We start from the raw sequence: 70,790 nt of genomic DNA on the forward strand, positions 1-70,790 counted from the left end.
GTTTCAAAATGGAAAAACAAAGTTCAGCATTACAAGCACTGACACTTAAACCGACAGAAATTCAAGCAACACAAAATCAGGAAAAGTGAAAAACAAACAAGCAAGATGATGATTTGCATAAAATAAATATGGAACAGAAATACGGCACATAAATGACATAAAGGCACTTAAGCTACAACAGTTTTCAATTCATTAGAGAGCAAAGACAAAGAGCTCTGGAATATATCAAGACGATCGGAATATTCATTATATGCACATTGTATTCTGCAGATGGACGAGCGTCGTCTACTTAAAGCATCTCTTCTGAAAGTTCGAAATCTTCGGAAAAGTTTGTTCGGCAAGTTGACATTGATAAGTGCAACCAAGTCATCACACAAAATATCACCATGAAGAAGTTTATAAAGAAATATAATGTCAGCTCTCATTCGTCGACACCAAAGGAAAGGAATACTTTTGAGACAAGACATGCTGCCGTTTGCGTCTTCTTGTACATGACGGAAACGGTGCCTAAAGATAGAAAGGAACTTATTTTGAACCCTTTCGATGCGGTCACTATTGGACTTGCAAGTTCCATTCCAGACAACAGACCCGTATTCAAGAAGAGGTAAGCAGAGAGCCGAATACAACTTTAAGAAAGGAAGCGGACCTTTAAACTCTCTAGAATACCTGCAAACAGCACCCAGACAACGAAGAGACCGACGGGTAATTTGTGCAATGTGGGAAGAGAAAGTCAGAGGAGAATCAAAAAGTACTCCCAAGTCCAGAATTTCGGTCACCCTCGGCAGTGTGGTGCCTGCAATTTCATAAGGGTATTGCAGCTGTTGAGTTTTTCTACTATAGGAGACAACTTTAGTTTTTGAAGGGTTCAAAATAAGGTCGTTTTTGGTGCACCAACGATGGAATGACACAATATCAACCTGAAGAGAATTACAGTCCTGAACACTACGCACTTCTCTAAAGATTTTTATATCATCAGCCTACAACAAAAAAGAAGAATTTTGAATGGCAGAAGCAACATCGTTAATGAAAATGGAAAAAAGAAGGGGACCCAGAACGGAGCCTTGGGGTACACCACTGGTTGCTTTGTACCTAAATGATGTTTGACCGTTAACACTTACATAGCAATATCGCTCCTTGAGATAGCAACGTATAAGACCCACCAAAGAAGCGTGTACATCTAACAGAGTGAGCTTTGGAAGCAATAACGAGTGGTTGACAACATCAAAGGCTTTGCTCATGCCACAGTAGACCACATCCAGTCGGCTTCAACCAACGATTGCTGGGACAGCCTGCTCCATGAAGCATACAAGGTTCGTGGAAGTTGAACGACCACGCATAAATCCATGTTGATTAGGAATGAGGACATGTTTAAATGAGAAAGACAAGACCGTATGAAGAGATAACTCGAAAATTTTAGAGGCAGAACAAAGCAGCGAGACAGGCCTATAGTTTATAGCATCAGTTTTTAGGCCTGACTTGAAAACAGGGAATACGCGAGAGATTTTCCATGAGCGAGGAAACGTTCCCGACCGGAGACAGTTATTAAATATTGAAGTGAACACAGGAACGAATATATTTGCATATGTTTTTAGGATTGCAGCAGGAATACCATCTGGCCCACAAGAAAGCGAGGGCTTGAGCCGCTTGATGCTGGTCCGAATGATGTTCTCGTCCAGTTGTAAACAACCGGAGTTCTCGCCCTGGTGACAAGGGGCGCTGCTGTTGTCACTACCACGGCTAATCCCAAAAAAAGAAGAGAATTGACGAGCAAAGCCGTCGGCCACCTTGACAACCTCATCGCCGTTGGAGTCTAGAAGACGAATAGAATCTTTAGTTGTACTAGATCTAGAATGAATGTATTTCCAGAAGGCTCCCGGTTGGTGAGTTGCTTTAGTTTCTACCGATGCCAGGTACGAAGTATGATCACGTTTGTGCAATATTTTACATAGGGCACGTAGGCGCCAGAATTCCTGAGCAAACTAGTTGGCACCAGAGCGCTTCATCTTTCTGTGCGCACGTTCCTTGAGTTTCAGGGCATCCCGCAATTCAGAAGAAAACCAGTGTGGAAACTTCAACCTCCTCGGTAAATATTGCGGGATGTATTCCTTCATACCCGAAAGCACAATCTCTGTGAAACGGTCGACTTGTTCATTGACATCAGTGTGGTCAAAGACGGTCGACCAAGGGGAAGCGGAAAAATAGCCATACAGCCCAGCATAATCTCCCCTGGCGAAAGCGTAATGAGGTTGCGTGTTGTTGGAATTTACGGAACGGTGGAGCAATGAAGGGAGGCAACAGGAAATAGAAAGAGGAGGATGAAATCTGTCCGGTATTACTAAAGAACAATCAGAGTGCAACACACTAATGCCATCAAAGTTCGAAAAGCACAGGTCCAGAATATTTCCACTGCAATTTTTTATGCGATTACACTGTGCCATAGAAGTGAAAGCCAAAAAATCTAGCAACCTATTACCCTTCTGTTCAATGTGGTGGTTGTAGTGGGAACAAGTTAGCTAGCTCCACTCCACGCCAGGAGCATTAAAATCGCCAAGCAGGAGGACTTTGCGGGTGCCATGAGTGATAAGCACCTGTTCAATGGAGGAGATTAACTTATTGAACGCCTCAGGAGCTACATCAGGAGGAATGTAAAAAACACCAACTAGAAGTTTTGCAGTTTTAGAGAAATGAATTTCGACCCATAAAGACTCATCTGCGTTATCAATATCGCTACGTAGCACACACGGGAGAGATTTGTCAACGGCGAGAAGGACCCCGCCACCTTTTTGTTTGCATCCCGTTAAAGCACGATCATTACGATATACATGGTAATTTTGAGGAAAATATACACTGGATAGGATATCAGGGCACAACCAAGTTTCAGATATAGCTATTAACGGAAAGCAAGATGCCAGAACGTTACCAAAAAATTCAGTCGCCTTAGTTCGAAGACCTCGCACATTCTGATAAAAAACATCTAAACTAGTCATGGTTGTTTTTCTTACGTGATGCGCTCAGAGCTGTGAAGCATGCCTTCGCGAAACATGCCTCGAAACTCCTTAAAGAGGCAGTCTTTCGGCCAAACAGCGGGGTCATTTAGGCGCTCGAAACACTCTTCATTCAAGGAAGTATAAAAGGAGGCATAGGTGTCAAATTTAGTCTTCAGTCGTCGGCAGCTCAAGGGCGAGACACCTAAAGTAGACAGATGAGCATTGAGACTGGCAGGGGTGGTGGTCGGAGAAAGCTTGGAAACAAACATAGCTTTGGGGCGCTTCGGCTGCGAAACGACGACCAGCCCAGATGTGTCTGACGCACCCACACATGCCCGGCTTCGGCGCTTCTTCTCAAAACTGGTAGGGTGACAGTCAGGCACAGACACGGAAAGCACTGGGAAAGGGGTGGACGGAGTTGGGTGCAGTGTAGGAGACGCCGGAGACACCGCCTGCAGCGGAGCCGACGTAGCCAACGAGGATGGCACTTCATTGTTAACAGCTTGGGTGAAAGAAGGCTTCCCCGAGCTGCCGCGCATTCCATTCTGCAAAGCAGCGGGACGGCGAAGCAATTCAGCTCGCAAGGAGCAAACCTCTGCACGCAGGGAAGTGACCAACTTCGCATAATGGGCGCGGTCTCCCTCCCTCTCCTGACGGAGGCAGGCAAAAGCCCGCGCGTTTTCCCGGCGCAGAAGGTCGTTGTCCTCGCGCAGCCCGGCCACTTGGTCGCTGAGAAAGGAAATTCCCTCCAGCACGTCAGCGAGGAGCGCGCGAAGACCGGCAGGTTCGGCACCAAGGTCACCGGGTTGGAGCGGGGGCGCCGGGGCCTTCTTGACAACTGTCGGTGAGCCTTGACGAAGGGAGCAGGGGGAAGAAGCCCTGCTTGCGGGCGCGCCGAAGTCGTCGCTGGCTCCACTAGGCCTAGCCGCCACCTGAACCGTTTGACAGATGTTACACTTGAACGGCGGAGCGCCAGATCTCAGGAGTTGAAGCTCAGCGTCCGGCCACACAACACACTTCGCGTGCACGCGTTTTTTACAGGCAATGCAGCGGAAAAACTTTTGTTTGCCATTAAAAACGCAAGAGCAAAGAACACAACAATCCTTGCTAGGCGCCATCTTGAAAAAAAAAAAAAAAAATAATAATAATAATAATTATAATACAATATTATATAATAACAATATAATAATAATAATAATAATATTATTAATAATAATAAGAAGAAGAATAATAATAATAAGAATCAGTCAATCAAACAACCTTTATTTTCGGTGCCCAGGAGCAACCCTAGGGTCTTGGTACTGGTACACCATATACAAAACGTACATAAAAACAAACTAAAATCAAGACAACACAACACACAAAACCGTATGCATGAAAGAAACAATAAAGTAAAGATAGTTACAGTAATCTCAGAAACAAAACAGCAAAAAAAAAAAAAGAACAGAAATGAAACAGGAGACCTAGCGTTGCAAGCCATGACACTCGGACAGCGAAATGTTCAAGGCACGTGAAAAACAGGAAATACTCACTGAACATGACAGAGATAAGTTATACGCATAGCACGAAGGTTTTATAACAAAATGTTCGGAAGTTTCAACTTTGAAAGAAGTTCAGCATTACAAGCACTGGCACTCAAACCTACAGAAATTCAAGCAATGCAAAACCGGGAAATGTGAAAAACAAACAAACAAGAACCTGATTTGCCTAAAATAAAGACAGCACAAAATTTGCAATAGCTAAAGGCACTTAGACTACAACAGTTTTCAAGTCGTTTGAGAAGAAAGAAAAAGAGCTCTGAAATATATCAAGACGATCAGAATACTCATTATATGCACATTGTATTCTGCAGATGGACGAGCGTCTTCTACCTAAAGCATCTGTTCTAAAAGTTTGTTCGGCAAGTTGACATTGATAAGTGTAACCAAGTCGTCACACAAAATATCCCCATGAAGAAGTTTATAAAGAAAGATAATATCAGCTCGCATTCGTAGACACCGAAGGGAAGGAAGACTTTTCAGAAAAGGCACACTGCCGTTAGCGTCTTCTAGCACATGACGGAAGCGGTGCCTAAAGATAAAGATGAACTTATTTTGAACTCTTTCGATACGGTCACTATTGGACTTGCAGGTTTCATTCCAAACGACCGAGCCGTATTCGAGAAGAGGTAGGCAGAGAGTCGAATACAACTTTAAAAAAAGAAGAGGGCCTTAAACTCTCTAGAATACCTGCAAACAGCACCCAGACATCAAAGAGAGCGACGGGTAATTTGTGTAACGTGGGAAGAGAAAGTCAGAGAAGTATCAAATAGTACTCCCAAGTCTCGAATTTCAGTCACCCTCGGCAATGCAGTGCTTGCAATATTATAAGGGTATTGCAGCTGCTGAGTTTTTCTACTATAGGAGACAACTTTCGTTTTTTAGGGGTTCAAAATTAGGTCGTTTTCGGTGCACCAACGATGGAATGACACGATATCAGCCTGAAGATAATTACAGTCATGAATATTGCGCACTTCTCTAAAGATTTTCATATCATCAGCATACAACAAAAAAGAAGAATTTTGAATTACAGAAGCAACATTGTTAATAAAAATGGAGAAAAGAAGGGGACCCAGAACAGATCCCTGGGGTACACCACTGGTTGCTTTGTACCTAAGTGAAGTTTGACAGTTAACACTTACATAGCAATATCGCTGCTGGAGATAGCAACGTATAAGACCCACCAAAGAAGCGTGGACATCTAACAGAATGAGCTTGGCAAGCAATAACGAGTGGTTGACTACATCAAAGGCCTTGCTCATGTCACAGTAGACCACATCAAGCTGGCTTCTACCAACGATTGCTGGGACAGCCTGCTCCATGAAGCACGCGAGGTTTGTGGAAGTTGAACGACCGCGCATAAAGCCATGTTGATTAGGAATGAGGACGTGTTTAAGTGAGAAAGACAACCCCATATGAAGAGATAACTCGAATAGTTTAGAGGCAGAACAAAGGAGCGAGACTGGCCTATAGTTTATGGCGTCAGTTTTTGGGCCTGACTTGAATACAGGGAATACGCGAGAGATTTTCCATGAGCGAGGGAACGTGCCAGACCGGAGACAGTTATTAAACATTGAAGTGAACACTGGAACGAATATGTTTGCATACGTTTTTAGAATGGCGGCAGGAATACCATCTGATCCACAAGAAAGCGAGGGCTTTAGCCCCTTGATACTGGTCCGCACGATGTTCTCATCCAGTTGGAAACAACCAGAGTTACCGCCCTGGTGACAAGGGGCGCTACTGTTATCACTGCCACCGCTAATTCCAAAAAAAGATGAAAACTGAGGAGCAAAGCAGTCGGCCACCTCCGCAACCTCATTGCCATTGTAGTCTAGTAAACGAATAGATTCTTTAGTTTTACTAGATCTTGAATGAATGTACTTCCAGAAGGCTCCCGGTTGATGGGTTGCTTAAGCTTCTACTAACGCCAGGTACGAAGCATGATCACGCTTGTGCAATATTTTGCATAAGGCACGTAGGCGCCAAAACTCCTGAGCGAACTGGTTCGCACCAGAGCGCTTCATCTTTCTGTGCGCACGTTCTTTGAGTTTAAGGGCATCCCACAATTCAGAAGAAAACCAGTGTGGGAATTTGAACTTCTTTGGTAAACATTGCGGGATGTATTTCTTCATACCCAGAAGTACAATCTCAGTAAAACGGTCGACTTGTTCATTGACCTCAGGTTCGTCAATGACTGTCGACCAAGGGGCAGCAGAAAAGTAATCATAAACACCAACGTAATCTCCCCGGGCGAAAGCGTAGCGAGGCTGCGTGTTGCAGGAACTTACGGAATGGTGGAGCATTGTGGGTAGGGAACAGGAAATAGAAAGAGGAGGATGAAATCTGTCAGGTCTAACTAAAGGACAATCAGAGTGTGACACACTAAGATCATCAAAATTCGAAAAACACAGGTCCAAAATGTTTACACTGCAGTTTTCTATGTGATTATGCTGTGCCATGGAAGTGAAAGACGAAAAATCTAGTAATCTATTACCCTTCTGTTCAATGTGGTGGTTATGGTGGGAACAGGATAGATGGCTCCACTGAACGCCAGGAGCGTTAAAGTCTCCAAGAAGGAGGACCTTGGGGTTGCATTGAGTAATAAGCTCTTGTTCAATGGAGGAAACTAACTGATTGAATGCGTTTAGAGATAATGCGTTTAGGGATTGAATGCGTTTAAAGTTTTAGAGATAAGAATTTCAACCCGTACAGACTCATCTGCATTCTGAATATCACTACAAAGCACACTCTGGAGAGATTTGTCGACGACACGAAGGACCCCACCCCCTTTTTGTTTGCTTCCCGTCAAGGCACGATCACTACGATATACATGGTAATTTTGAGGGAAATAATCAATGGACAGAAGATCAGGGCACAACCAAGTTTCAGAGATAGCTATTAACGGAAAACACGAAGCCAGAACATTACCAATAAAGTCAGTTGCCTTGGTACGAAGACCGCGCACATTCTGATAAAACACATGCAAAGTACTAGTCATCATTGTTTTTCTTATGTGATGCGCTCAGAGCTGTGAAGCATGTCTTCGCGAAAGATGCCTCGAAACTCGTTAAAGAGGCAGTCTTTCGGTAAAACAGCAGGGTCATTCAAGCGCTCGAAAAACTCTTAACTGACGGATATATAAAAGGATGCGTACGTGTCAAACTTCGTCTTCAGGGGTCGGCAGCTCAAGGACGAGACACCTAAGGTTGACAGATTGGCATTGAGGCTAGCAGAAGTGGTGGATGGGGAAAGCTTTGAGACGAACATAGCTTTGGGGCGCTTCGGCTGCGGAACGACTACGAGTTCACATGTGACCGATGCACCTACACATGCCCGGCTTCGGCGCTTCTTCTCAATAGTAGGAGGGTTACGATCAAGCACAGACAAAGATTGCACCGGGGAAAGTGGGGACGGAGTGGGAGGCAGTGTCGGAAAAGCCGAAGACACCGACTGCAGCGGAGCCGACGTAGCCGACGGCCACACTTTTTTGTAGACAATTTGCGTGAAAGAAGGCTTTTCCGAGCTGCGACGTACTTCATCCTGCAAGGCAGGGGGGCGGCGAAGCAATTCGGCACGCAAGGAGCACACCTCCGCACGCAGGGAACTAACCACCTTCTCATAATGGGTGCGGTCTCTCTCCCTCTCTTGACGGAGACGGTCGAAAGAGAGCGCGTTTTCCCGGCACATGAGGTCTTTGTCCTCCCGCAGCCGGGCCACTTGGTCGCTGAGGAAAGAAATTCCGTCCAGCGCGTCGATGAGGAGTGCGCGAAGACCAGCAGCTTCGGCGTCAAGGTCAACCGGCTGGGACGGCGGGGCCGGGGCCTTCTCGACGACGGGCGGCGAGTCTCGTCGAAGGGAGCAGGGGGAAGGAGCCCCGCTTGCGGACATGCCGATGTCGTCGCCGGCTCCGCTAAACCTAGCCGCCGCCTCCGCTAGGCCTAGCCGCCGCCTCAGCCGTCTCACAGATGTTGCACTTCAACGGCCGAGCGCCAGAACACAGGAGTTGAAGCTCAGCGTCCGGCCACACAACACACTTCGCGTGCACGCGTTTGTTACAGGAAAGGCAGCGGAAAAAACTTTTGTTTACCGTAAAAAACACAAGAGCATAGAATACAGCAATCCTTGCTGGGCGCCATCTTGCCGTTTATGACACTGAGTTTTATCGTTTCGTGATTGTTCCAACTTTAGTGTGCCGAAATCATTGATTATGTAAATGACCTTTATTCTTCATTCTAGTTTTCTTCGTCGCCGGTATTTTGTTGTTCTTCTCACGCGTGGATGTATTTGTGTCGTCGTCTGTCTTTTAAGAAAAAGACAGACGACGACACAAATACATCCACGCGTGAGAAGAACAACATACAGGCGAAGAACAAAACTAGAATGAAGAATAAAGGTCATTTAACATAATCAATGATTTCGGCACACTAAAGTTGGAACAATCACGTAACGATAAAACTCAGTGTCATAAAAAATTGACAACACAAACGGGCAGATATAGATATAAATCAGTAGAAACAGTAACATAGGCGAGATACCTACACAGAAATAGGGCAATGAAAATAGAATTAAAAGTAGTCGGCACGAAGTCAGGGAGAGACAGAAGTCAGAAGGTCGCACATGTAAGACCGAAGGGGTGTATGAAACAGGTCAATATTATGGGAGTATAGATTGTATGTTTCTTGAAGGCAGTACAATGCAGTGTCTATTGCAAGTCTTACGGGTTTGAAGTAGAGGAGAGTTACGGGTTAGTTCCGACTGTACACTAAGATTTACATTTGCAAGCAACTACGAACAGGAAATATTCCCGTGTACACGTTGAATAAAAAAAAACAGGTCAGCTGTGATTCGTCTTGACTTCTAACTTTGGAGAGGATTAGAAGTAAAAAAGTCTGAACCATAGCCACTGTGGCGGGAGAAACGAAGTTTGTGGATAGATATGAACTTTGTTTGCACTTTGTCAAATATATTTCTGTTCGACTGGCACGTGCCGTTCCCAACCATAGAGGAATATTCTAAAATAGTGCGGACAACAGACAAATAAAGCTTTTGTATTGAGACAGGGTTGCTTAATTCTCTTGATGTTCGAGAGACAAACCCCAAGCGGCGAAGGGCGCGCTTAGAAATAAAATCCACAAGAGCAGAAAAGTTTAACGCACTGTCAAATACCACTCCAAGGTCAGATTTTTTCAACACACGCGGTAGTGGCACACTTTTCACAATGTACGGATAAAGTATGGGGTTTGGTTTACGAGTGTAGTACATAACCTTCGTTTTAGTGCCACTAAGAGCAAGTTTGTTTTCGGACCACCAGTTGCTAAAAGCATCCACACCAGATCGAAGAGCTATGCAATCTTCAGCGCTAGTAACATCTTTAAAAATTTTGATGTCATCAGCATATAACAGAAAACAAGAGTGATTTATAGAGGCTGAGACGTCATTAACAAACAAAGAACACAAAAGGGTCCCCAGAACCGATCTCTGTGTCACAACACTGGAAGCATAGTAGGCAGCAGATTCTGCATCATTAACCGAGACAAAACATGACCTATTATTAAGATAGCTGCTGAGTAACTCCACGAAGCAAACGGGAATGTTATAAGTAGACATTTTATGCAGAAGTAAGGAATGGTCAACTACGTCAAACGATTGCTGAGGTCACAGTACACAGTATCGAGCTGACCCCGTCCATGCACAGCTTCCAAGGCAAAGGACATAAAAGACACAAGGTTTGTATTAGTTGAACGGCCAGATAAAAAACCGTGTTGTGCTGGAAGAAGGATGTTTTTGACACTACTCGGCAAAATTACGTGCAAAATTGATTCGAACAGTTTGCTTGGCGAGCGGAGGATAGAAATTTCTCCATAGTTTTCTACCTTTGTTTTCACACCAGAATTAAACACAGGAACAATCCCCGCGACTTTCCGAAAGCGCGGAAAGGTAGATGGTTTTGTACAGTTGTTAAACATAGAAGCGAGAATTGGAGCTAGTATGACTCCACAAGCTTTTATTAGGGCGGGGGGCATTCCATTCAGAACAGAGGAAAGAGATGGCTTTAGCTGTTTGAGTGCCTTGAGAACGTCCTCTTCGCATATAAGTGTGATACAGAAATTGGAAGAAGACAGTTCTCGGGTGCGGGAGAGGGTATTGGGTCCAAATACTGAACTGAATATTGGGTCCAAATACTGAACTGAAGTGCTCAGCAAATGCATCGGCAACAGAAGCGTTATCATTTTCCTTTTCATCGAGAACGCTGATGTGTTCTTGGCTCTTCGTGCCGAAGCGAAAACGGATGTACAGCCAGAAGCATTTGAAACTCCGCGTAGCATCATTTTCAACAGCAGAGATGTACAGTAACCGATCCCACTTATAGAGCACTTTGCACAATAACCTGTAAAAGACAAATTGCTGTTGCCATGACTCACTATTTGTCCGCCGTGCCTTCCAATGGGCACGCTTCTTATGTTTCAAGGCCACGTGGAGCTCACCTGAAAACAAAGCGGGGAATTTAAGTTCCTGGGCCGCTTACGCGAGATGAATCTGGGCATACCTTCTTGCATAATAGAAGAAAATTGCTCGACTTGCTCGTCAACTTTTCCAGCGTGCAAAACCTCAGACCAATCCAACTCCGACAGATAATTATAAATACCTACCACCCTCAAGCGTCAGATACAGTTGTAGTATATAAAAATACCCCAGAAAGTGAAGCGGAACACAGTCGCCCAGATAGCCGAATTGGTAAGGCATTCGAAATTTTATCGAAAGGCGTGGGTTCGGTCCCCACTCTGGGCGCGGGTTTTTCTTTCTTTCTTCCTCACGCAATTATAATAATAAATAATAATGTAACGTCACTAACAGTAAAAAAATATTCTAACCATTCCCCTATGCCTTCTTTGGCGTTGCAGACTGCCGGCATTTCTTCCCGCATTTCTAACGAGCCCCTCATTTACAAACCCTATTATCATGCGAAAGCTTAGCGAGGGCCTCGGTTCCGGCAGCCTTGATGCCAAGGTAGCATAAGAGGGTATCCCGCCAGTTACCCGCTTATGACAGGCTGTAGACGTTCGCGTCACGCCCCGGGGGTTGAAAAGAAGGTCCCCTTCTCCCCGTGTAGTCTGAGTGGCGCTGGCTACCACCCTGAAGCGTCAGATGCAGTTTTAGTATATAAAAATACCCCAGAAAGTGAAGCGGAACACAGTCGCCCAGATAGCCTAATTGGTAAGGCATTCGAAATCTAATCGAAAGGCGTGGGTTCGGTACCCACTCTGGGCGCGTTTTTCTTTCTTTCTTTCTCACGTAATTAATAATAATAAATAATAATGTAACGTCACTAACGGTAAAAAATATTCTAACCATTCCCCTATGCTTCTTTGGTGTTGTAGACTGCCGGCATTTCTTCCTGTATTTCTAACGAGCCCCTCATTTACAAACCCTATTATCATGCGAAAGCTTAGCGAGGGCCTCGGTTCTGGCAGCCTTGATGCCAAGGTAGCATAAGAGGGTTTCCCGCCAGTTACCCGCTTATGACAGGCTGTAGACGTTCGCGTCACGCCCCGGGGGTTGAAAAGAAGGTCCCCTTCTCCCCGTGTAGTCTGAGTGGCGCTGGCTACCACCCTCAAGCGTCAGATACAGTTGTAGTATATAAAAACACCCCAGAAAGTGAAGCGGAACACAGTCGCCCAGATAGCCGAATTGGTAAGGCATTCGAGATCTAATCGAAAGGCGTGGGTTCGGTCCCCACTCTGGGCGGCCGTCTTTCTTTCTTTCTTTCTCACGTAAGTAATAATAATAAATAATAATGTAACGTCACTAACGGTAAAAAATATTCTAACCATTCCCCTATGCCTTCTTTGGCGTTGTACACTGCCGGCATTTCTTCCTGTATTTTTAACGAGCCCCTGATTTACAAACCCTATTATCATGCGAAAGCTTAGCGAGGGCCTCGGTTCTGGCAGCCTTGATGCCAAGGTAGCACAAGAGGGTTTCCCGCCAGTTACCCGCTTATGACAGGCTGTAGACGTTCGCGTCACGCCCCGGGGGTTGAAAAGAAGTTCCCCTTCTCCCCGTGTAGTCTGGGTGGCGCTGGCTACCACCCTCAAGCGTCAGATACAGTTGCAGTATATAAAAATACCCCAGAAAGTGAAGCGGAACACAGTCGCCCACATAGCCGAATTGGTAAGGCATTCGAGATCTAATCGAAAGGCGTGGGTTCGGTACCCACTCTGGGCGCGTGTTTTTCTTTCTTTCTTTCTCACGTAATTAATAATAATAAATAATAATGTAACGTCACTAACGGTAAAAAAATTTTCTATCCATTCCCCTATGCTTCTTTGGCGTTGTAGACTGCCGGCATTTCTTCCTGTATTTCTAATGAGCCCCTCATTTACAAACCCTATTATCATGCGAAAGCTTAGCGAGGGCCTCGGTTCTGGCAGCCTTGATGCCAAGGTAGCATAAGAGGGTTTCCCGCCAGTTACCCGCTTATGACAGGCTGTAGACGTTCGCGGCACGCTCCGGGGGTTGAAAAGAAGGTCCCCTTCTCCCCGTGTAGTCTGAGTGGCGCTGGCTACCACCCTCAAGCGTCAGATACAGTTGCAGTGTATAAAAATACCCCAGAAAGTGAAGCGGAACACAGTCGCCCAGATAGCCGAATTGGTAAGCATTCGAGATTTAATCGAAAGGCGTGGGTTCGGTCCCCACTCAGGGCGCCTGTTTTTCTTTCTTTCTTTCTCACGTAATTAATAATAATAAATAATACTGTAACGTCACTGACGGTAAAAAAATATTCTAACCATTCCCCTATGCTTCTTTGGTGTTGTAGACTGCCGGCATTTCTTCCTGTATTTCTAACGAGCCCCTCATTTACAAATCCTATTATCATGCGAAAGCTTAGCGAGGGCCTCGGTTCTGGCAGACTTGAACGCCAAGGAAGCCTAAGAGGGTTTCCCGCCAGTTACCCGCTTATGACAGGCTGTAGACGTTCGCGTCACGCCCCGGGGGTTGAAAAGAAGGTCCCCTTCTCCCCGTGTAGTCTGAGTGGCGCTGGCTACCACCCTCAAGCGTCAGATACAGTTGTAGTATTTAAAAATACCCCAGAAAAAGAAGCGGAACACAGTTGCCCAGATAGCCGAATTGGTAAGGCATTCGAGATTTAATCGAAAGGCGTGGGTTCCGTCCCCACTCTGGGCGCCTGTTTTTCTTTCTTTTTCTTTCTCACGTAATTAATAATAATAAATATTATTGTAACTTCACTAACGGTAAAAAATATTCTAACCATTCCCCTATGCCTTCTTTGGCGTTGTAGACTGCCGGCATTTCTTCCTGTATTTCTAACGAGCCCCTCGTTTACAAACCCTATTATCATGCGAAAGCTTAGCGAGGGCCTTGGTTCTGGCAGCCTTGATGCCAAGGTAGCATAAGAGGGTTTCCCGCCAGTTACCCGCTTATGACAGGCTGTAGACGTTCGCGTCACGCCCCGGGGGTTGAAAAGAAGGTCCCCTTCTCCCCGTGTAGTCTGAGTGGCGCTGGCTACCACCCTCAAGCGTCAGATACAGTTGTAGTGTATAAAAATACCCCAGAAAGTGAAGCGGAACACGGTCGCCCAGATAGCCGAATTGGTAAGGCATTCGAGATCTAATCGAAAGGCGTGGGTTCGGTCCCTACTCTGGGCGCGTGTTTTTCTTTCTTTCTTTCTCACGTAATTAATAATAATAAATAATATTGTAACGTCACTAACGGTAAAAAATATTCTAACCATTCCCCTATGCCTTCTTTGGCGGTGTAGACTGCCGGTATTTCTTCCTGTATTTCTAACGAGCTCCTCATATACAAACCCTATTATCATGCGAAAGCTTAGCGAGGGAATCGGTTCTGGCAGCCTTGATGCCAAGGTAGCATAAGAGGGTTTCCCGCCAGTTACCCGCTTATGACAGGCTGTAGACGTTCGCGTCACGCCCCGGGGGTTGAAAAGAAGTTCCCCTTCTCCCCGTGTAGTCTGGGTGGCGCTGGCTACCACCCTCAAGCGTCAGATACAGTTGCAGTATATAAAAATACCCCAGAAAGTGAAGCGGAACACAGTCGCCCACATAGCCGAATTGGTAAGGCATTCGAGATCTAATCGAAAGGCGTGGGTTCGGTACCCACTCTGGGCGCGTGTTTTTCTTTCTTTCTTTCTCACGTAATTAATAATAATAAATAATAATGTAACGTCACTAACGGTAAAAAAATTTTCTATCCATTCCCCTATGCTTCTTTGGCGTTGTAGACTGCCGGCATTTCTTCCTGTATTTCTAATGAGCCCCTCATTTACAAACCCTATTATCATGCGAAAGCTTAGCGAGGGCCTCGGTTCTGGCAGCCTTGATGCCAAGGTAGCATAAGAGGGTTTCCCGCCAGTTACCCGCTTATGACAGGCTGTAGACGTTCGCGGCACGCTCCGGGGGTTGAAAAGAAGGTCCCCTTCTCCCCGTGTAGTCTGAGTGGCGCTGGCTACCACCCTCAAGCGTCAGATACAGTTGTAGTGTATAAAAATACCCCAGAAAGTGAAGCGGAACACAGTCGCCCAGATAGCCGAATTGGTAAGCATTCGAGATTTAATCGAAAGGCGTGGGTTCGGTCCCCACTCAGGGCGCCTGTTTTTCTTTCTTTCTTTCTCACGTAATTAATAATAATAAATAATACTGTAACGTCACTGACGGTAAAAAAATATTCTAACCATTCCCCTATGCCTTCTTTGGCGTTGTAGACTGCCGGCATTTCTTCCTGTATTTCTAACGAGCCCCTCGTTTACAAACCCTATTATCATGCGAAAGCTTAGCGAGGGCCTCGGTTCTGGCAGCCTTGATGCCAAGGTAGCACAAGAGGCCTTCCCGCCAGTTACCCGCTTATGACAGGCTGTAGACGTTCGCGTCCCGCCCCGGGGGTTGAAAAGAAGGTCCCCTTCTCCCCGTGTAGTCTGAGTGGCGCTGGCTACCACCCTGAAGCGTCAGATACAGTTGTAGTATATAAAAATACCCCAGAAAGTGAAGCGGAACACAGTCGCCCAGATAGCCGAATTGGTAAGGCATTCGAGATCTAATCGAAAGGCGTGGGTTCGGTCCCCACTCTGGGCGCGTGTTTTTCTTTCTTTCTTTCTCACGTAATTAATAATAATAAATAATATTATAACGTCACTAACGGTAAAAAATATTCTAACCATTCCCCTATGCTTCTTTGGTGTTGTAGACTGCCGGCATTTCTTCCTGTATTTCTAACGAGCCCCTCATTTACAAACCCTATTATCATGCGAAAGCTTTGCGAGGGCCTCGGTTCTCGCAGCCTTGATGCCAAGGTAGCCTAAGAGGGTTTCCCGCCAGTTACCCGCTTATGACAGGCTGCAGACGTTCGCGTCACGCCCCGGGGGTTGAAAAGAAGGTCCCCTTCACCCCGTGTAGTCTGAGTGGCGCTGGCTACCACCCTCAAGCGTCAGATACAGTTGTAGTATATAAAAATACCCCAGAAAGTGAAGCGGAACACAGTCGCCCAGATAGCCGAATTGGTAAGGCATTCGAGATCTAATCGAAAGGCGTGGGTTCGGTCCCCACTCTGGGCGCGTGTTTTTCTTTCTTTCTTTCTCACGTAATTAATAATAATAAATAATATTGTAACGTCACTAACGGTAAAAAATATCCTAACCATTCCCCTATGCCTTCTTTGGCGTTGTAGACTGCCGGTATTTCTTCCTGTATTTCTAACGAGCTCCTCATATACAAACCCTATTATCATGCGAAAGCTTAGCGAGGGAATCGGTTCTGGCAGCCTTGATGCCAAGGTAGCATAAGAGGGTTTCCCGCCAGTTACCCGCTTATGACAGGCTGTAGACGTTCGCGTCACGCCCCGGGGGTTGAAAAGAAGTTCCCCTTCTCCCCGTGTAGTCTGGGTGGCGCTGGCTACCACCCTCAAGCCTCAGATACAGTTGCAGTATATAAAAATACCCCAGAAAGTGAAGCGGAACACAGTCGCCCACATAGCCGAATTGGTAAGGCATTCGAGATCTAATCGAAAGGCGTGGGTTCGGTACCCACTCTGGGCGCGTGTTTTTCTTTCTTTCTTTCTCACGTAATTAATAATAATAAATAATAATGTAACGTCAATAACGGTAAAAAAATATTCTATCCATTCCCCTATGCTTCTTTGGCGTTGTAGACTGCCGGCATTTCTTCCTGTATTTCTAACGAGCCCCTCATTTACAAACCCTATTATCATGCGAAAGCTTAGCGAGGGCCTCGGTTCTGGCAGCCTTGATGCCAAGGTAGCATAAGAGGGTTTCCCGCCAGTTACCCGCTTATGACAGGCTGTAGACATTCGCGGCACGCTCCGGGGGTTGAAAAGAAGGTCCCCTTCTCCCCGTGTAGTCTGAGTGGCGCTGGCTACCACCCTCAAGCGTCAGATACAGTTGTAGTATATAAAAATACCCCAGAAAGTGAAGCGGAACACAGTCGCCCAGATAGCCGAATTGGTAAGCATTCGAGATTTAATCGAAAGGCGTGGGTTCGGTCCCCACTCAGGGCGCCTGTTTTTCTTTCTTTCTTTCTCACGTAATTAATAATCATAAATAATACTGTAACGTCACTGACGGTAAAAAAATATTCTAACCATTCCCCTATGCCTTCTTTGGCGTTGTAGACTGTCGGCATTTCTTCCTGTATTTCTAACGAGCCCCTCGTTTACAAACCCTATTATCATGCGAAAGCTTAACGAGGGCCTCGGTTCTGGCAGCCTTGATGCCAAGGTAGCATAAGAGGGTTTCCCGCCAGTTACCCGCTTAAGAAAGGCTGTAGACGTTCGCGTCACACCCCGTGGGTTGAAAAGCAGGTCCCCTTCTCCTCGTGTTGTCTGAGTGGCGCTGGTTACCACCCTCGAGCGTCAGATACAGTTGTAGTATATAAAAATACCCCAGAAAGTGAAGCGAACACAGTCGCCCAGATAGCCGAAGTGGTAAGGCATTCGAGATCTAATCGAAAGGCGTGGGTTCGGTCCCCACTCTGGGCGCGTGTTTTTCTTTCTTTCTTTCTCACGTAATTAATAACAATAAATAATAATGTAACGTCACTAACGGTAAAAAAATATTCTAACCATTCCCCTATGCCTTCTTTGGCGTTGTAGACTGCCGGCATTTCTTCCTCTACTTCTAACGAGCCCCTCATTTACAAACTCTATTATCATGTGAAAGCTTAGCGAGGGCCTCAGTTCTGCCAGCCTTGATGCCAAGGTAGCACAAGAGGGTTTCCCGCCAGTTACCCGCTTATGACAGGTTGTAGACGTTCGCGTCACACCCCGGGGGTTAAAAAGAAGGTCCCCTTTTCCCCGTGTAGTCCGAGTGGCGCTGGCTACCACCCTCAAGCGTCAGATACAGTTGTACTATATAAAAATACCCCAGAAAGTGAAGCAGAACACAGTCGCCCAGATAGCCGAATTGGTAAGGCATTCGAGATCTAATCGAAAGGCGTGGGTTCGGTCCCCACTCCGGGCGCGTGTTTTTCTTTCTTTCTTTCTCACGTAATTAATAATAATAAATAATAATGTAACGTCAATAACGGTAAAAAAATATTCTAACCATTCCCCTATGCCTTCTTCGGCGTTGTAGACTGCCGGCATTTCTTCCTGTATTTCTAACGAGCCCCTCATTTACAAACCCTATTAACATGCGAAAGCTTAGCGAGGGCCTCGGTTCTGGCAGCCTTGATGCCAAGGTAGCATAAGAGGGTTTCCCGCCAGTTACCCGCTTATGACAGGCTGTAGACGTTCGCGTCACGGCCCGGGGGTTGAAAAGAAGGTCCCCTTCTCCCCGTGTAGTCTGAGGGGCGCTTGCTACCACCCTCAAGCGTCAGATACAGTTGTAGTAAATAAAAATACCCCAGAAAGTGAGCGGCACACACTCGCCCAGATAGCCGAATTGGTAAGGCATTCGAGATCTAATCGAAAGGCGTGGGTTCGGTCCCCACTCTGGGCGCGTTTTTCTTTCTTTCTTTCTCACGTAATAATAATAATAAATAATAATGTAACGTCACTAACATTAAAAAATATTCTAACCATTCCCCTATGCCTTCTTTGGCGTTGTAGACTGCCGGCATTTCTTCCTGTATTTCTAACGAGCCCCTCCTTTACAAACCCTATTATCATGCGAAAGCTTAGCGAGGGCCTCGGTTCTGGCAGCCTTGATGCCAAGGTAGCACAAGAGGGCTTCCCGCCAGTTACCCGCTTATGACAGGCTGTAGACGTTCGCGTCCCGCCCCGGGGGTTGAAAAGAAGGTCCCCTTCTCCCCGTGTAGTCTGAGTGGCGCTGGCTACCACCCTGAAGCGTCAGATGCAGTTGTTGTATATAAAAATACCCCAGAAAGTGAAGCGGAACACAGTCGCCCAGATAGCCTAATTGGTAAGGCATTCGAAATCTAATCGAAAGGCGTGGGTTCGGTACCCACTCTGGGCGCGTGTTTTTCTTTCTTTCTTTCTCACGTAATTAATAATAATAAATAATAATGTAACGTCACTAACGGTAAAAAATATTCTAACCATTCCCCTATGCTTCTTTGGTGTTGTAGACTGCCGGCATTTCTTCCTGTATTTCTAACGAGCCCCTCATTTACAAATCCTATTATCATGCGAAAGCTTAGCGAGGGCCTCGGTTCTGGCAGCCTTGATGCCAAGGTAGCATAAGAGGGTTTCCCGCCAGTTACCCGCTTATGACAGGCTGTAGACGTTCGCGTCCCGCCCCGGGGGTTGAAAAGAAGGTCCCCTTCTCCCCGTGTAGTCTGAGTGGCGCTGGCTACCACCCTGAAGCGTCAGATGCAGTTGTTGTATATAAAAATACCCCAGAAAGTGAAGCGGAACACAGTCGCCCAGATAGCCTAATTGGTAAGGCATTCGAAATCTAATCGAAAGGCGTGGGTTCGGTCCCCACTCAGGGCGCCTGTTTTTCTTTCTTTCTTTCTCACGTAATTAATAATCATAAATAATACTGTAACGTCACTGACGGTAAAAAAATATTCTAACCATTCCCCTATGCCTTCTTTGGCGTTGTAGACTGTCGGCATTTCTTCCTGTATTTCTAACGAGCCCCTCGTTTACAAACCCTATTATCATGCGAAAGCTTAACGAGGGCCTCGGTTCTGGCAGCCTTGATGCCAAGGTAGCATAAGAGGGTTTCCCGCCAGTTACCCGCTTAAGAAAGGCTGTAGACGTTCGCGTCACACCCCGTGGGTTGAAAAGCAGGTCCCCTTCTCCTCGTGTTGTCTGAGTGGCGCTGGTTACCACCCTCGAGCGTCAGATACAGTTGTAGTATATAAAAATACCCCAGAAAGTGAAGCGAACACAGTCGCCCAGATAGCCGAAGTGGTAAGGCATTCGAGATCTAATCGAAAGGCGTGGGTTCGGTCCCCACTCTGGGCGCGTGTTTTTCTTTCTTTCTTTCTCACGTAATTAATAACAATAAATAATAATGTAACGTCACTAACGGTAAAAAAATATTCTAACCATTCCCCTATGCCTTCTTTGGCGTTGTAGACTGCCGGCATTTCTTCCTCTACTTCTAACGAGCCCCTCATTTACAAACTCTATTATCATGTGAAAGCTTAGCGAGGGCCTCAGTTCTGCCAGCCTTGATGCCAAGGTAGCACAAGAGGGTTTCCCGCCAGTTACCCGCTTATGACAGGTTGTAGACGTTCGCGTCACACCCCGGGGGTTAAAAAGAAGGTCCCCTTTTCCCCGTGTAGTCCGAGTGGCGCTGGCTACCACCCTCAAGCGTCAGATACAGTTGTACTATATAAAAATACCCCAGAAAGTGAAGCAGAACACAGTCGCCCAGATAGCCGAATTGGTAAGGCATTCGAGATCTAATCGAAAGGCGTGGGTTCGGTCCCCACTCCGGGCGCGTGTTTTTCTTTCTTTCTTTCTCACGTAATTAATAATAATAAATAATAATGTAACGTCAATAACGGTAAAAAAATATTCTAACCATTCCCCTATGCCTTCTTCGGCGTTGTAGACTGCCGGCATTTCTTCCTGTATTTCTAACGAGCCCCTCATTTACAAACCCTATTAACATGCGAAAGCTTAGCGAGGGCCTCGGTTCTGGCAGCCTTGATGCCAAGGTAGCATAAGAGGGTTTCCCGCCAGTTACCCGCTTATGACAGGCTGTAGACGTTCGCGTCACGGCCCGGGGGTTGAAAAGAAGGTCCCCTTCTCCCCGTGTAGTCTGAGGGGCGCTTGCTACCACCCTCAAGCGTCAGATACAGTTGTAGTAAATAAAAATACCCCAGAAAGTGAGCGGCACACACTCGCCCAGATAGCCGAATTGGTAAGGCATTCGAGATCTAATCGAAAGGCGTGGGTTCGGTCCCCACTCTGGGCGCGTTTTTCTTTCTTTCTTTCTCACGTAATAATAATAATAAATAATAATGTAACGTCACTAACATTAAAAAATATTCTAACCATTCCCCTATGCCTTCTTTGGCGTTGTAGACTGCCGGCATTTCTTCCTGTATTTCTAACGAGCCCCTCCTTTACAAACCCTATTATCATGCGAAAGCTTAGCGAGGGCCTCGGTTCTGGCAGCCTTGATGCCAAGGTAGCACAAGAGGGCTTCCCGCCAGTTACCCGCTTATGACAGGCTGTAGACGTTCGCGTCCCGCCCCGGGGGTTGAAAAGAAGGTCCCCTTCTCCCCGTGTAGTCTGAGTGGCGCTGGCTACCACCCTGAAGCGTCAGATGCAGTTGTTGTATATAAAAATACCCCAGAAAGTGAAGCGGAACACAGTCGCCCAGATAGCCTAATTGGTAAGGCATTCGAAATCTAATCGAAAGGCGTGGGTTCGGTACCCACTCTGGGCGCGTGTTTTTCTTTCTTTCTTTCTCACGTAATTAATAATAATAAATAATAATGTAACGTCACTAACGGTAAAAAATATTCTAACCATTCCCCTATGCTTCTTTGGTGTTGTAGACTGCCGGCATTTCTTCCTGTATTTCTAACGAGCCCCTCATTTACAAATCCTATTATCATGCGAAAGCTTAGCGAGGGCCTCGGTTCTGGCAGCCTTGATGCCAAGGTAGCCTAAGAGGGTTTCCCGCCAGTTACCCGCTTATGACAGGCTGTAGACGTTCGCGTCACGCCCCGGGGGTTGAAAAGAAGGTCCCCTTCTCCCCGTGTAGTCTGAGTGGCGCTGGCTACCACCCTCAAGCGTCAGATACAGTTGTAGTATTTAAAAATACCCCAGAAAAAGAAGCGGAACACAGTTGCCCAGATAGCCGAATTGGTAAGGCATTCGAGATTTAATCGAAAGGCGTGGGTTCCGTCCCCACTCTGGGCGCCTGTTTTTCTTTCTTTTTCTTTCTCACGTAATTAATAATAATAAATATTATTGTAACTTCACTAACGGTAAAAAATATTCTAACCATTCCCCTATGCCTTCTTTGGCGTTGTAGACTGCCGGCATTTCTTCCTGTATTTCTAACGAGCCCCTCGTTTACAAACCCTATTATCATGCGAAAGCTTAGCGAGGGCCTTGGTTCTGGCAGCCTTGATGCCAAGGTAGCATAAGAGGGTTTCCCGCCAGTTACCCGCTTATGACAGGCTGTAGACGTTCGCGTCACGCCCCGGGGGTTGAAAAGAAGTTCCCCTTCTCCCCGTGTAGTCTGGGTGGCGCTGGCTACCACCCTCAAGCGTCAGATACAGTTGCAGTATATAAAAATACCCCAGAAAGTGAAGCGGAACACAGTCGCCCACATAGCCGAATTGGTAAGGCATTCGAGATCTAATCGAAAGGCGTGGGTTCGGTACCCACTCTGGGCGCGTGTTTTTCTTTCTTTCTTTCTCACGTAATTAATAATAATAAATAATAATGTAACGTCACTAACGGTAAAAAAATTTTCTATCCATTCCCCTATGCTTCTTTGGCGTTGTAGACTGCCGGCATTTCTTCCTGTATTTCTAATGAGCCCCTCATTTACAAACCCTATTATCATGCGAAAGCTTAGCGAGGGCCTCGGTTCTGGCAGCCTTGATGCCAAGGTAGCATAAGAGGGTTTCCCGCCAGTTACCCGCTTATGACAGGCTGTAGACGTTCGCGGCACGCTCCGGGGGTTGAAAAGAAGGTCCACTTCTCCCCGTGTAGTCTGAGTGGCGCTGGCTACCACCCTCAAGCGTCAGATACAGTTGTAGTGTATAAAAATACCCCAGAAAGTGAAGCGGAACACAGTCGCCCAGATAGCCGAATTGGTAAGCATTCGAGATTTAATCGAAAGGCGTGGGTTCGGTCCCCACTCAGGGCGCCTGTTTTTCTTTCTTTCTTTCTCACGTAATTAATAATCATAAATAATACTGTAACGTCACTGACGGTAAAAAAATATTCTAACCATTCCCCTATGCCTTCTTTGGCGTTGTAGACTGTCGGCATTTCTTCCTGTATTTCTAACGAGCCCCTCATTTACAAACCTATTATCACGCGAAAGCTTAGCGAGGGCCTCGGTTCTGGCAGCCTTGATGCCAAGGTAGCATAAGAGGGTTTCCCGCCAGTTACCCGCTTATGACAGGCTGTAGACGTTCGCGGCACGCCCCGGGGGTTGAAAAGAAGGTCCCCTTCTCCCCGTGTAGTCTGAGTGGCGCTGGCTACCACCCTCAAGCGTCTGATACAGTTGTAGTATATAAAAATACCCCAGAAAGTGAAGCGGAACACAGTCGCCCAGATAGCCGAATTGGTAAGCATTCGAGATTTAATCGAAAGGCGTGGGTTCGGTCCCCACTCAAGGCGCCTGTTTTTCTTTCTTTCTTTCTCACGTAATTAATAATAATAAATAATACTGTAACGTCACTGACGGTAAAAAAATATTCTAACCATTCCCCTGTGCCTTCTTTGGCGTTGTAGACTGCCGGCATTTCTTCCTGTATTTCTAACGAGCCCCTCGTTTACAAACCCTATTATCATGCGAAAGCTTAGCGAGGGCCTCGGTTCTGGCAGCCTTGATGCCAAGGTAGCACAAGAGGCCTTCCCGCCAGTTACCCGCTTATGACAGGCTGTAGACGTTCGCGTCCCGCCCCGGGGGTTGAAAAGAAGGTCCCCTTCTCCCCGTGTAGTCTGAGTGGCGCTGGCTACCACCCTGAAGCGTCAGATACAGTTGTAGTATTTAAAAATACCCCAGAAAGTGAAGCGGAACACAGTCGCCCAGATAGCCGAATTGGTAAGGCATTCGAGATCTAATCGAAAGGCGTGGGTTCGGTCCCCACTCTGGGCGCGTGTTTTTCTTTCTTTCTTTCTCACGTAATTAATAATAATAAATAATATTGTAACGTCACTAACGGTAAAAAATATTCTAACCATTCCCCTATGCTTCTTTGGTGTTGTAGACTGCCGGCATTTCTTGCTGTATTTCTAACGAGCCCCTCATTTACAAACCCTATTATCATGCGAAAGCTTTGCGAGGGCCTCGGTTCTCGCAGCCTTGATGCCAAGGTAGCCTAAGAGGGTTTCCCGCCAGTTACCCGCTTATGACAGGCTGCAGACGTTCGCGTCACGCCCCGGGGGTTGAAAAGAAGGTCCCCTTCTCCCCGTGTAGTCTGAGTGGCGCTGGCTACCACCCTCAAGCGTCAGATACAGTTGTAGTATATAAAAACACCCCAGAAAGTGAAGCGGAACACAGTCGCCCAGATAGCCGAATTGGTAAGGCATTCGAGATCTAATCGAAAGGCGTGGGTTCGGTCCCCACTCTGGGCGCGTGTTTTTCTTTCTTTCTTTCTCACGTAATTAATAATAATAAATAATATTGTAACGTCACTAACGGTAAAAAATATCCTAACCATTCCCCTATGCCTTCTTTGGCGTTGTAGACTGCCGGTATTTCTTCCTGTATTTCTAACGAGCTCCTCATATACAAACCCTATTATCATGCGAAAGCTTAGCGAGGGAATCGGTTCTGGCAGCCTTGATGCCAAGGTAGCATAAGAGGGTTTCCTGCCAGTTACCCGCTTATGACAGCTGTAGACGTTCGCGTCACGCCCCGGGGGTTGAAAAGAAGTTCCCCTTCTCCCCGTGTAGTCTGGGTGGCGCTGGCTACCACCCTCAAGCGTCAGATACAGTTGCAGTATATAAAAATACCCCAGAAAGTGAAGCGGAACACAGTCGCCCACATAGCCGAATTGGTAAGGCATTCGAGATCTAATCGAAAGGCGTGGGTTCGGTACCCACTCTGGGTGCGTGTTTTTCTTTCTTTCTTTCTCACGTAATTAATAATAATAAATAATAATGTAACGTCAATAACGGTAAAAAAATATTCTATCCATTCCCCTATGCTTCTTTGGCGTTGTAGACTGCCGGCATTTCTTCCTGTATTTCTAATGAGCCCCTCATTTACAAACCCTATTATCATGCGAAAGCTTAGCGAGGGCCTCGGTTCTGGCAGCCTTGATGCCAAGGTAGCATAAGAGGGTTTCCCGCCAGTTACCCGCTTATGACAGGCTGTAGACGTTCGCGGCACGCTCCGGGGGTTGAAAAGAAGGTCCCCTTCTCCCCGTGTAGTCTGAGTGGCGCTGGCTACCACCCTCAAGCGTCAGATACAGTTGTAGTATATAAAAATACCCCAGAAAGTGAAGCGGAACACAGTCGCCCAGATAGCCGAATTGGTAAGCATTCGAGATTTAATCGAAAGGCGTGGGTTCGGTCCCCACTCAGGGCGCCTGTTTTTCTTTCTTTCTTTCTCACGTAATTAATAATCATAAATAATACTGTAACGTCACTGACGGTAAAAAAATATTCTAACCATTCCCCTATGCCTTCTTTGGCGTTGTAGACTGTCGGCATTTCTTCCTGTATTTCTAACGAGCCCCTCGTTTACAAACCCTATTATCATGCGAAAGCTAAACGAGGGCCTCGGTTCTGGCAGCCTTGATGCCAAGGTAGCATAAGAGGGTTTCCCGCCAGTTACCCGCTTAAGAAAGGCTGTAGACGTTCGCGTCACACCCCGTGGGTTGAAAAGCAGGTCCCCTTCTCCTCGTGTTGTCTGAGTGGCGCTGGTTACCACCCTCAAGCGTCAGATACAGTTGTAGTATATAAAAATACCCCAGAAAGTGAAGCGAACACAGTCGCCCAGATAGCCGAAGTGGTAAGGCATTCGAGATCTAATCGAAAGGCGTGGGTTCGGTCCCCACTCTGGGCGCGTGTTTTTCTTTCTTTCTTTCTCACGTAATTATTAACAATAAATAATAATGTAACGTCACTAACGGTAAAAAAATATTCTAACCATTCCCCTATGCCTTCTTTGGCGTTGTAGACTGCCGGCATTTCTTCCTCTACTTCTAACGAGCCCCTCATTTACAAACTCTATTATCATGTGAAAGCTTAGCGAGGGCCTCAGTTCTGCCAGCCTTGATGCCAAGGTAGCACAAGAGGGTTTCCCGCCAGTTACCCGCTTATGACAGGTTGTAGACGTTCGCGTCACACCCCGGGGGTTAAAAAGAAGGTCCCCTTTTCCCCGTGTAGTCCGAGTGGCGCTGGCTACCACCCTCAAGCGTCAGATACAGTTGTACTATATAAAAATACCCCAGAAAGTGAAGCAGAACACAGTCGCCCAGATAGCCGAATTGGTAAGGCATTCGAGATCTAATCGAAAGGCGTGGGTTCGGTCCCCACTCCGGGCGCGTGTTTTTCTTTCTTTCTTTCTCACGTAATTAATAATAATAAATAATAATGTAACGTCAATAACGGTAAAAAAATATTCTAACCATTCCCCTATGCCTTCTTCGGCGTTGTAGACTGCCGGCATTTCTTCCTGTATTTCTAACGAGCCCCTCATTTACAAACCCTATTATCATGCGAAAGCTTAGCGAGGGCCTCGGTTCTGGCAGCCTTGATGCCAAGGTAGCATAAGAGGGTTTCCCGCCAGTTACCCGCTTATGACAGGCTGTAGACGTTCGCGTCACGGCCCGGGGGTTGAAAAGAAGGTCCCCTTCTCCCCGTGTAGTCTGAGGGGCGCTTGCTACCACCCTCAAGCGTCAGATACAGTTGTAGTAAATAAAAATACCCCAGAAAGTGAGCGGCACACACTCGCCCAGATAGCCGAATTGGTAAGGCATTCGAGATCTAATCGAAAGGCGTGGGTTCGGTCCCCACTCTGGGCGCGTTTTTCTTTCTTTCTTTCTCACGTAATAATAATAATAAATAATAATGTAACGTCACTAACATTAAAAATATTCTAACCATTCCCCTATGCCTTCTTTGGCGTTGTAGACTGCCGGCATTTCTTCCTGTATTTCTAACGAGCCCCTCCTTTACAAACCCTATTATCATGCGAAAGCTTAGCGAGGGCCTCGGTTCTGGCAGCCTTGATGCCAAGGTAGCATAAGAGGGTTTCCCGCAGTTACCCGCTTATGACAGGCTGTAGACGTTCGCGGCACGCTCCGGGGGTTGAAAAGAAGGTCCCCTTCTCCCCGTGTAGTCTGAGTGGCGCTGGCTACCACCCTCAAGCGTCAGATACAGTTGTAGTATATAAAAATACCCCAGAAAGTGAAGCGGAACACAGTCGCCCAGATAGCCGAATTGGTAAGCATTCGAGATTTAATCGAAAGGCGTGGGTTCGGTCCCCACTCAGGGCGCCTGTTTTTCTTTCTTTCTTTCTCACGTAATTAATAATCATAAATAATACTGTAACGTCACTGACGGTAAAAAAATATTCTAACCATTCCCCTATGCCTTCTTTGGCGTTGTAGACTGTCGGCATTTCTTCCTGTATTTCTAACGAGCCCCTCGTTTACAAACCCTATTATCATGCGAAAGCTTAACGAGGGCCTCGGTTCTGGCAGCCTTGATGCCAAGGTAGCATAAGAGGGTTTCCCGCCAGTTACCCGCTTAAGAAAGGCTGTAGACGTTCGCGTCACACCCCGTGGGTTGAAAAGCAGGTCCCCTTCTCCTCGTGTTGTCTGAGTGGCGCTGGTTACCACCCTCAAGCGTCAGATACAGTTGTAGTATATAAAAATACCCCAGAAAGTGAAGCGAACACAGTCGCCCAGATAGCCGAAGTGGTAAGGCATTCGAGATCTAATCGAAAGGCGTGGGTTCGGTCCCCACTCTGGGCGCGTGTTTTTCTTTCTTTCTTTCTTACGTAATTATTAACAATAAATAATAATGTAACGTCACTAACGGTAAAAAAATATTCTAACCATTCCCCTATGCCTTCTTTGGCGTTGTAGACTGCCGGCATTTCTTCCTCTACTTCTAACGAGCCCCTCATTTACAAACTCTATTATCATGTGAAAGCTTAGCGAGGGCCTCAGTTCTGCCAGCCTTGATGCCAAGGTAGCACAAGAGGGTTTCCCGCCAGTTACCCGCTTATGACAGGTTGTAGACGTTCGCGTCACACCCCGGGGGTTAAAAAGAAGGTCCCCTTTTCCCCGTGTAGTCCGAGTGGCGCTGGCTACCACCCTCAAGCGTCAGATACAGTTGTACTATATAAAAATACCCCAGAAAGTGAAGCAGAACACAGTCGCCCAGATAGCCGAATTGGTAAGGCATTCGAGATCTAATCGAAAGGCGTGGGTTCGGTCCCCACTCCAGGCGCGTGTTTTTCTTTCTTTCTTTCTCACGTAATTAATAATAATAAATAATAATGTAACGTCAATAACGGTAAAAAAATATTCTAACCATTCCCCTATGCCTTCTTCGGCGTTGTAGACTGCCGGCATTTCTTCCTGTATTTCTAACGAGCCCCTCATTTACAAACCCTATTATCATGCGAAAGCTTAGCGAGGGCCTCGGTTCTGGCAGCCTTGATGCCAAGGTAGCACAAGAGGGTTTCCCGCCAGTTACCCGCTTATGACAGGCTGTAGACGTTCGCGTCACGCCCCGGGGGTTGAAAAGAAGGTCCCCTTCTCCCCGTGTAGTCTGAGTGGTGCTGGCTACCACCCTCAAGCGTCAGATACAGTTGTAGTATATAAAAATACCCCAGAAAGTGAAGCGGAACACAGTCGCCTAGATAGCCGAATTGGTAAGGCATTCGAGATCTAATCGAAAGGCGTGGGTTCGGTCCCCACTCTGGGCACCTGTTTTTCTATCTTTCTTTCTCACGTAATTAATAATAATAAATAATAATGTAACGTCACTAACGGTAAAAAAATATTCTAACCATTCCCCTATGCCTTCTTCGGCGTTGTAGACTGCCGGCATTTCTTTCTGTATTTCTAACGAGCCCCTCATTTACAAACCCTAATATCATGCGAAAGCTTAGCGAGGGCCTCGGTTCTGGCAGCCTTGATGCCAAGGTAGCACAAGAGGGTTTCCCGCCAGTTACCCGCTTATGACAGGCTGTAGACGTTCGCGTCACGCCCCGGGGGTTAAAAAGAAGGTCCCCTTCTCCTCGTGTAGTCTGAGTGGCGCTGGCTACCACCCTCAAGCGTCAGATAGAGTTGTAGTATATAAAAATACCCCAGAAAGTGAAGCGGAACACAGTCGCCCAGATAGCCGAATTGGTAAGGCATTCGAGATCTAATCGAAAGGCGTGGGTTCGGTCCCCACTCTGGGCGCGTGTTTTTCTTTCTTTCTTTCTCACGTATTTAACAATAATAAATAATAATGTAACGTCACTAACGGTAAAAAAATATTCTAACCATTCCCCTATGCCTTTTTTGGCGTTGTAGACTGCCGGCATTTCTTCCTGTATTTCTAACGAGCCCCTCATTTACAAACCCTATTATCATGCGAAAGCTTAGCGAGGGAATCGGTTCTGGCAGCCTTGATGCCAAGGTAGCATAAGAGGGTTTCCCGCCAGTTACCCGCTTATGACAGGCTGTAGACGTTCGCGTCACGCCCCGGGGGTTGAAAAGAAGGTCCCCTTCTCCCCGTGTAGTCTGAGGGGCGCTTGCTACCACCCTCAAGCGTCAGATACAGTTGTAGTGAATAAAAATACCCCAGAAAGTGAAGCGGCACACGCTCGCCCAGATAGCCGAATTGGTAAGGCATTCGAGATCTAATCGAAAGGCGTGGGTTCGGTCCCCACTCTGGGCGCGTGTTTTTCTTTCTTTCTTTCTCACGTAATAATAATAATAAATAATAATGTAACGTCACTAACATTAAAAAATATTCTAACCATTCCCCTATGCCTTCTTTGGCGTTGTAGACTGCCGGCATTTCTTCCTGTATTTCTAACGAGCCCCTCCTTTACAAACCCTATTATCATGCGAAAGCTTAGCGAGGGCCTCGGTTCTGGCAGCCTTGATGCCAAGGTAGCATAAGAGGGTTTCCCGCCAGTTACCCGCTTATGACAGGCTGTAGACGTTCGCGTCACGCCCCGGGGGTTGAAAAGAAGGTCCCCTTCTCCCCGTGTAGTCTGAGTGGCGCTGGCTACCACCCTCAAGCGTCAGATACAGTTGTAGTATATAGAAATACCCCAGAAAGTGAAGCGGAACACAGTCGCCCAGATAGCCGAATTGGTAAGGCATTCGAGATCTAATCGAAAGGCGTGGGTTCGGTCCCCACTCTGGGCGCCTGTTTTTCTTTCTTTCTTTCTCACATAAATAATAATAAATAATAATGTAACGTCACTAACGGTAAAAAAATATTCTAACCATTCCCCTATGCTTCTTTGGCGTTGTAGACTGGCGGCATTTCTTCCTGTATTTCTAACGAGCCCCTCATTTACAAACCCTATTATCATGCGAAAGCTTAGCGAGGGCCTCGGTTCTGGCAGCCTTGATGCCAAGGTAGCATAAGAGGGTTTCCCGCCAGTTACCCGCTTATGACAGGCTGTAGACGTTCGCGTCACGCCTCGGGGGTTGAAAAGAAGGTCCCCTTCTCCCCGTGTAGTCTGAGTGGCGCTGGCTGCCACCCTCAAGCGTCAGACACAGTTGTAGCAATTAAAAATACCCCAGAAAGTGAAGCGGAACACAGTCGCCCAGATAGCCGAATTGGTAAGGCATTCGAGATTTAATCGAAAGGCGTGGGTTCTGTCCCCACTCTGGGCGCCTGTTTTTCTTTCTTTCTTTCTTTCTCACGTAATTAATAATAATAAATAATATTCTAACTTCACTAACGGTAAAAAAATATTCTAACCATTCCCCTATGCCTTCTTTGGCGTTGTAGACTGCCGGCATTTCTTCCTGTATTTCTAACGAGCCCCTCGTTTACAAACCCTATTATCATGCGAAAGCTTAGCGAGGGCCTTGGTTCTGGCAGCCTTGATGCCAAGGTAGCATAAGAGGGTTTCCCGCCAGTTACCCGCTTATGACAGGCTGTAGACGTTCGCGTCACGCCGCGGGGGTTGAAAAGAAGGTCCCCTTCTCCCCGTGTAGTCTGAGTGGCGCTGGCTACCACCCTCAAGCGTCAGATACAGTTGTAGTATATAAAAATACCCCAGAAAGTGAAGCGGAACACAGTCGCCCAGATAGCCGAATTGGTAAGGCATTCGAGATCTAATCGAAAGGCGTGGGTTTGGTCCCCACTCTGGGCGGCCGTTTTTCTTTCTTTCTTTCTCACGTAAGTAATAATAATAAATAAAATGTAACGTCACTAACGGTAAAAAAATATTCTAACCATTCCCCTATGCCTTCTTTGGCGTTGTACACTGCCGGCATTTCTTCCCGTATTTTTAACGAGCCCCTGATTTACAAACCCTATTATCATGCGAAAGCTTAGCGAGGGCCTCGGTTCTGGCAGCCTTGATGCCAAGGTAGCACAAGAGGGTTTCCCGCCAGTTACCCGCTTATGACAGGCTGTAGACGTTCGCGTCACGCCCCGGGGGTTGAAAAGAAGGTCCCCTTCTCCCCGTGTAGTCTGAGTAGCGCTGGCTGCCACCCTCAAGCGTCAGACACAGTTGTAGTATATAAAAATACCCCAGAAAGTGAAGCGGAACACAGTCGCCCAGATAGCCGAATTGGTAAGGCATTCGAAATCTAATCGAAAGGCGTGGGTTCGGTCCCCACTCTGGGCGCGTGTTTTTCTTTCTTTCTTTCTCACGCAATTATAATAATAAATAATAATGTAACGTCACTAACAGTAAAAACATATTCTAACCATTCACCTATGCCTTCTTTGGCGTTGCAGACTGCCGGCATTTCTTCCCGTATTTCTAACGAGCCCCTCATTTACAAACCCTATTATCATGCGAAAGCTTAGCGAGGGCCGCGGTTCCGGCAGCCTTGATGCCAAGGTAGCATAAGAGGGTATCCCGCCAGTTACCCGCTTATGACAGGCTGTAGACGATCGCGTCACGCCCCGGGGGTTGAAAAGAAGGTCCCCTTCTCCCCGTGTAGTCTGAGTGGCGCTGGCTACCACCCTGAAGCGTCAGATGCAGTTTTAGTGTATAAAAATACCCCAGAAAGTGAAGCGGAACACAGTCGCCCAGATAGCCTAATTGGTAAGGCATTCGAAATCTAATCGAAAGGCGTGGGTTCGGTACCCACTCTGGGCGCGTGTTTTTCTTTCTTTCTTTCTCACGTAATTAATAATAATAAATAATAATGTAACGTCACTAACGGTAAAAAATATTCTAACCATTCCCCTATGCTTCTTTGGTGTTGTAGACTGCCGGCATTTCTTCCTGTATTTCTAACGAGCCCCTCATTTACAAACCCTATTATCATGCGAAAGCTTAGCGAGGGCCTCGGTTCTGGCAGCCTTGATGCCAAGGTAGCATAAGAGGGTTTCCCGCCAGTTACCCGCTTATGACAGGCTGTAGACGTTCGCGTCACGCCCCGGGGGTTGAAAAGAAGGTCCCCTTCTCCCCGTGTAGTCTGAGTGGCGCTGGCTACCACCCTCAAGCGTCAGATACAGTTGTAGTATATAAAAATACCCCAGAAAGTAAAGCGGAACACAGTCGCCCAGATAGCCGAATTGGTAAGGCTTTCGAGATTTAATCGAAAGGCGTGGGTTCCGTCTCCACTCTGGGCGCGTGTTTTTCTTTCTTTCTTTCTCACGTAATTAATAATAATAAATAATAATGTAACATCACTGACGGTAAAAAATATTCTAACCATTCCCCTATGCCTTCTTTGGCGTTGTAGACTGTCGGCATTTCTTCCTGTATTTCTAACGAGCCCCTCGTTTACAAACCCTATTATCTTGCGAAAGCTTAGCGAGGGCCTCGGTTCTGGCAGCCTTGATGCCAAGGTAGCACAAGAGGGTTTCCCGCAGTTACCCGCTTATGACAGGCTGTAGACGTTCGCGTCACGCCCTGGGGGTTGAAAAGAAGTTTCCCTTCTCCCCGTGTAGTCTGAGTGGCGCTGGCTACCACCCTCAAGCGTCAGATACAGTTTTAGTATATAAAAATACCCCAGAAAGTGAAGCGGAACACAGTCGCACACATAGCCGAATTGGTAAGGCATTCGAGATTTAATCGAAAGGCGTGGGTTCGGTACCCACTCTGGGCGCGTGTTTTTCTTTCTTTCTTTCTCACGTAATTAATAATAATAAATAATAATGTAACGTCACTAACGGTAAAAAATATTCTATCCATTCCCCTATGCTTCTTTGGCGTTGTAGACTGCCGGCATTTCTTCCTGTATTTCTAACGAGCCCCTCATTTACAAACCCTATTATCATGCGAAAGCTTAGCGAGGGCCTCGGTTCTGGCAGCCTTGATGCCAAGGTAGCATAAGAGGGTTTCCCGCCAGTTACCCGCTTATGACAGGCTGTAGACGTTCGCGGCACGCCCCGTGGGTTGAAAAGAAGGTCCCCTTCTCCCCGTGTAGTCTGAGGGGCGCTGGCTACCACCCTCAAGCGTCAGATACAGTTGTAGTATATAAAAATACCCCAGAAAGTGAAGCGGAACACAGTCGCCCAGATAGCCGAATTGGTAAGCATTCGAGATTTAATCGAAAGGCGTGGGTTCGGTCCCCACTCAGGGCGCCTGTTTTTCTATTTTTCTTTCTCACGTAATTAATAATAATAAATAATACTGTAACGTCACTGACGGTAAAAAAATATTCTAACCATTCCCCTATGCCTTCTTTGGCGTTGTAGACTGTCGGCATTTCCTGTATTTCTAACGAGCCCCTCGTTTACAAACCCTATTATCTTGCGAAAGCTTAGCGAGGGCCTCGGTTCTGGCAGCCTTGATGCCAAGGTAGCACAAGAGGGTTTCCCGCCAGTTACCCGCTTATGACAGGCTGTAGACGTTCGCGTCACGCCCCGGGGGTTGAAAAGAAGGTCCCCTTCTCCCCGTGTAGTCTGAGTGGCGCTGGCTACCACCCTCAAGCGTCAGATACAGTTGTTGTATATAAAAATTCCCCAGAAAGTGAAGCGGAACACAGTCGCCCAGATAGCCGAATTGGTAAGGCATTCGAGATCTAATCGAAAGGCGTGGGTTCGGTCCCAACACTGGGCGCGTGTTTTTCTTTCTTTCTTTCTCACGCAATTAATAATAATAAATAATAATGTAACGTCACTAACGGTAAAAAAATATTCTAACCATTCCCTATGCCTTCTTCGGCGTTGTAGACTGCCGGCATTTCTTCCTGTATTTCTAACGAGCCCCTCATTTACAAACCCTATTATCATGTGAAAGCTTAGCGAGGGCCTCGGTTTTGGCAGCATTGATGCCAAGGTAGCATAAGAGGGTTTCCCGCCAGTTACCCGCTTATGACAGGCTGTAGACGTTCGCGTCACGCCCCGGGGGTTAAAAAGAAGGTCCCCTTTTCCCCGTGTAGTCCGAGTGGCGCTGGCTACCACCCTCAAGCGTCAGATACAGTTGTAGTATATAAAAATACCCCAGAAAGTGAAGCGGAACACAGTCGCCCAGATAGCCGAATTGGTAAGCATTCGAGATTTAATCGAAAGGCGTGGGTTCGGTCCCCACTCAGGGCGCCTGTTTTTCTATTTTTCTTTCTCACGTAATTAATAATAATAAATAATACTGTAACGTCACTGACGGTAAAAAAATATTATAACCATTCCCCTATGCCTTCTTTGGCGTTGTAGACTGTCGGCATTACTTCCTGTATTTCTAACGAGCCCCTCGTTTACAAACCTATTATCTTGCGAAAGCTTAGCGAGGGCCGCGGTTCTGGCAGCCTTGATGCCAAGGTAGCACAAGAGGGTTTCCCGCCAGTTACCCGCTTATGACAGGCTGTAGACGTTCGCGTCACGCCCCGGGGGTTGAAAAGAAGGTCCCCTTCTCCCCGTGTAGTCTGAGTGGCGCTGGCTACCACCCTCAAGCGTCAGATACAGTTGTTGTATATAAAAATTCCCCAGAAAGTGAAGCGGAACACAGTCGTCCAGATAGCCGAATTGGTAAGGCATTCGAGATCTAATCGAAAGGCGTGGGTTCGGTCCCAACACTGGGCGCGTGTTTTTCTTTCTTTCTTTCTCACGCAATTAATAATAATAAATAATATTGTAACGTCACTAACGGTAAAAAAATATTCTAACCATTCCCCTATGCCTTCTTTGGCGTTGTAGACTGCCGGCATTTCTTCCTGTATTTCTAACGAGACCCTCATTTACAAACCCTATTATCATGCGAAAGCTTAGCGAGGGCCTCGGTTCTGGCAGCCTTGATGCCAAGGTAGCATAAGAGGGTTTCCCGCCAGTTACCCGCTTATGACAGGCTGTAGACGTTCGCGTCACGCCCCGGGGGTTGAAAAGAAGGTCCCCTTCTCCCCGTGTAGTCTGAGGGGCGCTGGCTACCACCCTCAAGCGTCAGATACAGTTGTAGTATATAAAAATACCCCAGAAAGTGAAGCGGAACACAGTCGCCCAGATAGCCGAATTGGTAAGGCATTCGAGATCTAATCGAAAGGCGTGGGTTCGGTCCCAACTCTTGGCGCGTGTTTTTCTTTCTTTCTCACGTAATTAATAATAATAAATAATAATGTAACGTCACTAACCGTAAAAAAATATTCTAACCATTCCCCTATGCCTTCTTTGGCGTTGTAGACTGCCGGCATTTCTTCCTGTATTTCTAACGAGCCCCTCATTTACAAACCCTATTATCATGCGAAAGCTTAGCGAGGGCCTCGGTTCTGGCAGCCTTGATGCCAAGGTAGCATAAGAGGGTTTCCCGCAGTTACCCGCTTATGACTGGCTGTAGACGTTCGCGTCACGCCCTGGGGGTTGAAAAGAAGTTCCCCTTCTCCCCGTGTAGTCTGAGTGGCGCTGGCTACCACCCTCAAGCGTCAGATACAGTTGTAGTATATAAAAATACCCCAGAAAGTGAAGCGGAACACAGTCGCCCACATAGCCGAATTGGTAAGGCATTCGAGATTTAATCGAAAGGCGTGGGTTCGGTACCCACTCTGGGCGCGTGTTTTTCTTTCTTTCTTTCTCACGTAATTAATAATAATAAATAATAATGTAACGTCACTAACGGTAAAAAATATTCTATCCATTCCCCTATGCTTCTTTGGCGTTGTAGACTGCCGGCATTTCTTCCTGTATTTCTAACGAGCCCCTCATTTACAAACCCTATTATCATGCGAAAGCTTAGCGAGGGCCTCGGTTCTGGCAGCCTTGATGCCAAGGTAGCATAAGAGGGTTTCCCGCCAGTTACCCGCTTATGACAGGCTGTAGACGTTCGCGGCACGCCCCGTGGGTTGAAAAGAAGGTCCCCTTCTCCCCGTGTAGTCTGAGGGGCGCTGGCTACCACCCTCAAGCGTCAGATACAGTTGTAGTATATAAAAATACCCCAGAAAGTGAAGCGGAACACAGTCGCCCAGATAGCCGAATTGGTAAGCATTCGAGATTTAATCGAAAGGCGTGGGTTCGGTCCCCACTCAGGGCGCCTGTTTTTCTATTTTTCTTTCTCACGTAATTAATAATAATAAATAATACTGTAACGTCACTGACGGTAAAAAAATATTCTAACCATTCCCCTATGCCTTCTTTGGCGTTGTAGACTGTCGGCATTTCTTCCTGTATTTCTAACGAGCCCCTCGTTTACAAACCCTATTATCTTGCGAAAGCTTAGCGAGGGCCTCGGTTCTGGCAGCCTTGATGCCAAGGTAGCACAAGAGGGTTTCCCGCCAGTTACCCGCTTATGACAGGCTGTAGACGTTCGCGTCACGCCCCGGGGGTTGAAAAGAAGGTCCCCTTCTCCCCGTGTAGTCTGAGTGGCGCTGGCTACCACCCTCAAGCGTCAGATACAGTTGTTGTATATAAAAATTCCCCAGAAAGTGAAGCGGAACACAGTCGCCCAGATAGCCGAATTGGTAAGGCATTCGAGATCTAATCGAAAGGCGTGGGTTCGGTCCCAACACTGGGCGCGTGTTTTTCTTTCTTTCTTTCTCACGCAATTAATAATAATAAATAATAATGTAACGTCACTAACGGTAAAAAAATATTCTAACCATTCCCTATGCCTTCTTCGGCGTTGTAGACTGCCGGCATTTCTTCCTGTATTTCTAACGAGCCCCTCATTTACAAACCCTATTATCATGTGAAAGCTTAGCGAGGGCCTCGGTTTTGGCAGCATTGATGCCAAGGTAGCATAAGAGGGTTTCCCGCCAGTTACCCGCTTATGACAGGCTGTAGACGTTCGCGTCACGCCCCGGGGGTTAAAAAGAAGGTCCCCTTTTCCCCGTGTAGTCCGAGTGGCGCTGGCTACCACCCTCAAGCGTCAGATACAGTTGTAGTATATAAAAATACCCCAGAAAGTGAAGCGGAACACAGTCGCCCAGATAGCCGAATTGGTAAGCATTCAAAATTTAATCGAAAGGCGTGGGTTCGGTCCCCACTCAGGGCGCCTGTTTTTCTATTTTTCTTTCTCACGTAATTAATAATAATAAATAATACTGTAACGTCACTGACGGTAAAAAAATATTATAACCATTCCCCTATGCCTTCTTTGGCGTTGTAGACTGTCGGCATTTCTTCCTGTATTTCTAACGAGCCCCTCGTTTACAAACCCTATTATCTTGCGAAAGCTTAGCGAGGGCCGCGGTTCTGGCAGCCTTGATGCCAAGGTAGCACAAGAGGGTTTCCCGCCAGTTACCCGCTTATGACAGGCTGTAGACGTTCGCGTCACGCCCCGGGGGTTGAAAAGAAGGTCCCCTTCTCCCCGTGTAGTCTGAGTGGCGCTGGCTACCACCCTCAAGCGTCAGATACAGTTGTTGTATATAAAAATTCCCCAGAAAGTGAAGCGGAACACAGTCGCCCAGATAGCCGAATTGGTAAGGCATTCGAGATCTAATCGAAAGGCGTGGGTTCGGTCCCAACACTGGGCGCGTGTTTTTCTTTCTTTCTTTCTCACGCAATTAATAATAATAAATAATAATGTAACGTCACTAACGGTAAAAAAATATTCTAACCATTCCCCTATGCCTTCTTTGGCGTTGTAGACTGCCGGCATTTCTTCCTGTATTTCTAACGAGACCCTCATTTACAAACCCTATTATCATGCGAAAGCTTAGCGAGGGCCTCGGTTCTGGCAGCCTTGATGCCAAGGTAGCATAAGAGGGTTTCCCGCCAGTTACCCGCTTATGACAGGCTGTAGACGTTCGCGTCACGCCCCGGGGGTTGAAAAGAAGGTCCCCTTCTCCCCGTGTAGTCTGAGGGGCGCTGGCTACCACCCTCAAGCGTCAGATACAGTTGTAGTATATAAAAATACCCCAGAAAGTGAAGCGGAACACAGTCGCCCAGATAGCCGAATTGGTAAGGCATTCGAGATCTAATCGAAAGGCGTGGGTTCGGTCCCAACTCTTGGCGCGTGTTTTTCTTTCTTTCTCACGTAATTAATAATAATAAATAATAATGTAACGTCACTAACCGTAAAAAAATATTCTAACCATTCCCCTATGCCTTCTTTGGCGTTGTAGACTGCCGGCATTTCTTCCTGTATTTCTAACGAGCCCCTCATTTACAAACCCTATTATCATGCGAAAGCTTAGCGAGGGCCTCGGTTCTGGCAGCCTTGATGCCAAGGTAGCATAAGAGGGTTTCCCGCCAGTTACCCGCTTATGCCAGGCTGTAGACGTTCGCGTCACACCCCGTGGGTTGAAAAGCAGGTCCCCTTCTCCCCGTGTAGTCTGAGTGGCGCTGGCTACCACCCTCAAGCGTCAGATACAGTTGTAGTATATAAAAATGCCCCAGAAAGTGAAGCGAACACAGTCGCCCAGATAGCCAAAGTGGTAAGGCATTCGAGATCTAATCGAAAGGCGTGGGTTCGGTCCCCACTCTGGGCGCGTGTTTTTCTTTCTTTCTTTCTCACGTAATTAATAACAATAAATAATAATGTAACGTCACTGACGGTAAAAAAATATTCTAACCATTCCCCTATGCCTTCTTTGGCGTTGTAGACTGTCGGCATTTCTTCCTGTATTTCTAACGAGCCCCTCGTTTACAAACCCTATTATCTTGCGAAAGCTTAGCGAGGGCCTCGGTTCTGGCAGCCTTGATGCCAAGGTAGCACAAGAGGGTTTCCCGCAGTTACCCGCTTATGACAGGCTGTAGACGTTCGCGTCACGCCCTGGGGGTTGAAAAGAAGTTCCCCTTCTCCCCGTGTAGTCTGAGTGGCGCTGGCTACCACCCTCAAGCGTCAGATACAGTTGTAGTATATAAAAATACCCCAGAAAGTGAAGCGGAACACAGTCGCCCACATAGCCGAATTGGTAAGGCATTCGAGATTTAATCGAAAGGCGTGGGTTCGGTACCCACTCTGGGCGCGTGTTTTTCTTTCTTTCTTTCTCACGTAATTAATAATAATAAATAATAATGTAACGTCACTAACGGTAAAAAATATTCTATCCATTCCCCTATGCTTCTTTGGCGTTGTAGACTGCCGGCATTTCTTCCTGTATTTCTAACGAGCCCCTCATTTACAAACCCTATTATCATGCGAAAGCTTAGCGAGGGCCTCGGTTCTGGCAGCCTTGATGCCAAGGTAGCATAAGAGGGTTTCCCGCCAGTTACCCGCTTATGACAGGCTGTAGACGTTCGCGTCACGCCCCGGGGGTTGAAAAGAAGGTCCCCTTCTCCCCGTGTAGTCTGAGTGGCGCTGGCTACCACCCTCAAGCGTCAGATACAGTTGTAGTATATAAAAATACCCCAGAAAGTGAAGCGGAACACAGTCGCCCAGATAGCCGAATTGGTAAGGCATTCGAGATCTAATCGAAAGGCGTGGGTTCGGTCCCCACTCAGGGCGCCTGTTTTTCTATTTTTCTTTCTCACGTAATTAATAATAATAAATAATACTGTAACGTCACTGACGGTAAAAAAATATTCTAACCATTCCCCTATGCCTTCTTTGGCGTTGTAGACTGTCGGCATTTCTTCCTGTATTTCTAACGAGCCCCTCGTTTACAAACCCCATTATCTTGCGAAAGCTTAGCGAGGGCCTCGGTTCTGGCAGCCTTGATGCCAAGGTAGCACAAGAGGGTTTCCCGCCAGTTACCCGCTTATGACAGGCTGTAGACGTTCGCGTCACGCCCCGGGGGTTGAAAAGAAGGTCCCCTTCTCCCCGTGTAGTCTGAGTGGCGCTGGCTACCACCCTCAAGCGTCAGATACAGTTGTTGTATATAAAAATTCCCCAGAAAGTGAAGCGGAACACAGTCGCCCAGATAGCCGAATTGGTAAGGCATTCGAGATCTAATCGAAAGGCGTGGGTTCGGTCCCAACACTGGGCGCGTGTTTTTCTTTCTTTCTTTCTCACGCAATTAATAATAATAAATAATAATGTAACGTCACTAACGGTAAAAAAATATTCTAACCATTCCCTATGCCTTCTTCGGCGTTGTAGACTGCCGGCATTTCTTCCTGTATTTCTAACGAGCCCCTCATTTACAAACCCTATTATCATGTGAAAGCTTAGCGAGGGCCTCGGTTTTGGCAGCATTGATGCCAAGGTAGCATAAGAGGGTTTCCCGCCAGTTACCCGCTTATGACAGGCTGTAGACGTTCGCGTCACGCCCCGGGGGTTAAAAAGAAGGTCCCCTTTTCCCCGTGTAGTCCGAGTGGCGCTGGCTACCACCCTCAAGCGTCAGATACAGTTGTAGTATATAAAAATACCCCAGAAAGTGAAGCGGAACACAGTCGCCCAGATAGCCGAATTGGTAAGCATTCAAAATTTAATCGAAAGGCGTGGGTTCGGTCCCCACTCAGGGCGCCTGTTTTTCTATTTTTCTTTCTCACGTAATTAATAATAATAAATAATACTGTAACGTCACTGACGGTAAAAAAATATTATAACCATTCCCCTATGCCTTCTTTGGCGTTGTAGACTGTCGGCATTTCTTCCTGTATTTCTAACGAGCCCCTCGTTTACAAACCCTATTATCTTGCGAAAGCTTAGCGAGGGCCGCGGTTCTGGCAGCCTTGACGCCAAGGTAGCACAAGAGGGTTTCCCGCCAGTTACCCGCTTATGACAGGCTGTAGACGTTCGCGTCACGCCCCGGGGGTTGAAAAGAAGGTCCCCTTCTCCCCGTGTAGTCTGAGTGGCGCTGGCTACCACCCTCAAGCGTCAGATACAGTTGTTGTATATAAAAATTCCCCAGAAAGTGAAGCGGAACACAGTCGCCCAGATAGCCGAATTGGTAAGGCATTCGAGATCTAATCGAAAGGCGTGGGTTCGGTCCCAACACTGGGCGCGTGTTTTTCTTTCTTTCTTTCTCACGCAATTAATAATAATAAATAATAATGTAACGTCACTAACGGTAAAAAAATATTCTAACCATTCCCCTATGCCTTCTTTGGCGTTGTAGACTGCCGGCATTTCTTCCTGTATTTCTAACGAGACCCTCATTTACAAACCCTATTATCATGCGAAAGCTTAGCGAGGGCCTCGGTTCTGGCAGCCTTGATGCCAAGGTAGCATATGAGGGTTTCCCGCCAGTTACCCGCTTATGACAGGCTGTAGACGTTCGCGTCACGCCCCGGGGGTTGAAAAGAAGGTCCCCTTCTCCCCGTGTAGTCTGAGGGGCGCTGGCTACCACCCTCAAGCGTCAGATACAGTTGTAGTATATAAAAATACCCCAGAAAGTGAAGCGGAACACAGTCGCCCAGATAGCCGAATTGGTAAGGCATTCGAGATCTAATCGAAAGGCGTGGGTTCGGTCCCAACTCTTGGCGCGTGTTTTTCTTTCTTTCTCACGTAATTAATAATAATAAATAATAATGTAACGTCACTAACCGTAAAAAAATATTCTAACCATTCCCCTATGCCTTCTTTGGCGTTGTAGACTGCCGGCATTTCTTCCTGTATTTCTAACGAGCCCCTCATTTACAAACCCTATTATCATGCGAAAGCTTAGCGAGGGCCTCGGTTCTGGCAGCCTTGATGCCAAGGTAGCATAAGAGGGTTTCCCGCCAGTTACCCGCTTATGCCAGGCTGTAGACGTTCGCGTCACACCCCGTGGGTTGAAAAGCAGGTCCCCTTCTCCCCGTGTAGTCTGAGTGGCGCTGGCTACCACCCTCAAGCGTCAGATACAGTTGTAGTATATAAAAATACCCCAGAAAGTGAAGCGAACACAGTCGCCCAGATAGCCAAAGTGGTAAGGCATTCGAGATCTAATCGAAAGGCGTGGGTTCGGTCCCCACTCTGGGCGCGTGTTTTTCTTTCTTTCTTTCTCACGTAATTAATAACAATAAATAATAATGTAACGTCACTAACGGTAAAAAAATATTCTAACCATTCCCCTATGCCTTCTTTGGCGTTGTAGACTGCCGGCATTTCTTCCTCTATTTCTAACGAGCCCCTCATTTACAAACCCTATTATCATGTGAAAGCTTAGCGAGGGCCTCAGTTCAGCCAGCCTTGATGCCAAGGTTGCATAAGAGGGTTTCCCGCCAGTTACCCGCTTATGACAGGCTGTAGACGTTCGCGTCACGCCCCGGGGGTTAAAAAGAAGGTCCCCTTTTCCCCGTGTAGTCCGAGTGGCGCTGGCTACCACCCTCAAGCGTCAGATACAGTTGTAGTATATAAAAATACCCCAGAAAGTGAAGCAGAACACAGTCGCCCAGATAGCTGAATTGGTAAGGCATTCGAGATCTAATCGAAACGCGTGGGTTCGGTCCCCACTCTGGGCGCGTGTTTTTCTTTCTTTCTTTCTCACGTAATTAATAATAATAAATAATAATGTAACGTCACTAACAGTAAAAAAATATTCTAACCATTCCCCTATGCCTTCTTCGGCGTTGTAGACTGCCGGCATTTCTTCCTGTATTTCTAACGAGCCCCTCATTTACAAACCCTATTATCATGCGAAAGCTTAGCGAGGGCCTCGGTTCTGGCAGCCTTGATGCCAAGGTAGCATAAGAGGGTTTCCCGCCAGTTACCCGCTTATGACAGGCTGTAGACGTTCGCGTCACGCCCCGGGGGTTGAAAAGAAGGTCCCCTTCTCCCCGTGTAGTATGAGGGGCGCTTGCTACCACCCTCAAGCGTCAGATTCAGTTCTAGTAAATAAAAATACCCCAGAAAGTGAAGCGGCACACACTCGCCCAGATAGCCGAATTGGTAAGGCATTCGAGATCTAATCGAAAGGCGTGGGTTCGGTCCCCACTCTGGGCGCGTGTTTTTCTTTCTTTCTTTCTCACGTAATAATATTAATAAATAATAATGTAACGTCACTAACATTAAAAAATATTCTAACCATTCCCCTATGCCTTCTTTGGCGTTGTAGACTGCCGGCATTTCTTCCTGTATTTCTAACGAGCCCCTCCTTTACAAACCCTATTATCATGCGAAAGCTTAGCGAGGGCCTCGGTTCTGGCACCCTTGATGCCAAGGTAGCATAAGAGGGTTTCCCGCCAGTTACCCGCTTATGACAGGCTGTAGACGTTCGCGTCACGCCCCGGGGGTTGAAAAGAAGGTCCCCTTCTCCCCGTGTAGTATGAGGGGCGCTTGCTACCACCCTCAAGCGTCAGATTCAGTTCTAGTAAATAAAAATACCCCAGAAAGTGAAGCGGCACACACTCGCCCAGATAGCCGAATTGGTAAGGCATTCGAGATCTAATCGAAAGGCGTGGGTTCGGTCCCCACTCTGGGCGCGTGTTTTTCTTTCTTTCTTTCTCACGTAATTAATAATAATGTAACGTCACTAATGTTAAAAAATATTCTAACCATTCCCCTATGCCTTCTTTGGCGTTGTAGACTGCCGGCATTTCTTCCTGTATTTCTAACGAGCCCCTCATTTACAAACCCTATTATCATGCGAAAGCTTAGCGAGGGCCTCGGTTCTGGCAGCCTTGATGCCAAGGTTGCATAAGAGGGTTTCCCGCCAGTTACCCGCTTATGACAGGCTGTAGACGTTCGCGTCACGCCCCGGGGGTTGAAAAGAAGGTCCCCTTCTCCCCGTGTAGTCTGAGGGGCGCTGGCTACCACCCTGAAGCGTCAGATACAGTTGTAGTATATAAAAATACCCCAGAAAGTGAAGCGAACACAGTCGCCCAGATAGCCAAAGTGGTAAGGCATTCGAGATCTAATCGAAAGGCGTGGGTTCGGTCCCCACTCTGGGCGCGTGTTTTTCTTTCTTTCTTTCTCACGTAATTAATAATAATAAATAATATTGTAACATCACTAACAGTAAAAAAATATTCTAACCATTCCCCTATGCCTTCTTCGGCGTTGTAGACTGCCGGCATTTCTTCCTGTATTTCTAACGAGCCCCTCATTTACAAATCCTATTATCATGCGAAAGCTTAGCGAGGGCCTCGGTTCTGGCAGCCTTGATGCCAAGGTAGCATAAGAGGGTTTCCCGCCAGTTACCCGCTTATGACAGGCTGTAGACGTTCGCGTCACGCCCCGGGGGTTGAAAAGAAGGTCCCCTTCTCCCCGTGTAGTCTGAGGGGCGCTTGCTACCACCCTCAAGCGTCAGATACAGTTCTAGTAAATAAAAATACCCCAGAAAGTGAAGCGGCACACACTCGCCCAGATAGCCGAATTGGTAAGGCATTCGAGATCTAATCGAAAGGCGTGGGTTCGGTCCCCACTCTGGGCGCGTGTTTTTCTTTCTTTCTTTCTCACGTAATAATATTAATAAATAATAATGTAACGTCACTAACATAAAAAATATTCTAACCATTCCCCTATGCCTTCTTTGGCGTTGTAGACTGCCGGCATTTCTTCCTGTATTTCTAACGAGCCCCTCCTTTACAAACCCTATTATCATGCGAAAGCTTAGCGAGGGCCTCGGTTCTGGCACCCTTGATGCCAAGGTAGCATAAGAGGGTTTCCCGCCAGTTACCCGCTTATGACAGGCTGTAGACGTTCGCGTCACGCCCCGGGGGTTGAAAAGAAGGTCCCCTTCTCCCCGTGTAGTTTGAGTGGCGCTGGCTACCACCCTCAAGCGTCAGATACAGTTGTAGTATATAAAAATACCCCAGAAAGTGAAGCGGAACACAGTCGCCCAGATAGCCGAATTGGTAAGGCATTCGAGATCTAATCGAAAGGCGTGGGTTCGGTCCTTACTCTGGGCACCTGTTTTTCTTTCTTTCTTTCTCACGTAATTAATAATAATAAATAATATTGTAACGTCACTAACGGTAAAAAAATATTCTAACCATTCCCCTATGCCTTCTTCGGCGTTGTAGACTGCCGGCATTTCTTCCTGTATTTCTAACGAGCCCCTCATTTACAAACCCTATTATCATGCGAAAGCTTAGCGAGGGCCTCGGTTCTGGCAGCCTTGATGCCAAGGTTGCATAAGAGGGTTTCCCGCCAGTTACCCGCTTATGACAGGCTGTAGATGTTCGAGTCACGCCCCGGGGGTTGAAAAGAAGGTCCCCTTCTCCCCGTGTAGTCTGAGTGGCGCTGGCAACCACCCTCAAGCGTCAGATACAGTTGTAGTATATAAAAATACCCCAGAAAGTGAAGCGGAACACAGTTGCCCAGATAGCCGAATTGGTAAGGCATTCGAGATCTAATCGAAAGGCGTGGGTTCGGTCCCCACTCTGGGCGCGTGTTTTTCTTTCTTTCTTTCTCACGTAATTAATAATAATAAATAATAATGTAACGTCAATAATGTTAAAAAATATTCTAACCATTCCCCTATGCCTTCTTTGGCGTTGTAGACTGCCGGCATTTCTTCCTGTATTTCTAACGAGCCCCTCATTTACAAACCCTATTATCATGCGAAAGCTTAGCGAGGGCCTCGGTTCTGGCAGCCTTGATGCCAAGGTTGCATAAGAGGGTTTCCCGCCAGTTACCCGCTTATGACAGGCTGTAGATGTTCGAGTCACGCCCCGGGGGTTGAAAAGAAGGTCCCCTTCTCCCCGTGTAGTCTGAGTGGCGCTGGCAACCACCCTCAAGCGTCAGATACAGTTGTAGTATATAAAAATACCCCAGAAAGTGAAGCGGAACACAGTCGCCCAGATAGCCGAATTGGTAAGGCATTCGAGATCTAATCGAAAGGCGTGGGTTCGGTCCCAACTCTTGGCGCGTGTTTTTCTTTCTTTCTCACGTAATTAATAATAATAAATAATAATGTAACGTCACTAACCGTAAAAAAATATTCTAACCATTCCCCTATGCCTTCTTTGGCGTTGTAGACTGCCGGCATTTCTTCCTGTATTTCTAACAAGCCCCTCATTTACAAACCCTATTATCATGCGAAAGCTTAGCGAGGGCCTCGGTTCTGGCAGCCTTGATGCCAAGGTAGCATAAGAGGGTTTCCCGCCAGTTACCCGCTTATGCCAGGCTGTAGACGTTCGCGTCACACCCCGTGGGTTGAAAAGCAGGTCCCCTTCTCCCCGTGTAGTCTGAGTGGCGCTGGCTACCACCCTCAAGCGTCAGATACAGTTGTAGTATATAAAAATACCCCAGAAAGTGAAGCGAACACAGTCGCCCAGATAGCCAAAGTGGTAAGGCATTCGAGATCTAATCGAAAGGCGTGGGTTCGGTCCCCACTCTGGGCGCGTGTTTTTCTTTCTTTCTTTCTCACGTAATTAATAATAATAAATAATATTGTAACATCACTAACAGTAAAAAAATATTCTAACCATTCCCCTATGCCTTCTTCGGCGTTGTAGACTGCCGGCATTTCTTCCTGTATTTCTAACGAGCCCCTCATTTACAAATCCTATTATCATGCGAAAGCTTAGCGAGGGCTTTGGTTCTGGCAGCCTTGATGCCAAGGTAGCATAAGAGGGTTTCCCGCCAGTTACCCGCTTATGACAGGCTGTAGACGTTCGCGTCACGCCCCGGGGGTTGAAAAGAAGGTCCCCTTCTCCCCGTGTAGTCTGAGGGGCGCTTGCTACCACCCTCAAGCGTCAGATACAGTTCTAGTAAATAAAAATACCCCAGAAAGTGAAGCGGCACACACTCGCCCAGATAGCCGAATTGGTAAGGCATTCGAGATCTAATCGAAAGGCGTGGGTTCGGTCCCCACTCTGGGCGCGTGTTTTTCTTTCTTTCTTTCTCACGTAATTAATAATAATGTAACGTCACTAATGTTAAAAAATATTCTAACCATTCCCCTATGCCTTCTTTGGCGTTGTAGACTGCCGGCATTTCTTCCTGTATTTCTAACGAGCCCCTCATTTACAAACCCTATTATCATGCGAAAGCTTAGCGAGGGCCTCGGTTCTGGCAGCCTTGATGCCAAGGTTGCATAAGAGGGTTTCCCGCCAGTTACCCGCTTATGACAGGCTGTAGACGTTCGCGTCACGCCCCGGGGGTTGAAAAGAAGGTCCCCTTCTCCCCGTGTAGTCTGAGGGGCGCTGGCTACCACCCTGAAGCGTCAGATACAGTTGTAGTATATAAAAATACCCCAGAAAGTGAAGCGAACACAGTCGCCCAGATAGCCAAAGTGGTAAGGCATTCGAGATCTAATCGAAAGGCGTGGGTTCGGTCCCCACTCTGGGCGCGTGTTTTTCTTTCTTTCTTTCTCACGTAATTAATAATAATAAATAATATTGTAACATCACTAACAGTAAAAAAATATTCTAACCATTCCCCTATGCCTTCTTCGGCGTTGTAGACTGCCGGCATTTCTTCCTGTATTTCTAACGAGCCCCTCATTTACAAATCCTATTATCATGCGAAAGCTTAGCGAGGGCCTCGGTTCTGGCAGCCTTGATGCCAAGGTAGCATAAGAGGGTTTCCCGCCAGTTACCCGCTTATGACAGGCTGTAGACGTTCGCGTCACGCCCCGGGGGTTGAAAAGAAGGTCCCCTTCTCCCCGTGTAGTCTGAGGGGCGCTTGCTACCACCCTCAAGCGTCAGATACAGTTCTAGTAAATAAAAATACCCCAGAAAGTGAAGCGGCACACACTCGCCCAGATAGCCGAATTGGTAAGGCATTCGAGATCTAATCGAAAGGCGTGGGTTCGGTCCCCACTCTGGGCGCGTGTTTTTCTTTCTTTCTTTCTCACGTAATAATATTAATAAATAATAATGTAACGTCACTAACATAAAAAATATTCTAACCATTCCCCTATGCCTTCTTTGGCGTTGTAGACTGCCGGCATTTCTTCCTGTATTTCTAACGAGCCCCTCCTTTACAAACCCTATTATCATGCGAAAGCTTAGCGAGGGCCTCGGTTCTGGCACCCTTGATGCCAAGGTAGCATAAGAGGGTTTCCCGCCAGTTACCCGCTTATGACAGGCTGTAGACGTTCGCGTCACGCCCCGGGGGTTGAAAAGAAGGTCCCCTTCTCCCCGTGTAGTTTGAGTGGCGCTGGCTACCACCCTCAAGCGTCAGATACAGTTGTAGTATATAAAAATACCCCAGAAAGTGAAGCGGAACACAGTCGCCCAGATAGCCGAATTGGTAAGGCATTCGAGATCTAATCGAAAGGCGTGGGTTCGGTCCTTACTCTGGGCACCTGTTTTTCTTTCTTTCTTTCTCACGTAATTAATAATAATAAATAATATTGTAACGTCACTAACGGTAAAAAAATATTCTAACCATTCCCCTATGCCTTCTTCGGCGTTGTAGACTGCCGGCATTTCTTCCTGTATTTCTAACGAGCCCCTCATTTACAAACCCTATTATCATGCGAAAGCTTAGCGAGGGCCTCGGTTCTGGCAGCCTTGATGCCAAGGTTGCATAAGAGGGTTTCCCACCAGTTACCCGCTTATGACAGGCTGTAGATGTTCGAGTCACGCCCCGGGGGTTGAAAAGAAGGTCCCCTTCTCCCCGTGTAGTCTGAGTGGCGCTGGCAACCACCCTCAAGCGTCAGATACAGTTGTAGTATATAAAAATACCCCAGAAAGTGAAGCGGAACACAGTTGCCCAGATAGCCGAATTGGTAAGGCATTCGAGATCTAATCGAAAGGCGTGGGTTCGGTCCCCACTCTGGGCGCGTGTTTTTCTTTCTTTCTTTCTCACGTAATTAATAATAATAAATAATAATGTAACGTCAATAATGTTAAAAAATATTCTAACCATTCCCCTATGCCTTCTTTGGCGTTGTAGACTGCCGGCATTTCTTCCTGTATTTCTAACGAGCCCCTCATTTACAAACCCTATTATCATGCGAAAGCTTAGCGAGGGCCTCGGTTCTGGCAGCCTTGATGCCAAGGTTGCATAAGAGGGTTTCCCGCCAGTTACCCGCTTATGACAGGCTGTAGATGTTCGAGTCACGCCCCGGGGGTTGAAAAGAAGGTCCCCTTCTCCCCGTGTAGTCTGAGTGGCGCTGGCAACCACCCTCAAGCGTCAGATACAGTTGTAGTATATAAAAATACCCCAGAAAGTGAAGCGGAACACAGTCGCCCAGATAGCCGAATTGGTAAGGCATTCGAGATCTAATCGAAAGGCGTGGGTTCGGTCCCAACTCTTGGCGCGTGTTTTTCTTTCTTTCTCACGTAATTAATAATAATAAATAATAATGTAACGTCACTAACCGTAAAAAAATATTCTAACCATTCCCCTATGCCTTCTTTGGCGTTGTAGACTGCCGGCATTTCTTCCTGTATTTCTAACAAGCCCCTCATTTACAAACCCTATTATCATGCGAAAGCTTAGCGAGGGCCTCGGTTCTGGCAGCCTTGATGCCAAGGTAGCATAAGAGGGTTTCCCGCCAGTTACCCGCTTATGCCAGGCTGTAGACGTTCGCGTCACACCCCGTGGGTTGAAAAGCAGGTCCCCTTCTCCCCGTGTAGTCTGAGTGGCGCTGGCTACCACCCTCAAGCGTCAGATACAGTTGTAGTATATAAAAATACCCCAGAAAGTGAAGCGAACACAGTCGCCCAGATAGCCAAAGTGGTAAGGCATTCGAGATCTAATCGAAAGGCGTGGGTTCGGTCCCCACTCTGGGCGCGTGTTTTTCTTTCTTTCTTTCTCACGTAATTAATAATAATAAATAATATTGTAACATCACTAACAGTAAAAAAATATTCTAACCATTCCCCTATGCCTTCTTCGGCGTTGTAGACTGCCGGCATTTCTTCCTGTATTTCTAACGAGCCCCTCATTTACAAATCCTATTATCATGCGAAAGCTTAGCGAGGGCTTTGGTTCTGGCAGCCTTGATGCCAAGGTAGCATAAGAGGGTTTCCCGCCAGTTACCCGCTTATGACAGGCTGTAGACGTTCGCGTCACGCCCCGGGGGTTGAAAAGAAGGTCCCCTTCTCCCCGTGTAGTCTGAGGGGCGCTTGCTACCACCCTCAAGCGTCAGATACAGTTCTAGTAAATAAAAATACCCCAGAAAGTGAAGCGGCACACACTCGCCCAGATAGCCGAATTGGTAAGGCATTCGAGATCTAATCGAAAGGCGTGGGTTCGGTCCCCACTCTGGGCGCGTGTTTTTCTTTCTTTCTTTCTCACGTAATAATATTAATAAATAATAATGTAACGTCACTAACATTAAAAAATATTCTAACCATTCCCCTATGCCTTCTTTGGCGTTGTAGACTGCCGGCATTTCTTCCTGTATTTCTAACGAGCCCCTCCTTTACAAACCCTATTATCATGCGAAAGCTTAGCGAGGGCCTCGGTTCTGGCACCCTTGATGCCAAGGTAGCATAAGAGGGTTTCCCGCCAGTTACCCGCTTATGACAGGCTGTAGACGTTCGCGTCACGCCCCGGGGGTTGAAAAGAAGGTCCCCTTCTCCCCGTGTAGTTTGAGTGGCGCTGGCTACCACCCTCAAGCGTCAGATACAGTTGTAGTATATAAAAATACCCCAGAAAGTGAAGCGGAACACAGTCGCCCAGATAGCCGAATTGGTAAAGCATTCGAGATCTAATCGAAAGGCGTGGGTTCGGTCCTTACTCTGGGCACCTGTTTTTCTTTCTTTCTTTCTCACGTAATTAATAATAATAAATAATAATGTAACGTCACTAACGGTAAAAAAATATTCTAACCATTCCCCTATGCCTTCTTCGGCGTTGTAGACTGCCGGCATTTCTTCCTGTATTTCTAACGAGCCCCTCATTTACAAACCCTATTATCATGCGAAAGCTTAGAGAGGGCCTCGGTTCTGGCAGCCTTGATGCCAAGGTTGCATAAGAGGGTTTCCCGCCAGTTACCCGCTTATGACAGGCTGTAGATGTTCGAGTCACGCCCCGGGGGTTGAAAAGAAGGTCCCCTTCTCCCCGTGTAGTCTGAGTGGCGCTGGCAACCACCCTCAAGCGTCAGATACAGTTGTAGTATATAAAAATACCCCAGAAAGTGAAGCGGAACACAGTTGCCCAGATAGCCGAATTGGTAAGGCATTCGAGATCTAATCGAAAGGCGTGGGTTCGGTCCCCACTCTGGGCGCGTGTTTTTCTTTCTTTCTTTCTCACGTAATTAATAATAATAAATAATAATGTAACGTCAATAATGTTAAAAAATATTCTAACCATTCCCCTATGCCTTCTTTGGCGTTGTAGACTGCCGGCATTTCTTCCTGTATTTCTAACGAGCCCCTCATTTACAAACCCTATTATCATGCGAAAGCTTAGCGAGGGCCTCGGTTCTGGCAGCCTTGATGCCAAGGTTGCATAAGAGGGTTTCCCGCCAGTTACCCGCTTATGACAGGCTGTAGATGTTCGAGTCACGCCCCGGGGGTTGAAAAGAAGGTCCCCTTCTCCCCGTGTAGTCTGAGTGGCGCTGGCAACCACCCTCAAGCGTCAGATACAGTTGTAGTATATAAAAATACCCCAGAAAGTGAAGCGGAACACAGTCGCCCAGATAGCCGAATTGGTAAGGCATTCGAGATCTAATCGAAAGGCGTGGGTTTGGTCCCCACTCTGGGTGCGTGTTTTTCTTTCTTTCTTTCTCACGTAATTAATAATAATAAATAATAATGTAACGTCACTAACGGTAAAAAAATATTCTAACCATTCCCCTATGCCTTCTTTTGCCTTGTAGACTGCCGGCATTTCTTCCTGTATTTCTAACGAGCCCCTCATTTACAAACCCTAATATCATGCGAAAGCTTAGCGAGGGCCTCGGTTCTGGCAGCCTTGATGCCAAGGTAGCACAAGAGGGTTTCCCGCCAGTTACCCGCTTATGACAGGCTGTAGACGTTCGCGTCACGCCCCGGGGGTTGAAAAGAAGGTCCCCTTCTCCCCGTGTTGTCTGAGTGGCGCTGGCTACCACCCTCAAGCGTCAGATACAGTTGTAGTTATTAAAAATACCCCAGAAAGTGAAGCGGAACACAGTCGCCCAGATAGCTGAATTGGTAAGGCATTCGAGATTTAATCGAAAGGCGTGGGTTCGGTCCCCACTCTGGGCGCGTGTTTTTCTTTCTTTCTTTCTCACGTAATTAATAATAATAAATAATAATGTAACGTCACTAACGGTAAAAAAATATTCTAGCCATTCCCCTATGCCTTTTTCGGCATTGTAGACTGCCGGCATTTCTTCCTGTATTTCTAACGAGCCCCTCATTTACAAACCCTATTATCATGCGAAAGCTTAGCGAGGGCCTCGGTTCTGGCAGCCTTGATGCCAAGGTAGCATAAGAGGGTTTCCCGCCAGTTACCAGCTTATGACAGGCTGTAGACGTTCGCGTCACGCCCCGGGGGTTGAAAAGAAGGTCCCCTTCTCCCCGTGTAGTCTGAGTGGCGCTGGCTACCAACCTCAAGCGTCAGATACAGTTGTAGTATATAAAAATACCCCAGAAAGTGAAGCGGAACACAGTCGCCCAGATAGCCGAATTGGTAAGGCATTCGAGACCTAATCGAAAGGCGTGGGTTCGGTCCCCACTCTGGGCACCTGTTTTTCTTTCTTTCTCACGTAATTAATAATAATAAATAATAATGTAACGTCACTAACGGTAAAAAAATATTCTAACCATTCCCCTATGCCTTCTTCGGCGTTGTAGACTGCCGGCATTTCTTCCTGTATTTCTAACGAGCCCCTAATTTACAAACCCTATTATCATGCGAAAGCTTAGCGAGGGCCTCGGTTCTGGCAGCCTTGATGCCAAGGTAGCATAAGAGGGTTTCCCGCCAGTTACCCGCTTATGACAGGCTGTAGACGTTCGCGTCACGCCCCGGGGGTTGAAAAGAAGGTCCCCTTCTCCCCGTGCAGTCTGAGGGGCGCTGGCTACCACCCTCAAGCGTCATATACAGTTGTAGTATATAAAAATACCCCAGAAAGTGAAGCGGAACACAGTCGCCCAGATAGCCGAATTGGTAAGGCATTCGAGATCTAATCGAAAGGCGTGGGTTCGGTCCCCACTCTGGGCGCGTGTTTTTCTTTCTTTCTTTCTCACGTAATTAATAATAATAAATAATAATGTAACGTCACTAACGTTAAAAAATATTCTAACCATTCCCCTATGCCTTCTTTGGCGTTGTAGACTGCCGGCATTTCTTCCTGTATTTCTAACGAGCCCCTCATTTACAAACCCTATTATCATGCGAAAGCTTAGCGAGGGCCTCGGTTCTGGCAGCCTTGATGCCAAGGTAGCATAAGAGGGTTTCCCGCCAGTTACCCGCTTATGACAGGCTGTAGACGTTCGCGTCACGTCCCGGGGGTTGAAAAGAAGTTCCCCTTCTCCCCGTGTAGTCTGAGTGGCGCTGGCTACCACCCTCAAGCGTCAGATACAGTTGTAGTATATAAAAATACCCCAGAAAGTGAAGCGGAACACAGTCGCCCACATAGCCGAATTGGTAAGGCATTCGAGATTTAATCGAAAGGCGTGGGTTCGGTACCCACTCTGGGCGCGTGTTTTTCTTTCTTTCTTTCTCACGTAATTAATAATAATAAATAATAATGTAACGTCACTAACGGTAAAAAAATATTCTACCCATTCCCCTATGCTTCTTTGGCGTTGTAGACTGCCGGCATTTCTTCCTGTATTTCTAACGAGCCCCTCATTTACGAACCCTATTATCATGCGAAAGCTTAGCGAGGGCCTCGGTTCAGGCAGCCTTGATGCCAAGGTAGCATAAGAGGGTTTCCCGCCAGTTACCCGCTTATGACAGGCTGTAGACGTTCGCGGCACGCCCCGTGGGTTGAAAAGAAGGTCCCCTTCTCCCCGTGTAGTCTGAGGGGCGCTGGCTACAACCCTCAAGCGTCAGATACAGTTGTAGTATATAAAAATACCCCAGAAAGTGAAGCGGAACACAGTCGCCCAGATAGCCGAATTGGTAAGCATTCGAGATTTAATCGAAAGGCGTGGGTTCGGTCCCCACTCATGGCGCCTGTTTTTCTATTTTTCTTTCTCACGTAATTAATAATAATAAATAATACTGTAACGTCACTGACGGTAAAAAAATATTCTAACCATTCCCCTATGCCTTCTTTGGCGTTGTAGACTGTCGGCATTTCTTCCTGTATTTCTAACGAGCCCCTCGTTTACAAACCCTATTATCATGCGAAAGCTTAGCGAGGGCCTCGGTTCTGGCAGCCTTGATGCCAAGGTAGCACAAGAGGGTTTCCCGCCAGTTACCCGCTTATGACAGGCTGTAGACGTTCGCGTCACGCCCCGGGGGTTGAAAAGAAGGTCCCCTTCTCCCCGTGTAGTCTGAGTGGCGCTGGCTACCACCCTCAAGCGTCAGATACAGTTGTTGTATATAAAAATTCCCCAGAAAGTGAAGCGGAACACAGTCGCCCAGATAGCCGAATTGGTAAGGCATTCGAGATCTAATCGAAAGGCGTGGGTTCGGTCCCAACACTGGGCGCGTGTTTTTCTTTCTTTCTTTCTCACGCAATTAATAATAATAAATAATAATGTAACGTCACTAACGGTAAAAAAATATTCTAACCATTCCCCTATGCCTTCTTTGGCGTTGTAGACTGCCGGCATTTCTTCCTCTATTTCTAACGAGCCCCTCATTTACAAACCCTATTATCATGTGAAAGCTTAGCGAGGGCCTCAGTTCTGCCAGCCTTGATGACAAGGTAGCATAAGAGGGTTTCCCGCCAGTTACCCGCTTATGACAGGCTGTAGACGTTCGCGTCACGGCCCGGGGGTTAAAAAGAAGGTCCCCTTTTCCCCGTGTAGTCCGAGTGGCGCTGGCTACCACCCTCAAGCGTCAGATACAGTTGTAGTATATAAAAATACCCCAGAAAGTGAAGCAGAACACAGTCGCCCAGATAGCCGAATTGGTAAGGCATTCGAGATCTAATCGAAACGCGTGGGTTCGGTCCCCACTCTGGGCGCGTGTTTTTCTTTCTTTCTTTCTCACGTAATAATAATAAATAATAATGTAACGTCACTAACAGTAAAAAAATATTCTAACCATTCCCCTATGCCTTCTTCGGCGTTGTAGACTGCCGGCATTTCTTCCTGTATTTCTAACGAGCCCCTCATTTACAAACCCTATTATCATGCGAAAGCTTAGCGAGGGCCTCGGTTCTGGCAGCCTTGATGCCAAGGTAGCATAAGAGGTTTTCCCGCCAGTTACCCGCTTATGACAGGCTGTAGACGTTCGCGTCACGCCCCGGGGGTTGAAAAGAAGGTCCCCTTCTCCCCGTGTAGTATGAGGGGCGCTTGCTACCACCCTCAAGCGTCAGATTCAGTTCTAGTAAATAAAAATACCCCAGAAAGTGAAGCGGCACACACTCGCCCAGATAGCCGAATTGGTAAGGCATTCGAGATCTAATCGAAAGGCGTGGGTTCAGTCCCCACTCTGGGCGCGTGTTTTTCTTTCTTTCTTTCTCACGTAATAATATTAATAAATAATAATGTAACGTCACTAACATTAAAAAATATTCTAACCATTCCCCTATGCCTTCTTTGGCGTTGTAGACTGCCGGCATTTCTTCCTGTATTTCTAACGAGCCCCTCCTTTACAAACCCTATTATCATGCGAAAGCTTAGCGAGGGCCTCGGTTCTGGCACCCTTGATGCCAAGGTAGCATAAGAGGGTTTCCCGCCAGTTACCCGCTTATGACAGGCTGTAGACGTTCGCGTCACGCCCCGGGGGTTGAAAAGAAGGTCCCCTTCTCCCCGTGTAGTTTGAGTGGCGCTGGCTACCACCCTCAAGCGTCAGATACAGTTGTAGTATATAAAAATACCCCAGAAAGTGAAGCGGAACACAGTCGCCCAGATAGCCGAATTGGTAAGGCATTCGAGATCTAATCGAAAGGCGTGGGTTCGGTCCCCACTCTGGGCACCTGTTTTTCTTTCTTTCTTTCTCACGTAATTAATAATAATAAATAATAATGTAACGTCACTAACGGTAAAAAAATATTCTAACCATTCCCCTATGCCTTCTTCGGCGTTGTAGACTGCCGGCATTTCTTCCTGTATTTCTAACGAGCCCCTCATTTACAAACCCTATTATCATGCCAAAGCTTAGCGAGGGCCTCGGTTCTGGCAGCCTTGATGCCAAGGTAGCATAAGAGGGTTTCCCGCCAGTTACCCGCTTATGACAGGCTGTAGACATTCGCGTCACGCCCCGGGGGTTGAAAAGAAGGTCCCCTTCTCCCCGTGTAGTCTGAGGGGCGCTGGCTACCACCCTCAAGCGTCATATACAGTTGTAGTATATAAAAATACCCCAGAAAGTGAAGCGGAACACAGTCGCCCAGATAGCCGAATTGGTAAGGCATTCGAGATCTAATCGAAAGGCGTGGGTTCGGTCCCCACTCTGGGCGCGTGTTTTTCTTTCTTTCTTTCTCACGTAATTAATAATAATAAATAATAATGTAACGTCAATAATGTTAAAAAATATTCTAACCATTCCCCTATGCCTTCTTTGGCGTTGTAGACTGCCGGCATTTCTTCCTGTATTTCTAACGAGCCCCTCATTTACAAACCCTATTATCATGCGAAAGCTTAGCGAGGGCCTCGGTTCTGGCAGCCTTGATGCCAAGGTTGCATAAGAGGGTTTCCCGCCAGTTACCCGCTTATGACAGGCTGTAGATGTTCGAGTCACGCCCCGGGGGTTGAAAAGAAGGTCCCCTTCTCCCCGTGTAGTCTGAGTGGCGCTGGCAACCACCCTCAAGCGTCAGATACAGTTGTAGTATATAAAAATACCCCAGAAAGTGAAGCGGAACACAGTCGCCCAGATAGCCGAATTGGTAAGGCATTCGAGATCTAATCGAAAGGCGTGGGTTTGGTCCCCACTCTGGGTGCGTGTTTTTCTTTCTTTCTTTCTCACGTAATTTATAATAATAAATAATAATGTAACGTCACTAACGGTAAAAAAATATTCTAACCATTCCCCTATGCCTTCTTTGGCCTTGTAGACTGCCGGCATTTCTTCCTGTATTTCTAACGAGCCCCTCATTTACAAACCCTAATATCATGCGAAAGCTTAGCGAGGGCCTCGGTTCTGGCAGCCTTGATGCCAAGGTAGCACAAGAGGGTTTCCCGCCAGTTACCCGCTTATGACAGGCTGTAGACGTTCGCGTCACGCCCCGGGGGTTGAAAAGAAGGTCCCCTTCTCCCCGTGTTGTCTGAGTGGCGCTGGCTACCACCCTCAAGCGTCAGATACAGTTGTAGTATATAAAAATACCCCAGAAAGTGAAGCGGAACACAGTCGCCCAGATAGCTGAATTGGTAAGGCATTCGAGATCTAATCGAAAGGCGTGGGTTCGGTCCCCACTCTGGGCGCGTGTTTTTCTTTCTTTCTTTCTCACGTAATTAATAATAATAAATAATAATGTAACGTCACTAACGGTAAAAAAATATTCTAACCATTCCCCTATGCCTTTTTTGGCGTTGTAGACTGCCGGCATTTCTTCCTGTATTTCTAACGAGCCCCTCATTTACAAACCCTATTATCATGCGAAAGCTTAGCGAGGGCCTCGGTTCTGGCAGCCTTGATGCCAAGGTAGCATAAGAGGGTTTCCCGCCAGTTACCAGCTTATGACAGGCTGTAGACGTTCGCGTCACGCCCCGGGGGTTGAAAAGAAGGTCCCCTTCTCCCCGTGTAGTCTGAGTGGCGCTGGCTACCACCCTCAAGCGTCAGATACAGTTGGAGTATATAAAAATACCCCAGAAAGTGAAGCGGAACACAGTCGCCCAGATAGCCGAATTGGTAAGGCATTCGAGATCTAATCGAAAGGCGTGGGTTCGGTCCCCACTCTGGGCACCTGTTTTTCTTTCTTTCTTTCTCACGTAATTAATAATAATAAATAATAATGTAACGTCACTAACGGTAAAAAAATATTCTAACCATTCCCCTATGCCTTCTTCGGCGTTGTAGACTGCCGGCATTTCTTCCTGTATTTCTAACGAGCCCCTAATTTACAAACCCTATTATCATGCGAAAGCTTAGCGAGGGCCTCGGTTCTGGCAGCCTTGATGCCAAGGTAGCATAAGAGGGTTTCCCGCCAGTTACCCGCTTATGACAGGCTGTAGACGTTCGCGTCACGCCCCGGGGGTTGAAAAGAAGGTCCCCTTCTCCCCGTGCAGTCTGAGGGGCGCTGGCTACCACCCTCAAGCGTCATATACAGTTGTAGTATATAAAAATACCCCAGAAAGTGAAGCGGAACACAGTCGCCCAGATAGCCGAATTGGTAAGGCATTCGAGATCTAATCGAAAGGCGTGGGTTCGGTCCCCACTCTGGGCGCGTGTTTTTCTTTCTTTCTTTCTCACGTAATTAATAATAATAAATAATAAGGTAACGTCACTAACGTTAAAAAATATTCTAACCATTCCCCTATGCCTTCTTTGGCGTTGTAGACTGCCGGCATTTCTTCCTGTATTTCTAACGAGCCCCTCATTTACAAACCCTATTATCATGCGAAAGCTTAGCGAGGGCCTCATTTCTGGCAGCCTTGATGCCAAGGTAGCATAAGAGGGTTTCCCGCCAGTTACCCGCTTATGACAGGCTGTAGACGTTCGCGTCACGTCCCGGGGGTTGAAAAGAAGTTCCCCTTCTCCCCGTGTAGTCTGAGTGGCGCTGGCTACCACCCTCAAGCGTCAGATACAGTTGTAGTATATAAAAATACCCCAGAAAGTGAAGCGGAACACAGTCGCCCACATAGCCGAATTGGTAAGGCATTCGAGATTTAATCGAAAGGCGTGGGTTCGGTACCCACTCTGGGCGCGTGTTTTTCTTTCTTTCTTTCTCACGTAATTAATAATAATAAATAATAATGTAACGTCACTAACGGTAAAAAAATATTCTATCCATTCCCCTATGCTTCTTTGGCGTTGTAGACTGCCGGCATTTCTTCCTGTATTTCTAACGAGCCCCTAATTTACAAACCCTATTATCATGCGAAAGCTTAGCGAGGGCCTCGGTTCAGGCAGCCTTGATGCCAAGGTAGCATAAGAGGGTTTCCCGCCAGTTACCCGCTTATGACAGGCTGTAGACGTTCGCGGCACGCCCCGTGGGTTGAAAAGAAGGTCCCCTTCTCCCCGTGTAGTCTGAGGGGCGCTGGCTACCACCCTCAAGCGTCAGATACAGTTGTAGTATATAAAAATACCCCAGAAAGTGAAGCGGAACACAGTCGCCCAGATAGCCGAATTGGTAAGCATTCGAGATTTAATCGAAAGGCGTGGGTTCGGTCCCCACACAGGGCTCCTGTTTTTCTATTTTTCTTTCTCACGTAATTAATAATAATAAATAATACTGTCGCGTCACTGACGGTAAAAAAATATTCTAACCATTCCCCTATGCCTTCTTTGGCGTTGTAGACTGTCGGCATTTCTTCCTGTATTTCTAACGAGCCCCTCGTTTACAAACCCTATTATCATGCGAAAGCTTAGCGAGGGCCTCGGTTCTGGCAGCCTTGATGCCAAGGTAGCACAAGAGGGTTTCCCGCCAGTTACCCGCTTATGACAGGCTGTAGACGTTCGCGTCACGCCCCGGGGGTTGAAAAGAAGGTCCCCTTCTCCCCGTGTAGTCTGAGTGGCGCTGGCTACCACCCTCAAGCGTCAGATACAGTTGTTGTATATAAAAATTCCCCAGAAAGTGAAGCGGAACACAGTCGCCCAGATAGCCGAATTGGTAAGGCATTCGAGATCTAATCGAAAGGCGTGGGTTCGGTCCCAACACTGGGCGCGTGTTTTTCTTTCTTTCTTTCTCACGCAATTAATAATAATAAATAATAATGTAACGTCACTAACGGTAAAAAAATATTCTAACCATTCCCCTATGCCTTCTTTGGCGTTGTAGACTGCCGGCATTTCTTCCTGTATTTCTAACGAGACCCTCATTTACAAACCCTATTATCATGCGAAAGCTTAGCGAGGGCCTCGGTTCTGGCAGCCTTGATGCCAAGGTAGCATAAGAGGGTTTCCCGCCAGTTACCCGCTTATGACAGGCTGTAGACGTTCGCGTCACGCCCCGGGGGTTGAAAAGAAGGTCCCCTTCTCCCCGTGTAGTCTGAGGGGCGCTGGCTACCACCCTCAAGCGTCAGATACAGTTGTAGTATATAAAAATACCCCAGAAAATGAAGCGGAACACAGTCGCCCAGATAGCCGAATTGGTAAGGCATTCGAGATCTAATCGAAAGGCTTGGGTTCGGTCCCAACTCTTGGCGCATGTTTTTCTTTCTTTCTCACGTAATTAATAATAATAAATAATAATGTAACGTCACTAACCGTAAAAAAATATTCTAACCATTCCCCTATGCCTTCTTTGGCGTTGTAGACTGCCAGCATTTCTTCCTGTATTTCTAACGAGCCCCTCATTTACAAACCCTATTATCATGAGAAAGCTTAGCGAGGGCCTCGGTTCTGGCAGCCTTGATGCCAAGGTAGCATAAGAGGGTTTCCCGCCAGTTACCCGCTTATGCCAGGCTGTAGACGTTCGCGTCACACCCCGTGGGTTGAAAAGCAGGTCCCCTTCTCCCCGTGTAGTCTGAGTGGCGCTGGCTACCACCCTCAAGCGTCAGATACAGTTGTAGTATATAAAAATACCCCAGAAAGTGAAGCAGAACACAGTCGCCCAGATAGCCGAATTGGTAAGGCATTCGAGATCTAATCGAAACGCGTGGGTTCGGTCCCCACTCTGGGCGCGTGTTTTTCTTTCTTTCTTTCTCACGTAATTAATAATAATAAATATTAATGTAACGTCACTAACAGTAAAAAAATATTCTAACCATTCCCCTATGCCTTCTTTGGCGTTGTAGACTGCCGGCATTTCTTCCTGTATTTCTAACGAGACCCTCATTTACAAACCCTATTATCATGCGAAAGCTTAGCGAGGGCCTCGGTTCTGGCAGCCTTGATGCCAAGGTAGCATAAGAGGGTTTCCCGCCAGTTACCCGCTTATGACAGGCTGTAGACGTTCGCGTCACGTCCCGGGGGTTGAAAAGAAGTTCCCCTTCTCCCCGTGTAGTCTGAGTGGCGCTGGCTACCACCCTCAAGCGTCAGATACAGTTGTAGTATATAAAAATACCCCAGAAAGTGAAGCGGAACACAGTCGCCCACATAGCCGAATTGGTAAGGCATTCGAGATTTAATCGAAAGGCGTGGGTTCGGTACCCACTCTGGGCGCGTGTTTTTCTTTCTTTCTTTCTCACGTAATTAATAATAATAAATAATAATGTAACGTCACTAACGGTAAAAAAATATTCTATCCATTCCCCTATGCTTCTTTGGCGTTGTAGACTGCCGGCATTTCTTCCTGTATTTCTAACGAGCCCCTAATTTACAAACCCTATTATCATGCGAAAGCTTAGCGAGGGCCTCGGTTCAGGCAGCCTTGATGCCAAGGTAGCATAAGAGGGTTTCCCGCCAGTTACCCGCTTATGACAGGCTGTAGACGTTCGCGGCACGCCCCGTGGGTTGAAAAGAAGGTCCCCTTCTCCCCGTGTAGTCTGAGGGGCGCTGGCTACCACCCTCAAGCGTCAGATACAGTTGTAGTATATAAAAATACCCCAGAAAGTGAAGCGGAACACAGTCGCCCAGATAGCCGAATTGGTAAGCATTCGAGATTTAATCGAAAGGCGTGGGTTCGGTCCCCACACAGGGCTCCTGTTTTTCTATTTTTCTTTCTCACGTAATTAATAATAATAAATAATACTGTCGCGTCACTGACGGTAAAAAAATATTCTAACCATTCCCCTATGCCTTCTTTGGCGTTGTAGACTGTCGGCATTTCTTCCTGTATTTCTAACGAGCCCCTCGTTTACAAACCCTATTATCATGCGAAAGCTTAGCGAGGGCCTCGGTTCTGGCAGCCTTGATGCCAAGGTAGCACAAGAGGGTTTCCCGCCAGTTACCCGCTTATGACAGGCTGTAGACGTTCGCGTCACGCCCCGGGGGTTGAAAAGAAGGTCCCCTTCTCCCCGTGTAGTCTGAGTGGCGCTGGCTACCACCCTCAAGCGTCAGATACAGTTGTTGTATATAAAAATTCCCCAGAAAGTGAAGCGGAACACAGTCGCCCAGATAGCCGAATTGGTAAGGCATTCGAGATCTAATCGAAAGGCGTGGGTTCGGTCCCAACACTGGGCGCGTGTTTTTCTTTCTTTCTTTCTCACGCAATTAATAATAATAAATAATAATGTAACGTCACTAACGGTAAAAAAATATTCTAACCATTCCCCTATGCCTTCTTTGGCGTTGTAGACTGCCGGCATTTCTTCCTGTATTTCTAACGAGACCCTCATTTACAAACCCTATTATCATGCGAAAGCTTAGCGAGGGCCTCGGTTCTGGCAGCCTTGATGCCAAGGTAGCATAAGAGGGTTTCCCGCCAGTTACCCGCTTATGACAGGCTGTAGACGTTCGCGTCACGCCCCGGGGGTTGAAAAGAAGGTCCCCTTCTCCCCGTGTAGTCTGAGGGGCGCTGGCTACCACCCTCAAGCGTCAGATACAGTTGTAGTATATAAAAATACCCCAGAAAATGAAGCGGAACACAGTCGCCCAGATAGCCGAATTGGTAAGGCATTCGAGATCTAATCGAAAGGCTTGGGTTCGGTCCCAACTCTTGGCGCATGTTTTTCTTTCTTTCTCACGTAATTAATAATAATAAATAATAATGTAACGTCACTAACCGTAAAAAAATATTCTAACCATTCCCCTATGCCTTCTTTGGCGTTGTAGACTGCCAGCATTTCTTCCTGTATTTCTAACGAGCCCCTCATTTACAAACCCTATTATCATGAGAAAGCTTAGCGAGGGCCTCGGTTCTGGCAGCCTTGATGCCAAGGTAGCATAAGAGGGTTTCCCGCCAGTTACCCGCTTATGCCAGGCTGTAGACGTTCGCGTCACACCCCGTGGGTTGAAAAGCAGGTCCCCTTCTCCCCGTGTAGTCTGAGTGGCGCTGGCTACCACCCTCAAGCGTCAGATACAGTTGTAGTATATAAAAATACCCCAGAAAGTGAAGCAGAACACAGTCGCCCAGATAGCCGAATTGGTAAGGCATTCGAGATCTAATCGAAACGCGTGGGTTCGGTCCCCACTCTGGGCGCGTGTTTTTCTTTCTTTCTTTCTCACGTAATTAATAATAATAAATATTAATGTAACGTCACTAACAGTAAAAAAATATTCTAACCATTCCCCTATGCCTTCTTTGGCGTTGTAGACTGCCGGCATTTCTTCCTGTATTTCTAACGAGACCCTCATTTACAAACCCTATTATCATGCGAAAGCTTAGCGAGGGCCTCGGTTCTGGCAGCCTTGATGCCAAGGTAGCATAAGAGGGTTTCCCGCCAGTTACCCGCTTATGACAGGCTGTAGACATTCGCGTCACGCCCCGGGGGTTGAAAAGAAGGTACCCTTCTCCCCGTGTAGTCTGAGGGGCGCTGGCTACCACCCTCAAGCGTCATATACAGTTGTAGTATATAAAAATACCCCAGAAAGTGAAGCGGAACACAGTCGCCCAGATAGCCGAATTGGTAAGGCATTCGAGATCTAATCGAAAGGCGTGGGTTCGGTCCCCACTCTGGGCGCGTGTTTTTCTTTCTTTCTTTCTCACGTAATTAATAATAATAAATAATAATGTAACGTCACTAATGTTAAAAAATATTCTAACCATTCCCCTATGCCTTCTTTGGCGTTGTAGACTGCCGGCATTTCTTCCTGTATTTCTAACGAGCCCCTCATTTACAAACCCTATTATCATGCGAAAGCTTAGCGAGGGCCTCGGTTCTGGCAGCCTTGATGCCAAGGTTGCATAAGAGGGTTTCCCGCCAGTTACCCGCTTATGACAGGCTGTAGACGTTCGAGTCACGCCCCGGTGGTTGAAAAGAAGGTCCCCTTCTCCCCGTGTAGTCTGAGTGGCGCTGGCTACCAACCTCAAGCGTCAGATACAGTTGTAGTATATAAAAATACCCCAGAAAGTGAAGCGGAACACAGTCGCCCAGATAGCCGAATTGGTAAGGCATTCGAGACCTAATCGAAAGGCGTGGGTTCGGTCCCCACTCTGGGCACCTGTTTTTCTTTCTTTCTCACGTAATTAATAATAATAAATAATAATGTAACGTCACTAACGGTAAAAAAATATTCTAACCATTCCCCTATGCCTTCTTCGGCGTTGTAGACTGCCGGCATTTCTTCCTGTATTTCTAACGAGCCCCTAATTTACAAACCCTATTATCATGCGAAAGCTTAGCGAGGGCCTCGGTTCTGGCAGCCTTGATGCCAAGGTAGCATAAGAGGGTTTCCCGCCAGTTACCCGCTTATGACAGGCTGTAGACGTTCGCGTCACGCCCCGGGGGTTGAAAAGAAGGTCCCCTTCTCCCCGTGCAGTCTGAGGGGCGCTGGCTACCACCCTCAAGCGTCATATACAGTTGTAGTATATAAAAATACCCCAGAAAGTGAAGCGGAACACAGTCGCCCAGATAGCCGAATTGGTAAGGCATTCGAGATCTAATCGAAAGGCGTGGGTTCGGTCCCCACTCTGGGCGCGTGTTTTTCTTTCTTTCTTTCTCACGTAATTAATAATAATAAATAATAATGTAACGTCACTAACGTTAAAAAATATTCTAACCATTCCCCTATGCCTTCTTTGGCGTTGTAGACTGCCGGCATTTCTTCCTGTATTTCTAACGAGCCCCTCATTTACAAACCCTATTATCATGCGAAAGCTTAGCGAGGGCCTCGGTTCTGGCAGCCTTGATGCCAAGGTAGCATAAGAGGGTTTCCCGCCAGTTACCCGCTTATGACAGGCTGTAGACGTTCGCGTCACGTCCCGGGGGTTGAAAAGAAGTTCCCCTTCTCCCCGTGTAGTCTGAGTGGCGCTGGCTACCACCCTCAAGCGTCAGATACAGTTGTAGTATATAAAAATACCCCAGAAAGTGAAGCGGAACACAGTCGCCCACATAGCCGAATTGGTAAGGCATTCGAGATTTAATCGAAAGGCGTGGGTTCGGTACCCACTCTGGGCGCGTGTTTTTCTTTCTTTCTTTCTCACGTAATTAATAATAATAAATAATAATGTAACGTCACTAACGGTAAAAAAATATTCTACCCATTCCCCTATGCTTCTTTGGCGTTGTAGACTGCCGGCATTTCTTCCTGTATTTCTAACGAGCCCCTCATTTACGAACCCTATTATCATGCGAAAGCTTAGCGAGGGCCTCGGTTCAGGCAGCCTTGATGCCAAGGTAGCATAAGAGGGTTTCCCGCCAGTTACCCGCTTATGACAGGCTGTAGACGTTCGCGGCACGCCCCGTGGGTTGAAAAGAAGGTCCCCTTCTCCCCGTGTAGTCTGAGGGGCGCTGGCTACAACCCTCAAGCGTCAGATACAGTTGTAGTATATAAAAATACCCCAGAAAGTGAAGCGGAACACAGTCGCCCAGATAGCCGAATTGGTAAGCATTCGAGATTTAATCGAAAGGCGTGGGTTCGGTCCCCACTCATGGCGCCTGTTTTTCTATTTTTCTTTCTCACGTAATTAATAATAATAAATAATACTGTAACGTCACTGACGGTAAAAAAATATTCTAACCATTCCCCTATGCCTTCTTTGGCGTTGTAGACTGTCGGCATTTCTTCCTGTATTTCTAACGAGCCCCTCGTTTACAAACCCTATTATCATGCGAAAGCTTAGCGAGGGCCTCGGTTCTGGCAGCCTTGATGCCAAGGTAGCACAAGAGGGTTTCCCGCCAGTTACCCGCTTATGACAGGCTGTAGACGTTCGCGTCACGCCCCGGGGGTTGAAAAGAAGGTCCCCTTCTCCCCGTGTAGTCTGAGTGGCGCTGGCTACCACCCTCAAGCGTCAGATACAGTTGTTGTATATAAAAATTCCCCAGAAAGTGAAGCGGAACACAGTCGCCCAGATAGCCGAATTGGTAAGGCATTCGAGATCTAATCGAAAGGCGTGGGTTCGGTCCCAACACTGGGCGCGTGTTTTTCTTTCTTTCTTTCTCACGCAATTAATAATAATAAATAATAATGTAACGTCACTAACGGTAAAAAAATATTCTAACCATTCCCCTATGCCTTCTTTGGCGTTGTAGACTGCCGGCATTTCTTCCTCTATTTCTAACGAGCCCCTCATTTACAAACCCTATTATCATGTGAAAGCTTAGCGAGGGCCTCAGTTCTGCCAGCCTTGATGACAAGGTAGCATAAGAGGGTTTCCCGCCAGTTACCCGCTTATGACAGGCTGTAGACGTTCGCGTCACGGCCCGGGGGTTAAAAAGAAGGTCCCCTTTTCCCCGTGTAGTCCGAGTGGCGCTGGCTACCACCCTCAAGCGTCAGATACAGTTGTAGTATATAAAAATACCCCAGAAAGTGAAGCAGAACACAGTCGCCCAGATAGCCGAATTGGTAAGGCATTCGAGATCTAATCGAAACGCGTGGGTTCGGTCCCCACTCTGGGCGCGTGTTTTTCTTTCTTTCTTTCTCACGTAATAATAATAAATAATAATGTAACGTCACTAACAGTAAAAAAATATTCTAACCATTCCCCTATGCCTTCTTCGGCGTTGTAGACTGCCGGCATTTCTTCCTGTATTTCTAACGAGCCCCTCATTTACAAACCCTATTATCATGCGAAAGCTTAGCGAGGGCCTCGGTTCTGGCAGCCTTGATGCCAAGGTAGCATAAGAGGTTTTCCCGCCAGTTACCCGCTTATGACAGGCTGTAGACGTTCGCGTCACGTCCCGGGGGTTGAAAAGAAGTTCCCCTTCTCCCCGTGTAGTCTGAGTGGCGCTGGCTACCACCCTCAAGCGTCAGATACAGTTGTAGTATATAAAAATACCCCAGAAAGTGAAGCGGAACACAGTCGCCCACATAGCCGAATTGGTAAGGCATTCGAGATTTAATCGAAAGGCGTGGGTTCGGTACCCACTCTGGGCGCGTGTTTTTCTTTCTTTCTTTCTCACGTAATTAATAATAATAAATAATAATGTAACGTCACTAACGGTAAAAAAATATTCTATCCATTCCCCTATGCTTCTTTGGCGTTGTAGACTGCCGGCATTTCTTCCTGTATTTCTAACGAGCCCCTAATTTACAAACCCTATTATCATGCGAAAGCTTAGCGAGGGCCTCGGTTCAGGCAGCCTTGATGCCAAGGTAGCATAAGAGGGTTTCCCGCCAGTTACCCGCTTATGACAGGCTGTAGACGTTCGCGGCACGCCCCGTGGGTTGAAAAGAAGGTCCCCTTCTCCCCGTGTAGTCTGAGGGGCGCTGGCTACCACCCTCAAGCGTCAGATACAGTTGTAGTATATAAAAATACCCCAGAAAGTGAAGCGGAACACAGTCGCCCAGATAGCCGAATTGGTAAGCATTCGAGATTTAATCGAAAGGCGTGGGTTCGGTCCCCACACAGGGCTCCTGTTTTTCTATTTTTCTTTCTCACGTAATTAATAATAATAAATAATACTGTCGCGTCACTGACGGTAAAAAAATATTCTAACCATTCCCCTATGCCTTCTTTGGCGTTGTAGACTGTCGGCATTTCTTCCTGTATTTCTAACGAGCCCCTCGTTTACAAACCCTATTATCATGCGAAAGCTTAGCGAGGGCCTCGGTTCTGGCAGCCTTGATGCCAAGGTAGCACAAGAGGGTTTCCCGCCAGTTACCCGCTTATGACAGGCTGTAGACGTTCGCGTCACGCCCCGGGGGTTGAAAAGAAGGTCCCCTTCTCCCCGTGTAGTCTGAGTGGCGCTGGCTACCACCCTCAAGCGTCAGATACAGTTGTTGTATATAAAAATTCCCCAGAAAGTGAAGCGGAACACAGTCGCCCAGATAGCCGAATTGGTAAGGCATTCGAGATCTAATCGAAAGGCGTGGGTTCGGTCCCAACACTGGGCGCGTGTTTTTCTTTCTTTCTTTCTCACGCAATTAATAATAATAAATAATAATGTAACGTCACTAACGGTAAAAAAATATTCTAACCATTCCCCTATGCCTTCTTTGGCGTTGTAGACTGCCGGCATTTCTTCCTGTATTTCTAACGAGACCCTCATTTACAAACCCTATTATCATGCGAAAGCTTAGCGAGGGCCTCGGTTCTGGCAGCCTTGATGCCAAGGTAGCATAAGAGGGTTTCCCGCCAGTTACCCGCTTATGACAGGCTGTAGACGTTCGCGTCACGCCCCGGGGGTTGAAAAGAAGGTCCCCTTCTCCCCGTGTAGTCTGAGGGGCGCTGGCTACCACCCTCAAGCGTCAGATACAGTTGTAGTATATAAAAATACCCCAGAAAATGAAGCGGAACACAGTCGCCCAGATAGCCGAATTGGTAAGGCATTCGAGATCTAATCGAAAGGCTTGGGTTCGGTCCCAACTCTTGGCGCGTGTTTTTCTTTCTTTCTCACGTAATTAATAATAATAAATAATAATGTAACGTCACTAACCGTAAAAAAATATTCTAACCATTCCCCTATGCCTTCTTTGGCGTTGTAGACTGCCAGCATTTCTTCCTGTATTTCTAACGAGCCCCTCATTTACAAACCCTATTATCATGAGAAAGCTTAGCGAGGGCCTCGGTTCTGGCAGCCTTGATGCCAAGGTAGCATAAGAGGGTTTCCCGCCAGTTACCCGCTTATGCCAGGCTGTAGACGTTCGCGTCACACCCCGTGGGTTGAAAAGCAGGTCCCCTTCTCCCCGTGTAGTCTGAGTGGCGCTGGCTACCACCCTCAAGCGTCAGATACAGTTGTAGTATATAAAAATACCCCAGAAAGTGAAGCAGAACACAGTCGCCCAGATAGCCGAATTGGTAAGGCATTCGAGATCTAATCGAAACGCGTGGGTTCGGTCCCCACTCTGGGCGCGTGTTTTTCTTTCTTTCTTTCTCACGTAATTAATAATAATAAATATTAATGTAACGTCACTAACAGTAAAAAAATATTCTAACCATTCCCCTATGCCTTCTTTGGCGTTGTAGACTGCCGGCATTTCTTCCTGTATTTCTAACGAGACCCTCATTTACAAACCCTATTATCATGCGAAAGCTTAGCGAGGGCCTCGGTTCTGGCAGCCTTGATGCCAAGGTAGCATAAGAGGGTTTCCCGCCAGTTACCCGCTTATGACAGGCTGTAGACATTCGCGTCACGCCCCGGGGGTTGAAAAGAAGGTACCCTTCTCCCCGTGTAGTCTGAGGGGCGCTGGCTACCACCCTCAAGCGTCATATACAGTTGTAGTATATAAAAATACCCCAGAAAGTGAAGCGGAACACAGTCGCCCAGATAGCCGAATTGGTAAGGCATTCGAGATCTAATCGAAAGGCGTGGGTTCGGTCCCCACTCTGGGCGCGTGTTTTTCTTTCTTTCTTTCTCACGTAATTAATAATAATAAATAATAATGTAACGTCACTAATGTTAAAAAATATTCTAACCATTCCCCTATGCCTTCTTTGGCGTTGTAGACTGCCGGCATTTCTTCCTGTATTTCTAACGAGCCCCTCATTTACAAACCCTATTATCATGCGAAAGCTTAGCGAGGGCCTCGGTTCTGGCAGCCTTGATGCCAAGGTTGCATAAGAGGGTTTCCCGCCAGTTACCCGCTTATGACAGGCTGTAGACGTTCGAGTCACGCCCCGGTGGTTGAAAAGAAGGTCCCCTTCTCCCCGTGTAGTCTGAGTGGCGCTGGCAACCACCCTCAAGCATCAGATACAGTTGTAGTATATAAAAATACCCCAGAAAGTGAAGCGGAACACAGTCGCCCAGATAGCCGAATTGGTAAGGCATTCGAGATCTAATCGAAAGGCGTGGGTTTGGTCCCCACTCTGGGTGCGTGTTTTTCTTTCTTTCTTTCTCACGTAATTAATAATAATAAAAATTTAATGTAACGTCACTAACGGTAAAAAAATATTCTAACCATTCCCCTATGCCTTCTTTGGCCTTGTAGACTGCCGGCATTTCTTCCTGTATTTCTAACGAGCCCCTCATTTACAAACCCTAATATCATGCGAAAGCTTAGCGAGGGCCTCGGTTCTGGCAGCCTTGATGCCAAGGTAGCACAAGAGGGTTTCCCGCCAGTTACCCGCTTATGACAGGCTGTAGACGTTCGCGTCACGCCCCGGGGGTTGAGAAGAAGGTCCCCTTCTCCCCGTGTAGTCTGAGTGGCGCTGGCTAACACCCTCAAGCGTCAGATACAGTTGTAGTATATAAAAATACCCCAGAAAGTGAAGCGGAACACAGTCGCCCAGAAAGCCGAATTGGTAAGGCATTCGAGATCTAATCGAAAGGCGTGGGTTCGGTCCCCACTCCGGGCGCGTGTTTTTCTTTCTTTCTTTCTCACGTAATTAATAATAATAAATAATATTGTAACGTCACTAACGGTAAAAAAATATTCTAACCATTCCCCTATGCCTTTTTTGGCGTTGTAGACGGCCGGCATTTCTTCCTGTATTTCTAACGAGCCCCTCATTTACAAACCCTATTATCATGCAAAAGCTTGGCGAGGGCCTCGGTTCTGGCAGCCTTGATGCCAAGGTAGCATAAGAGGGTTTCCCGCCAGTTACCCGCTTATGACAGGCTGTAGACGTTCGCGTCACGTCCCGGGGGTTGAAAAGAAGTTCCCCTTCTCCCCGTGTAGTCTGAGTGGCGCTGGCTACCACCCTCAAGCGTCAGATACAGTTGTAGTATATCAAAATACCCCAGAAAGTGAAGCGGAACACCGTCGCCCACATAGCCGAATTGGTAAGGCATTCGAGATTTAATCGAAAGGCGTGGGTTCGGTACCCACTCTGGGCGCGTGTTTTTCTTT

At 47.1% G+C, this 70,790-nt stretch overlaps 9 non-coding genes across 9 annotated transcripts; all 9 read left to right on the forward strand.

The window, feature by feature from the left end:
• The first annotated feature begins 11,245 nt into the window (after window positions 1-11,245).
• Trnak-uuu (transfer RNA lysine (anticodon UUU)) lies at window positions 11,246-11,317 on the forward strand. Its single transcript has one exon. It is a non-coding gene; the product is annotated as a tRNA-Lys (tRNA).
• Window positions 11,318-13,642: 2,325 nt separating this feature from the next.
• On the forward strand, window positions 13,643-13,714 carry Trnak-uuu (transfer RNA lysine (anticodon UUU)). Its single transcript has one exon. It is a non-coding gene; the product is annotated as a tRNA-Lys (tRNA).
• An 8,082-nt stretch (window positions 13,715-21,796) lies between these two features.
• On the forward strand, window positions 21,797-21,868 carry Trnak-uuu (transfer RNA lysine (anticodon UUU)). The gene has a single exon. It is a non-coding gene; the product is annotated as a tRNA-Lys (tRNA).
• Window positions 21,869-30,429: 8,561 nt separating this feature from the next.
• Trnak-uuu (transfer RNA lysine (anticodon UUU)) lies at window positions 30,430-30,501 on the forward strand. Its single transcript has one exon. It is a non-coding gene; the product is annotated as a tRNA-Lys (tRNA).
• Window positions 30,502-51,991: 21,490 nt separating this feature from the next.
• On the forward strand, window positions 51,992-52,063 carry Trnak-uuu (transfer RNA lysine (anticodon UUU)). The gene has a single exon. It is a non-coding gene; the product is annotated as a tRNA-Lys (tRNA).
• A 409-nt stretch (window positions 52,064-52,472) lies between these two features.
• Window positions 52,473-52,544, forward strand: Trnar-ccu (transfer RNA arginine (anticodon CCU)). Its single transcript has one exon. It is a non-coding gene; the product is annotated as a tRNA-Arg (tRNA).
• Window positions 52,545-55,826: 3,282 nt separating this feature from the next.
• On the forward strand, window positions 55,827-55,898 carry Trnar-ucu (transfer RNA arginine (anticodon UCU)). The gene has a single exon. It is a non-coding gene; the product is annotated as a tRNA-Arg (tRNA).
• A 1,851-nt stretch (window positions 55,899-57,749) lies between these two features.
• On the forward strand, window positions 57,750-57,821 carry Trnar-ucu (transfer RNA arginine (anticodon UCU)). The gene has a single exon. It is a non-coding gene; the product is annotated as a tRNA-Arg (tRNA).
• Window positions 57,822-63,988: 6,167 nt separating this feature from the next.
• Trnar-ccu (transfer RNA arginine (anticodon CCU)) lies at window positions 63,989-64,060 on the forward strand. Its single transcript has one exon. It is a non-coding gene; the product is annotated as a tRNA-Arg (tRNA).
• The last annotated feature ends 6,730 nt before the right edge of the window (window positions 64,061-70,790 follow it).

Source organism: Haemaphysalis longicornis, unplaced genomic scaffold, assembly GCF_048455015.1.
Source record: "Haemaphysalis longicornis isolate Haplotype H1 unplaced genomic scaffold, Haemaphysalis longicornis Haplotype H1 scaffold_11, whole genome shotgun sequence".
Classification (NCBI taxonomy): Eukaryota; Metazoa; Arthropoda; class Arachnida; order Ixodida; family Ixodidae; genus Haemaphysalis; species Haemaphysalis longicornis.